This window comes from Eublepharis macularius, chromosome 15 (genome assembly GCF_028583425.1).
Source record: "Eublepharis macularius isolate TG4126 chromosome 15, MPM_Emac_v1.0, whole genome shotgun sequence".
In the NCBI taxonomy this organism is placed as follows: domain Eukaryota; kingdom Metazoa; phylum Chordata; class Lepidosauria; order Squamata; family Eublepharidae; genus Eublepharis; species Eublepharis macularius.
The window spans coordinates 49,881,667-49,942,614 of NC_072804.1; the positions used below are offsets into that span (position 1 = coordinate 49,881,667).

The window sequence follows — 60,948 nt, forward strand, 5'->3', positions numbered from 1 at the left end:
GTTGTCTGCTTCTGGAGACTTATTTATCTTCATATTCCTAACTACAATTTCCCTTTCTTCTTCTGTTACTGACAGCATTGATGTTTCTCTGCCCCTGTAAGGAATGTGCACTGTGATTCCAAAATCTGACATCAAAACTTGCCATCTGAACTACAGACTCACAAATGGACAATGGCACTTGAAATCTGGAGGTGTGTGTGTGTGTTTTTCATGGAACAATTCCAGATCAGCTAAATGCAAGAATGCTTCCTTGTTTTCGTGAGTCTGCTGGTTTTGCCCCATTTTAGGTATTTCCAGCCATGGCATGCACTGAATAGTGAATACGATTCCACTGAGTTGGTTTGAAGTATCTTCTTGAAGTCAACACCAAGTGGATGTAAATTAGAAAACCAGTTCTTCATTTACATATGTTCATGAAAACATAATTTTTTTAAAAAAAATGAAAACCATCTCTTACCTCTGAACCGCTCCAGCTGGCTTGAACGTTGTCTGAGAAAGTAGAAATATAGGAGCCCCTTCTGCTCTTGCTTGATCAAGAGTAGCGTATTTCTGCCTGAAGAGCAATAGTATCTTCTTTCCTCCTTTATATACAGGCCACTACCTCCCATATATAGAAAGAACAGATCCATAGGCTATGAAAGTTTATGTTTAAAGAAGTTTGCTGTTATGGGAAGGTCATGTTGGTTTTTCATTAACCAACTATCATAACTACCAGATTACTCAAAACAGGGCGGCTCCAGAAGGTAGCAAATCTGGGGCATTTTCCATGGCCTCTGGCCCACCGCTGGGTGTAGCTCCAAACAGAGCTGCCATTCTCATTGTGAATGGAGTGTCCATGAAGTGTCCATGAAGATCAGGTACCGGGTAAGAGAATTCTCAGTTTGCAGAATTCTGTTCTTCCAGACCAAGGTGCATTCCTTGGGAGAACCCCAAATTCTCAAGATGGTATGGCTTCGTTCATGTTTGCTGAGTCTTTATTGGGGATTTTTTATTAATAGAACCAGGTATGATTTCGTTTTGTTGCCCATAAATTCGTTTCAGCCACCGACAGATCAGCTAGTGACACGCGACACGACCCATCATAGGTGGAGCTGAATCTTTGAGCTGGTTCCTATCACTTGATAAATGTGACACCAAGAGAGAGGACATCTCTGTGTAAACAACACGTGAAAGATTTGGCTTTATCTCACATTGCCTCAAAATGCAGAACTCCATGTGTGTGTGTGTGTGTGTTATGTGCTGTCAAGTTGTTTCCGACCTATGGTGACTCTATGAATGAAAGACCTCCAAAATGTTCTCTCTCTAACAGACCTACTCAGATCTTGCAAACTGGGAGACGTGGCTTCATTTATTGAGTCAAGCCACCTCGTTTTAGGTCTTCCTCTTTTCCTGCTGCCTTCCACTTTTCCTAGCATTATTGACTTTTCCAGAGAATCTTGTCTTCTCGTGATGTGACCAAAGTACAACAGCTTTTAGCTTCTACGGAGAATTCCGGCTTGATTTGATCTAGTACCCACTTATTTGTCTTTTTGGCTGTCCACGGTATCTGCAAAACTCTCTGGCACCTCATTTCAAATTAATTTTCTTCCTGTCAGCTTTCATCACTGTCCAACTTTCACATCCGTACATGGCAATGGGAAATACCATAGTTTGGATTATCTTGATCTTGGTTCCCAGAGAGACATCTTTATCTTTAAGGATCGTCTCTCGCTCCCTCACAGCTGCTCTTCCGAGTCTCAATCTTCTTCTGATTTCTTCATTGCAGTCTCCCTGTTGGTTGATGTTGGTTGACATCTCTGTGTAAACGACACATGAAAGATTTGGCTTTATCTCACATTGTCTCAAAATGCAGAATTCTATAGAGGAATCAATATATACTGTATGAAGTCTCTCTCTCTCTCTCTCTCTCTCTCTCTCTCACACACACACACACACAGAGTCCAAAATGAAAAAAGATATAGTGCTGGAAGACAGGACCCCCAGGTCGGACGGCACTCAACTGGCTACGGGCAAAGAGCCGAGGACAAGTACGAATAGCACTATTCTTAATGATGGGACTGGATTAAAGCCGAAAGGACATCAAATTGCGGACGTGAATAGATGCAAAAGGAACATCCAAAGCTCTGCGATTCACATAATAGGAACATGGAACGTGAGAAGTATGAAAACAGGTAAGCTAGAAATTGTAAAACAAAAAATGGAACAAAAAATGGAACGTTTAAATGTGGTGCTGGAGGAGAGTTTTGCAGATACCATGGATAGCCATAACACAAACACAAGCTTTTGAAAGTCAGAACTCCCTTCTTCAGAAAGGTGTCTGAAGCTCTGACGCTCAAAAGGTTACACTATGAACATCTTGTGAATCTCTAAGATATCACCGGACTCAAATCCGAAGAACCCAGGTTCAAATCCGAAGGACCCAATTACATGATACGGAGGAAGAAAAGTGTGAATTGCCCTGAACTGGACTAAGGAAAGAAGGGCGACCTGTGGCACGGTGGGGGGGGGGACACGGTGGGGGGGGGAGGTCTCATCTCCCCAATGCTCTGGCACCCTCTCTCTCTCTCTTGCAAATGTGGTAAAGTGATTACAGTACTCTCAGAAAGGAACGGGGGGAGGAGGAGGAAGAAGAAGAACAGGTCTCCCCCCAAAACAAGATGCATCTGCCAAGATGCATCTTTAAAACAAAAAACAAAAAAGCAAGCTCCACTTGCCCTGTGAAGCGTGAGTGCAGAGCAACTGCAAAGAGCAAGGGAGGGAGAGGTGGGGGAGAGCAGCTGGCCAGCCCCTGGCGACTATCCCTGGTGGAGAATCACATTGAGCAGCCATTCTTTGTCTGATTACACTTCCCAGGGAAACTTGTGGGAACACGACACATGAAGGACACATGCCAGGTGTCTTGTGTAGTTTAGCTCCTAGTCTCTAGCTTTCTAACAACATCAACAACATTCAATTTATATACAGCTCATCAGGACAACTTAATGCCCACTCAGAGCGGTTTACAAAGTATGTTAATATTATCCCCACAACAATCACCCTGTGAGGTGGGTGGGGCTGAGAGAGCTCCGAGAGAGCTGTGATTGACCCAAGGTCACCCAGCTGGCTTCAAGTGGAGGAGTGAGGAATCAAGCCTGGTTCTCCAGATTAGAGTCCCATGCTCTTAACCACTACACCAAACTGGCTTCTAGCAACTTGTTCGGTATCTTGCTGATACTCATAAAACTTGAGATTGAGTCCATGAGCTCTTGAAAAAAATCATATAAAGATAGTAACCAAAAAGGCAGCGTTTACAGTCCTAATAAATTAGAGGGCCTTTCTGTCAGTGCTGTCCTTCAGTTTTTCAGTGCTGATTGTGTAATGAATGGATTGTTCATTGTAGTTTCCTTGATTTTTTAAAAAGAATTTGTGTTTGGGATAGTTGGCTTCAAAGCTGTCCTATGGCTTAATATCTTCTTTGAAAACGTGGACATTTTGAGTCATACTGTCAGAAGTGATTGCTCTTCACCGAAGCTTCCCTGAACCCCATAGTATGCAAACATTTATGCAGGACTTTTTTCAGCAGGAATGCGGTGGAACGGAGTTCTGGCACCTCTTGAAAATGGTCACATGGCTGGTGGCCCCGCCCTCTGATCTCCAGACAGAGGGGAGTTTAGATTGCCCTCCGCACTGCTGGAGCAATCTAAACTCCCCTCTGTCTGGAGATCAGGGGGTGGGACCAACAGTCATGTGACCATTTTCGCCAAGGGCGATTTAAACTTTAAAAAACTTCCCCCTTGTTCCAGCTGACCCAAAGTGACATCATTGTGCGGTCCTGGGAGCATGTGCACACTTTGCGCACATGCATGTGTTGCCAGGGGTACTACCTCCCGCCAAGAGTTGCCTCCTGTGCTGGCAACCCACTGAGTTCCACCACCTTTTTTCCTAGAAAAAAAGCCCTACTTTTATGATGTATTTTAAAATATACGATTTTATGATAACAATAGAGTCTGTATTTTTTGAACTGCAGCCTTACACGTGATCAGGTCTGCATGCACGTCGTTTCCAGGTGCACCCTCTGCCAGTCTGAGAGAAGGAATACAAAAGCTGCCACATTAAGCCTATAAAGAAGGTCACTCTTCCTGCCGGAGAGGTCTGAATTGGCTTGCCATGGGAGGGGGAAGGGTGCAGAATCACAGCCCAACACCAAGTCTTGTTCCTTGGGTTCTAGCCTGGATTCTGTGATGGAAATCTAGAACAGCAGCTAGGGAAGAAACATCTTGGTGGGGGAAGCTAAAGTGGGAGGAAACATTTCAGCACCCTTCTGCCCCCACCCCAGCCTTCTTGGCTGGTCACGCTTGACAAAGGAGAAGCATCAGCAGTCCAGATCGGAAGACAATTGGTGGATGTGAAAGGCTAAACTACATATTTGGAGGTTTGATGAATTGTAGGGTACTCCAAGAAAAACCAAATCAGGAGTAATAATGAATAACCTCTATGCATACAATAATAAATACTTATTAAAGAGGCTGTGCTCATACAAAGTGCTATAAGATACTATAAATACAATAACAGATATCAGTTCATAGAAAAATAGACATATATGAATTCATAAAGCATCCATTCATAATTACATATACAGCCGTAAATAACCATATGCAGGGCTTTTTTTCAGCGGGAACGCGGTGGAACGGAGTTCTGGAACCTCTTGAAAATGGTCACGCGGCTGGTTGCCCCGCCCCCTGATCTCCAGACAGAGGGGAGTTTAGATTGCCCTCCATGTATGGCGCGGAGGGCAATCTCAACTCCTCTCTGTCTGGAGATTAGGGGGTGGGGCCACCAGCCATGTGACCATTTTCTCTGAGGGCAACCCACTGAGTCCTGCCACCTCTTTTCCCAGAAAAAAAGCCCTGACCATATGTACACGCAACACACAAATACCAACCCGACTGGCAACAGGTAAATCTTCAACAAAGCTGTCCTTTTAAATCTCTCATAACCAAGTTGGGAAAAGAGGCTCCACAAAAGACATGACAAAGCAGGTAAGAAGTGATGTAAATATAATAAAGTTCATAAATCTGTTTTTTCTTTCTACAGAAAACAGCCTGGATAAAAAGATAAGGAAAGTCCAAGCCCATCCGTGCCTTGCCCAAACTGGGGCTAGCTTGCTTTTCTCAGTTTTCGTCAAACTACTTCCTCAGGGGCAAGGAACCAATCCACACTTCAGAGATGTCATTACTAATTTGTTCTAACTCATTTTTGAGGAGTGGAGTCACATGAACCCCCCCCGGCACTATTTTGGCACAAGAAAATGGCTGGGGAAGGGGCAGAAGGCCTTCCTCACCTAAGGCGGTATTCCAAGGCCAAATGGGCTCTCTCCTTTTTTAAAACAGCTGCTGTGAGGCTGTGGGGAACCTGAGTTTGGTCCAGGGAACACAGACGCAACTTGTTAAAAATGAGGTTTGTCCCCAAGTGTCTGCTGGGAGGGAACTCAAAAGAGATGGAAGAGGGATCAGATGGCTGGATCATTTCTAGGCAAAGCAATTGCATGTTCCTATCTCCCAGGCCTAACACTGCCAATTGGGAACAGGGCTGCCGCAGTCACACCAGCAGCCGCTGCTGCCGCTTTTGTCTGGGCAAGGCCCGGCTCGAGCACGGGCGACGAGTGAGGAAAGAAGCCGGTCGCGGCTGAGGCGGCGGCGGGACAGCGAGCCGCCTTCCCCCACGCGCAAATTGGAGAGGGCAGTCCTTTTCACAGAGGTTTGATGAGTAGAAATGGGGCAGCGGATGCTTTTCAGGGCATGGAGTGATATAAAGTTAACTGTTTATAGATCAAAATGATATTAAAGGGACAGCTAGAGGGGCTGGTTCTCTGACCTGGCTAGCCCAGGTGAGCCTGATCTTGTCAGATCTCAAACTAAGCAGGGTCAGCCTTGGTTAGTACTTGGATGGGAGACCTCCAACGAAGACCAGGGTTGCAGAAGCAAGTGATGGCAAACCACCTCAGTTTGTCTCTTGCCGTGAAAACCTCACTGGGGGTTGCCATCAGTCAGCTATGACTTGAGGAAACTGTCCACCTACCCAAGCCTTGCCTTGTTGATGCTTTTTGCCCCTTTCGCGTGCCTTTGAGCACTTGCCGGTCTCTGCTGGTTAATGAATGACAAGATTTTGTTTTGACAAGTAAATGACATGTACGTTACATACACCTCGAGTGCCAAAAGTGAATAGTTCTTCACCCACCCCCTCACACCCGCTCACTCTGCACACCTATTTCCTTGTAGACAGTAACATTCTGCATCATTTTGCAAGACAGAGAAAGCATTCCCCCACTCCACTTCCAGTACAGATTCTCTGTACCAATTAGGGATCCCAACTCTGGCTTGGGAAATTCCTGGATATTTCAAGGTGGCGACGAAGGAGTACAGAGTTGAGGAGGGGAGTGATTTCACTAGGGATACAGTGCTGTGGAATCTATCCTCCAAAGCTGCCCTTTTCTCCAGGAGTAGAAAAGAGCAAGAGTCCAGTAGCACCTACATGACTAACAAAATACGTGGAAGGGTATGAGCTTTTGTGAGCCACAACTCACTTCTCCAGGGGAACTGATCTTGGTCGTCTGGGGATCTGTTGCAATTCCAAGAGAATTCCGGACCCCACCTGAAGGTTGGTAACCCTACCAGTGGAGCTCTTATCAACTTCGGTCAAGTTCCCCTTCTGTTGATTCTGTTTTTAAATTTATTTAGCTAATTTTATTTCTTTATGCTCCTTTTTCTCTCCCCGCAGCAGGTTATGGCTTCATTCTCCCCTCCTCATTTTTCCCTCACAACAACAATCCTGTGAAGTAGGTTAGGCTGAGAGAGAGAGAGAGAGAGAGAGAGAGAGAGAGAGAGAGAGAGAGAGAGAGAGAGAGAGAGAGAGGCTTATGGGCCTCCAGAGAGAGAGAGAGAGAGAGAGAGAGAGAGAGAGAGAGAGAGAGAGAGAGAGAGAGAGGCTTATGGGCCTCCAGAGAAAGAGAGGAGGGAGAGAGAGAGAGAGAGAGAGAGAGAGAGAAAGACTGGCCTATGGGCCTCCAGAGAGCCTCCATGCCAGAGTGGGGATTCGAACTAGAGCCTCCCAGGTCCTCGTCCAATATCTTACTCCATGCTGGTTATAACCATCTTCATATCTCAATGTTTCATCCAGGAAGTTGGCCCATCCCTTTTAATAGGACTTTATGCAGCTCTGCTGTGCACTTTCTGGGGATAGGACGCTAGAACACGTTTTTCCAAATATAGGCATGCTACAGACATTTATCAGGCTGGGGACACGAGCTCGTTTATTGCAAGAGTCATTCAGTGTCATTTCAATAGCTCTGCCCAAACAGGTTGTGAAAGATCTATTGCAAAAATTCATTTTGCTCCTAGTGCCCCATCACATGATACGAGTGAGTCACCGGACACTCCGCTCAGCTTCGGGAAGAAAACCTTTGGCCCATATTAGCACTTAGCCCATATGGCTGTCCAGTGTGCGCACTGCATACTGGTGGGGGTGAGAGGGGTGGAATTGTGTGACTGCCACACTTGCACACGCTAACACGTGCTAAACCCAATTCTTTCTGGCTGTGGTTTGGGAAGGGTATCTTCAATCCCATGACTACTGTAACATATTCTTTTGAGGACTACCCTTGATGATGGTCCACGCAATCTCCAGTCACTTCGAAATGCTGCACTTGGTTTTTCAGCCGCTATGCTGCTGTTAACCTAGAAAGCTCTAAATGGTCTCTTTTTGGAGACAGACCAAACCAGCCTTTTTTAAAATGTTTGAAGTTTTTATTTGAAAGTAAAGAAAAACAATAAACAACAAAGACAGTAACCAATGAATAAAATAATATAAACAAGATATATAACAATACACAAAAACAATATTACAGCCGATTATACTACAAAACTATTTCTCCTCTACATCCCCTTACTTACGTTACATACACTCAGCATTTATAATCAAAGTCTTTATCAACATTTATAATCAAATCAGTCTTTTGACTTTGATTCTAATCCCCAGTCTGCCATGGAAGGGGTGACCGTGGGTTAACCCCTCTTTCTATTTGCCTAACCTACCTCACATGATGATTGCTTCCATACTATCTAGTCCCCTCAGTTAACATCTGCCACTGAAGCCCTGCTCTCTGTGCCCCCTGCCTTCTGAGGTAAGGTGGGTGGCTACTGGAGACAGGGCATTTTCTGTAGTGGCATCTTGTCTCTGGAAAACCCTTCCCCTTGAATCTGAAGAAGGGAGCTTTGAGTCTCAAAAGCTTATATCCCTGAAAAACCTTGTTGGTCTCTAAGGTGCCACAGGACTCAAATTCTTCCCCTTGAGCTCATGTGGTACCTACATTAGAGAGTTGCCGTAGCACAGTGGTTAAGTGGTTTGGCTGCAAATCAGCACTCTACTGGTTCAAATCCCATTATTGCCATGAGCTCAGTAGGTGGCCTTGGGTCAGCCCCTCCTCTCAGCCCCAGCTCCCCAGCTGTATTGTGAGGATACACTAACTTGTTATTAGTGTTACTATTAGAGATGGGCACAAACCAGAAAAAAACTGAACCATGAAGTTCGTGGTTCGTCAAATTTCACGAACCACGAACTTTCATGAACCTGCCCCTGGTTCGCGAACCAGTTCATTTGGTTCGTGAAAATGTCACATTCAGATCAGAAAATCATCATTTCCAGGACAGCAGAAGGTCACTTCCAGGCCAGCAGAAATTCACTTCCGGGTCAGCAGAAGGTCTGCAGGAAGTCCATCCCCTGTTGCCTAGGAAACTGATTGATTGGCACCAGGCTGTCTGCAGTGAGGAACCAAAAAATGAACCAAACGAACCAGCCTAAAAGTTCGTGGTGGTTCGTCAGAAATGGGATCTGACAAACCGTGGTTTGCGAACCATGAACCAGCCTGGTTCGTGGTTAATTTTGATTTGTATTTCAGTTCGTGCCCTGGTTACTATTGCAGTATATAAACACAGTTATTATACCTGATGTTGTTGTTATTAGGTGCACACAGCCAAAACAAATTTTCACCAGGCTTTTAATTAGGGGTTTTATCTTTCCAGCTTTTTAAATGGTTTTACGTAGAGTTTGTGTCCCTGGGCTCGTTTTAACGGCTTGAGTTTTTTTATTCATATCTTACTGTTTTGATTGGAAGCTGCTCCAAGCAGAACTCTGAGGTTGCAATGTAGAAATCTCTTAAAGAAACAAAATTGTGAGGTTAAAAGTTTAATATGTATAGAGCCCTGAGTGCCTGGAGCAAGGGTGGGATAGGAGTGGAATTGCTGTGGTGGCTATTTAATAGATAATGTTATTAAACTGAGGCGAGGGTTTCGAATTTTAGCTATCGCTTCTCAATCTATTCAGTTAAGGATTTATTGCATTTAAAATTAGTTTTTTAAGATAAGGCTTGAATTGTAACCTTGTCATAAATGTTTAATAGCAGAAACCAGGTAGGAAGCAGGACTGGAACAACGGCGTTTGAATTTGGTAAATAAAAAAAAAAGCATTAAAAAATCTAGGGGGCTGTAACAGGGTGAGCATTTTCCAATAGCAGATATTTACTGAGGGGTTTGTGTGACTTTCAGAAAGCCAGTTTCATGATCTGTGATGTGCTGTTAAGTCACCTCTGACCTATGGCGACCCTATGAATGAAAGACCTCCAAAATGTCCTATCATTAACAGACTTGCTCAGATCCTGCAAACTGGAGGACATGGCTTCTTGAGACCAGCCATCTCATTTTAAGTCTTCCTCTTTTCCTAGCATTATTGACTTTTCCAGAGAATCTTGTTTTCTCGTGATGTGACCAAAGTACAATAGCCTCAATGTATTGTCGAAGGCTTTCACGGCCGGAGAACGATGGTTGTTGTGGGTTTTCCGGGCTGTATTGCCGTGGTCTTGGCATTGTAGTTCCTGACGTGGTCTTGGCATTGTAGTTCCAAGACCACGGCAATACAGCCCGGAAAACCCACTACAATAGCCTCAGTTTTGTCATTGTAGCTTCTAGGGAGAATTCAGGCTTGTTTTATCTAGTACCCACATGTTTGTCTTTTTGGCTGTCCATGGTATCTGCAAAACCCTCTGGCACCACATTTCAAATTAATTTTCTTCCTGTCAGCTTTCATCACTGTCCAACTTTTACATCCATGCATAGTAATGGGGGATACCATGGTTTGGATTATCTTGATCTTTGTCCCCAGAAAGACATCTTTATCTTCAAGGATCTTTTCTAGTTCCCTCACAGCTGCTCTTCCAAGTCTCGATCTTTTTCTGATTTCTTCATTGCAGTCTCTGTTTTGGTTGATGATTGAGCCAAAGAATCGATTTCATATTTCAAGATATCATAAATTAGCATACTTTGTTCTCGATGTATTGCAACCACCTAAATTCATTGCAAAAGTTATCAGATTTGTGTTCTGCGTAAGATAGGTTGCATTTCATAACTTGTACCAGAAAAGTGGATGCCTTTGTGACAACAAAGTAAGTTGACAGGGATACATTGTGATGTCACGGAATGTGTGTGAACATTCTAACTGTAAAGGCGGAAGCTTTAGCCACAGAAGTTTGACGGTCAAGGGCAGTTACTGCATAAAACTGCTTTGCTCGGAAGAAAATCTTCACACAAGGACTAGAGACACCTGAGTCTAGCATATTCCATAAGGTGAGAGTACTGTTAAAATAATCCTTGTTCACCAGCCACTGCTTAGCACACTAAATTCAGATGCTGGAAAAGGTTAGGAACTTGAGGCACCTATTCCAGCTATGTGTTGTCTGCTGGAGATTTGGGTGGAGTCAAGGGCCCCCTCAACTATTTTTCTGCAAGCTTTGAGCATCTCATTGATGCTGGAGGCTCTAAGCAAGTCTGGGTGAAACATGGAAAGACACATGTGTACACTGCTGTCAACAGCCTCAGAGACACCTTCTCCACTATGCTATCTTGCTAGAAAAGGGCGTTGTTGGTCCACTCCCTACTGCACTTTGGTGCCACTATTACTGCTGGCGGGGTGGAATTGCAGTGCTAGCTCAACAAACTGCCCTGATGTTGTCCCGCTGCTCTGATTCAACTGTTGACCTAGCTTTCAATATGAGCAACTCACATACTAAGCTCTCAGACTCTCCTTCTTTATTTACATGCTCGCCTTCCTGAATCAGCTTCCACCTTATTTCCAGGCTGCCAGCCCTGATAGCAACTTTCATGGCAAGGCAGAGGTTTTGGCCACTATCTCTTCACAAGAGGAGCTATGTAGTCCTGGTGAGCGTGGGGGATGACCCAAACCATATACAAGTGATCCAGAGGAGTTCACCGTGTTAGTCTGTAGTAGCAAAATCAAAAAGAGTCCAGTAGCACCTTTAAGACTAACCAATTTTATTGTAGCATAAGCTTTTGAGAATCAAGTTATCTTCGTCATCATGCATCTGATGAAGAGAACTTGATTCTCGAAAGCTTATGCTACAATAAAATTGGTTAGTCTTAAAGGTGCTACTGGACTCTTTTTGATTTTTCATATACAAGTGAGTTTGCAACTAAAATAGTAAAACCAAATAGAAAGAGTCTTATAACAACAGCAGTAAAAATACATTTCTTTTTAACATTCATGTTAGGAAATTGAATTCAGGGTTCATGGGGTAGTCAGCAATGTCTAATAAAGTTATTGGGGAAACAGCAGTTCCCAGTCTTTGGGGTATAGTGAGCATGCACGAATTTAAAAAACCTGCAAATGGCCTACTTCCAGGTTGCTATACATAGGTTGGGAAATGCTAAGGATCGCCGCTCACCAGTTCTTAGCTACTGCCGTTCTAATGTTTGCTCTCTAAAGTTTCTGCAATGGCCATGTGGAAGTAATCCCTCAATCCCAAAGAATCCTAACTGCCAGGGAGGGCTAGGAAACACAAAATGTTCACCCCAAAAGTGTGGGCAGTGGGAAAGACCAAATTTCTCAGTAGCAGCAGTAACTAATGAAGACTTGGCAGGGGTTATAATAATGATGTCAAAGCCGGGAGTCGGACCAGAGATGCTCGAACATCTGCTAGTTCAGCTCATGTCCTGCTCTCCTATCATGAGAGAAGAACCCATTGCTCAGAAGGCAGTTCAGGTTGCCCACAAATAACCCAAACCTGTTAACCAGGCAGTCGGGCCTATAGTCCCCAAGCTATTTGTGGCTAGAGATGGGCACGGACAGCAATACGAACTAAAAAAAGCCACAAACAGCCCAATTAGCTGTTGGCAAACAAGCTGTTCGTGAGGCCTCATTCTAAACAAACAGGTGGTCGTTGCAAGCCTCGTTCGTTGCTGTTCGTTGCTGTTCATCAAGCCAGACAATCTGGCACCTGCAATCCATTTGCTTGGCAACCAGAGGCAGGGACTGCCTGAACTCTGTCTGAACTCCTGCTGTTGCCCTGGAAACCCCAATCTAAGCCCAATTTAGCTTGATAGGCAGGTCTTCCTTTCAAGTGTGGAGCTCCAAATTTGTTACAAGGAAGCAAAGAGCAGGGGGGAGGGGAGCTCCTAGCTCTGGTTTTGCAGACAGTGAGGGGGAGACAGTTGTTATTGGCATTTTGAGAGAGAGGCAGGGAGAGTGCATTGGAGCTTGAATTTTCTTTGTGTGTGGTGGGATAGGGATCTACCTCTTCAAGTTCCAGGGCTGCTGCCAGGCTCTGGGCTAAGCTATTATTTATTATTGGTACCTTTCCTGCTGCCTGTTCAGGTAAGGTTTCTGGGAGTGGTGTGGTAGGGATCTTGATGGCTGGAGGAGAGCCTGCTGGCCCCCATGAACAACAACGAATATGTTTGTGAACAGGTCATGTTCGTCAATATTTGTTGTTTGTTGTTCATGGATGGCAATGAACAACGAACAACGAACACCATGTTCGGGTTTTTTTTCTGTTCATGCCCATGTCTATTCATGGCCCATTGTTCCCTTGCTCCCCATTCTAACTCAGTCCACGTTTCTGTCTTCTCCTTTCTTGATGGATTTTTTTCCGAGCCGGGAGGTGTTTGTGTTTGCCATGAACAAATATTTGCAGAAAATGCCCAGTGAGTTCAAAGTCTCCTTTGCTGGCGCCCATCTCCCATAGGTGCCAAGCTACCCATCCCAGTTTGTTTTGCTTTCATGATGCTTTCAAAAACAAAGAGGAAGGTTTGAAAGGATGGGAGACAGTGCTGTTGAGTTCAGTTTCTCATTCAGGGGTAGTAGTTGGAGGATTTTCTTTTCTAGCTTGGAGGGAGGGCAGAAAAGAAGGAGTGGACATTTCACTTCCAGATTCAGCTCCAATATACAAGATTAAATTGGGAGGGAAGGCGGCATGGTATAGCCCAATCTCATCAGGTCTCAGAAGCTAAACAGGGTCAGTACTTGGATGGGAGACCACCAAGGAAGGTTCTGCAGAGGAAGGCACTGGCAAACCACCGCTGCTTCTCCCTGGAAAGCCCCAGCAGGGGTCACCATAAGTTAGTTGCGACTTGATGGCACTTTACACACACACAAATAAACACTTTTGCAATCCATATGCAAAAGAACCTCCTCAGGATACAGTGAAGCCTCCCTCCATTAGCATTCCACACCCTGGGAAACTCTTACAGGATGACTCAGCTCAACCCCACCCCTCCTGAGTAGATACAAATGACCTGCCAACATCTTTTCCACACTGTGACACTGAAAGATCTCTGTCTTTTGGTGCTACACCTCTGAAGATGCCAGCCACAGCTGCTGGCGAAACGTCAGGAACTACAATGCCAAGACCACGGCAATACAGCCCGGAAAACCCACAAAAACCATCGTTCTCCGGCCATGAAAGCCTTCGACAATACATCAAATAAACACTTTGCTTACAAAGACATACGTATTCATAGTGCATGTATTCATTTATTTAGCTCAATTATATCCCGTCTTTCTTCCCGCTGGGGACCCATTTGCAACACCTAGAGTATTGTGTTCAGTTTTGGGCACCACATTTTCAGAAGGATATAGACAAGCCGGAATGTGTCCAGAGGAGGGCAACAAATATAGCGAAGGGTCTGGAGACCATGTCCTATGAGGAAATGTTGAAGGAACTTGGTATGTTTAGCCTGGAGAGGACATGACTAAGAGGTGATACAATAACCATCTTTAAGCACTTGAAGAGCTGTCATATAGAGGATGGCGCGGAGTTGCTCCAGAAGGTCGGAGCAGAAGCAATGAGTTGAAATGAAATCAAAAGAGTTTTCAGCTAAACGTTAGGAAGAACTTCCTGACCGAGCGGTCCCTCAGTGGAACAGGCTTCCTCGGGAGGTGGTGGGCTCTTCTTCTTTGGAGGTTTTTAAGCAGAGGCTAGATGGCCATTTGACAGAAATGCTGATTCGGTGAACCTGGGCAGATCATGAGAAGGAGGGCAGGAAGGGTTACATCAGTGCTGAGTTCTCGTGGCCCCTTCTTACATGCCCAGGGTAAGGCAAATCACAACCTTGGGGTCAGGTAGCGATTTTCCCCAGGCCAGTTTGGCTAGGGATCCTGACAGAGTTTTGCCATCTTCTGGTCATGGAGTAAGGGTGACTGTGTGCAGGGGGAGGGGGGTAATGTGGGAATTTCCTGCATTTTGCAGGGGATTGAACTAGATGACCTTCCAACCCTGTGAGTCTATGACGGTTTGTCTCAGATTATAAACCAAATGCCCGCATTATGCTTCTGTACTGAACGTGAAGCACTCCAGAATGTTAGCCGACCTTTGGACTTCACCTGGGACTTCTGCTTGCCAGCATCAGGGCAATCGAGGTAGCACTACCTAGAACTGTAGCACAGCTTGGGAACATGCTTCGCTCACAACAATATTGTCAGGACAGGTGTACTTTATGCCTACCTATCATTATGAAGAACAAGGAAGGGATAGAGAGAAGGAGGCATACATTATCCCACCCTCCGATCCTTTTTAATGTCAGGGATCTACTTTTCACTGAGGCAGTAAATTTGTCTACAGACTGCCTGTGTAGGTTCAGCTTTTTGGTTCACAAACAAAATAAAATCCCTGCATGCAGAAAATTAGCATTTCAGGGAAAAGGCTAAGATAAATGTTTTATAAATCCTAACTGAAAGAGTTTCCATTGTGTCTTCTGATAGCAAACTCGGTGGTCGTGTGCCTATCAGTATGGCTAGGAAAACAGGTCTCCAACAGAAAAAATAGGAGGGGCTGTATATTTGGGGACACTCTGCTCACGCAGAAAAAAAAAAGATTAGTCTTTTTCCATGTATCTGATCATTCTTGTTGCCCTCTGGGAGGCATGGAATGTTCAGGGCATCGCTTGGGTGAAGAGGAGGGACCACAGGGTGGAGCTATGGCTCAGTGGTAGAACATCTGCTTTGCATGCAGAAGGATCCAGGTTCAATCCCTAGCATCTCCAGTTAAAAGGATTAGACAGAAGTTGACCTGAGACCATGGAAAGCTGCTGCCAGTCAGAGCAAGCAACGCTGATCTGGAAAGACCGAAGGTCTGTCTCAATAGCCCTCTTCACATGCTACAGTGAATGCACATGCATAAGGTTGCCACCTCTAGCTTGGGAAATTCCTGGACATTTGGGGGTGGAGCATGGGGAGGGCAGAGTTTGGAGGAAAATCAGCAGGAATGGTATGCATAAGAGTCCACCCCCACCCCCACCCCAAGCTTCTGTTTTCTCCAGGGAACAGATTCTGTAGCGTGCAGATCTGTCATATTTGTAGGAGAATTCCCGGCTCCACATACACAAACAACCTGCCTGTACACCTGTTTGTAAGAAAGAGCCAGGACATGTTCACTTTACAGACTAAAACAGAAACCAGTGCCTAGACAAATGTGGGCTTTCAATCACATGTTCAGCTGTAAATACATTGAATGTAACATGAGAATTACTCGAAACACCCACAAAGAACAATCAAGTGTGTGCTGTGTACCGATTGCACATGTGTTCACTGTAACTTGTGAACAGAATGTGTAGAGGGCAGCAGTAAAGAGAGTAGCGGAGGCAGGAATGGTCAACCCGCGCCCTTTACAGAGCTGCACACTCCTTTACCCCAATTTTTCACTCCCCCCTACACTTTTAGTCTAGGATGATCTAAGTATTTGAAGATCTGTCCATTGTAAAATCAAGAGCCCTCACTTGGCAGGCGGGGAGGTAGAGTCAAAAGCATTTAATCACCCACGGATAGTTTTTTTTTAAGTTGAAAAGAGGCAGACCTTTCAAGAGACTGTGAAATGGGTGGACTGAAAGTAGAGTTGTGGGGGCCTGGTGGTGGTAGAGAGTGCCATCAAGTCACAGCTGACTTATGGTAACCCCTGGTAGGGGTTTCAAGGCAAGAGACTAACAGAGGCGGTTTGCCATTGCCTGCCTCTGCAACCCTCATCTTCATAGGAGGTCTCCCATCCAATTCCTCACCAAGGTCGACCCTGCTTAGCTTCTGAGATCTGATGAGATCAGGCTTGCTGGGCTAAACAAGTGAGGTGCCCAACCCCAGTTCTCTCCTTCCCACAGAGCACAGGGACAAAGACATAAAAATGCTGTGCTGGGTATAATCATGCCGTGCTATACTACATCATGCTGTTCTATACTACACCATGCTGTGCTCCTGCGCTGTACCGCTTAAGTTCTGAGCTGCTTCCTGCTTACCTGTCCCTGAGCAGTCAGTGCTATGGGGCAATGTGTGTGTGTGTGTGTGTATGTGTGTGTGTTGGGATTTAGGTAGTCAGCCCAGTCTCACAGCCTCAAGGTTCAACTGAGTTTGGCTACAGAGCAGCTGGGAAAAGGAGATTTCCTTCCAGGATTGTCACTGTAATCCTTAAATCAAATGCAGATAGATGAACGATCCACTACACAGATCCTCTTCCATCCCAAATTTGCTGGACAATCTCAGGCAAAACCCTCTCAACCTGGGGTTTCCATCCACCACATGGAAATATACTGGCGCACGCTCTCCATTGATTCTTTGTAGAAATGTGCTGCGGTGTAGGATGTAGCCTTCCTAGAATACCTGTGGGTGGTTTATAAGTCTGTGCCAGTGCTGTGTGTTCTTTGGGTCATGTGCCCAACAGATTCGTTATCATTGCATGTGCTCTTAAGATCATATTCCCAAAACAGGAGCCGTGCACACACTAATGCTAGGGAAGCAGCAGCAGTGACAGATGATCTCTGGAGGGATTTTATAGACTTGCCACACCCAACCCCTTCTTGACAAAATAGACTCCCAGGCTGTGCCTCTGGCATCAGAGACCACGGCTAGTAGATTTAGTTAGACAGCACCCTCTGGTGACTCGTTTGGCGCACTAGCTGGTGGATTGTGAGGAAAGAGCACCCTCTAGCGTGGCTCAGAAGCCCATGCTCCTCACTACGTTAAAGAGAAGGGGTTTTGTTTTTGATCAATTGATTTTAACAGGGCTTTTTCTCAGCAGGAACGCAGTGGAACGGAGTTCCGGAACCTCTTGAAAACGGTCACATGGCTGGTGGCCCCGCCCCCGGATCTCCAGACAGAGGGGAGTTGAGATTGCCCTCCACGCCCCCGGAGGGCAATCTCAACTCCCCTCTGTCTGGAGATCCGGGGGCGGGGCCACCAGCCATGTGACCATTTTCTCCAAGGGCAACCCACTGAGTTCCACCACCTCTTTTCCCGGAAAAAAAGCTCTGATTTTATGTTTTATATCCCCTTTTTCTCCCCCTTGGGGACACCCAAAGCAGCTTCTATCGTTTTCTGCTCCTCCATTTTATCGAGACAACCTCCCAATGAGATAGGTTGGGCTGAGGGGCAGTGTCTGGCCCAAGGTTACCCAGCGAGTTTCCGTGGCAGAGTGGGGATTTCGACTGGCGTCTCCCAGATCCCAGTTCAGAACTCTAACCACTGCACCATGATAGAAACTGTTATGGAAACTAAGGGCCAAATTTCCAGTTAAGCAGGAGATGCATGATCAGATTGTCTGTTGTCTTTTTGAACTGAAATGTAGCTGTACGGGGGCTGGCCATTTGATTCTAGCGCACTTTACAATCTGCGCCCCCTCCCCCCACCCCCGTCCGTTCGTCCTTCCTACCTACTGCTGACTCTCTGGAGCTGATTTCTTATTGAAATAAACTTGATTGATTGATTCTAGCAGCCCTGTGGACCCGCCTCTATTTCCATACTATTTCCCCTCTATTTATCCTTCTTAGGGCAAACAACTGACTGCTGCGCGTAATTTTGATAGGATTGTCCTATCAGGCTCTTCTGACATTGCTGTGTTTGAACACTTACCTTATACTGACCATCCTATTGGCATCACCACACATTTGGAGTGTGAGGACACGAGGAAGAATCATTCCAAGAACTGTCATTACTCCAGCAAATTTGTATAGGAAGTTATAGAATTATCATTGTCTCTTTGCAGCCATTATGGGACATATGTGTGTATTTATGTAATTGTATATGTACACATTGTAAATATTTGACTGATTGTATATCTTTTATTCACATGGTGAGCAAGACATGCATCAGGTGTAACCAGGAGTCATTTTGTTGAAAAAGAGCTGGAGGAACTCATTAGCATAACTCATTAGCATATGCCACACCCCTTGACATCACTGGAAATGTGTCATTAGCGTAACTGATTTGCATATGCCACACACCCTGACATCACCTATCCTGGCTGCTTTGGACCCAATCCTGGCCATTCAGGGCCGAAATTGGGCCCAAAATGGCAAAAGGGGGCTGAAAATGGCCAAAAAGGAGCCCCAAATGGTCAGGATTGGGTCGCTGCTGAACAGGAGAGTGATCCACCACCCGTCAGAGGCCCGACCTGGGCAGTTTCGGCCCCAATCCAAGACAAGATGGGCCAAAATGGCCGAGAGTCAGGTGGGCGGGGCCACCTAACATGTGACCTCTTTGGGGAACTGCTGAAACGCATTCCTGCGCATTCCCCCTCAAAATGAGCCCTAGGTGTAACAGCTAATTTTGGGCGACCACATACAGTTCCGTATTAACCTGAAAAAAACCAAAAGCAGATGGTAACACTACTAGGGCAATCTCCACTTCTTGCAACTCGGCCACGTTCTTGATAAGATGCTTGAAAAAATGCGTCCCCTGCAGTGCAAGTTTGCCATTGGTGTTCACTGCAATGCCGAGCCTTGCGTAACAGAATAAGATGTACAGCCTTGTTAGTCCACACAAATTCCCAAAACAAGAACAAAATCCATGTCATAACCTTTTCTTCAGACCGACCAAATTAGCAGGGGTCACTGTGCAAGCTGTCGGGCTCAACAGAGCTCTTCATTAGGCTGGACAGTACAAACTTTAAAAAGATAGAAGGGGTCACCTCAGCAACAAAGTGAAGCAGCTGCCTACAGATACCTCACAAAGGATGCCTGGAAGATCAGGGCCTGAGAATTCTGCCTTCAACCCTTCTTTTTCAATTTTGTAACATCCAGCCTCATGAGGAGCTCTGGTATTCCTGGAAGCTTACAGAGTGCTTTGTACTAATTCAGTTGGTCCAAATATGAAGACTCAGTGAACTTCTGAATACCAGTGCCAGGAGGCAACATCGAGTGAAGGACATGGCCTCTATGCCTGCTCATTGGCCTTCCTGAATAACTGGTTGGCCACTGCATGAGACAGGATTCTGGACTAGACAGACCTCTGGTCTGATCTGGCAAAGCTGTTCTTATACATTACAGTGATTTTGCTCCATGCTAGGATGACTGTCTTGATGGCTTGCCAGTAGTCTGGGGACTGTTGTTGGAGTGCAGTTTTATGTTACGTTGTTCAACTGATGATTTTTGCTGCTGAATACAGGTTGTTAGGTTGTTTCCCCTTGTGGGTTCATTACTGTTGGCTTTAGAATGCATGGAATTTTGTACGCTTTGTTGCATATGATTTTCTTAATGTGGAGTTTTATACTTTGTTAGCTGCTTCGAGGCAGCCTGCGCATTTCCTAAATAAATCAGTAATAACACATGGGAGACAGCTGAAAGGCGCACAATCCAGCAACCTGGATGAAGGAAAGCAAGTCTGGTATTCCTTGGATGGGAGACCGCCGTATTCTGCCTTGCATTCTGTGATGCGTGATTTGTGGGAGATAAATATGGGGGGTGGCGCTGGTTTGGTGTTCCCTATACATATCGGCTCAACATCTCTTTCCTACTTCAAGAGGGTCTCTGCAAGATCCAGGCCCTGTCAGTGCCATGAACACATCTCAAAAGCAGCAGATGCAGAAGAATAGACTTTTTATTAAATACAAATATTCTTTAATTTGCCAAAAATATAGAGAGAGAAAGGCATATTTTCTCGTCAGTGTAGCTATTAAGAGAACAGAGTATGTTGTAGCTTAGGCTCAGTCAGCTAATTAGTAAAAATCTGTATTTTAATATTTTTTTTAAAAAAATGGAATAGGTAATAATACATTAAAAGGCTGGCTTGTTATGCAACGCGATGTCCTTGCAAATGACAAACCAAGGCATTCTTTGCAGTGGCTACGCCGATCATCGGCTTGCTCCAAAACAGAAATCCTTTGTCTCTGAAATTGCCATTTCTAATGTCCCTCATTGCTTCCCTGGGCGTTATGTTGCTTACGCTTACGCATAAAGAACATTCACACATGTTCTCATTAAGAATATTAGCCAGCTCTGCTAAAAGTATGAACTTGGTCACAGCTGATGCAGAACCAGAACCAGTCCCTGCTGAGATCAAGCTGATCAGCACAGATATTATGACCCTGAAGAATGCACTGGAGGCCGGCGTTTTCATGGCAATTCATACGGTTATGCTGGCAGGCGAAACCGCCTTCTTGGCATTCTTTTTCTGAGGTCACCCGCTGCTTGTCCCACTCGATTGAAAATCTGTGGTTAGGCCAGCAATTAAATAAATGTCAGATTCCTGGATCCAACTCTTTACATGACCTCACTTCCAATAAATTCCTTTTCATCAGAATCGTCTAAAATTGTCAGAAGCATTATTGCTTTTAAGAGATAACCCTACCCACCCCGACACACACACAAAAGTTTCCACTAGGAAAACCAAGTATCCTGCAAAAGCGGAGTAGTTATCTGCATCCGTCTTCCAGATGAGCAGGACCACAGTTCGATTGCTATCCCGTACTCATATCGGCCGTTGCTCCCGAACCAGAAAGGCACATAAATTTGACACGTTTTGCTGTCGTGGCAGGCGAAACCGAAGGGTTCATAAGATCCACCCAATATAGTGACCCCATAGTACATGCCACCCACAGAGAGAATTCCCCAACATCCAGTCTTGCTGTATTTAAGTGGAAATGTACACAGACTGTCCAATGTATGCAGCACTGTTCTTTGAAGGCATTTCCTCATAGTTATGCCTGGAGGGCACTTTGGTGAAAATGTTAAATTATACAGGTGTATGAGTGCATTTCCATGCTCCAGTTGGATTGACATGACAGGGAATGAGGAGATACAGAAACGTAACAGGGAGAGTGAACATTTGGCTATCGCAAGAGTTTGGTGGTGACTTCTTTCTTGGCCCAGCCTCAATCAAACAGGAACCCCGGATCTGGAGGGTAACAGAGCATGGCTTGGGCCTCATCCTCAAAACCGTAGGCCTTTTCGAGGACTCGTTGGGCATCTTGCGCAAAGCTGTCCAGGGCAGTGTGCAGTAGGTAATAGGCGGCCACGAAAGAGACGCCCCCGGCAACTAAGTTGTCCAAAAGCGGCACCTTGTTCTTCACCAGCCTCGCAGCCATTTGCCCGTAGATGGCAGCTTGGCTCAAAATGCTGTGGACTGCATTCTCCGAGAGATCCTTCCCTAAAGTCGAACAGATCTGACTTTTCAGTTCAGAAGGAGGCTTAGAGGCTGCGAAGGCCAAGGTCCCCAGAGAGGCGTCATCCAGGCCGAAATTCCTGCGGTAGGAGACAAGGGTGTTCATGAGCATCGGGATGTTCAGATGGATGGGAAGGCCGGGCAGAGCCGAGACAAAGCAAGCCATCAGGGCCTTCTTCCAGATGTGCCTACGCAGGGAGTTCTTCTTCTTCTGCACAGCTGCGGCAGTGACGGATGGAAAAGAAAGCAACAGGACATGCCGCTTCTGATCTTCCAGCTCTTCCGCTAAAGTATCCTGTAAAAGCGGGAAGTCAAATCGGTGTAATTCAAAGCTGGAGACGAGGAAGACTTTGGGGGAAGCCAGGCCTTCTCTTTCCAGCTGGCGTTGGCAGTCTTCTTTCATCTCCCGCAATACCTGAGCTTCCTGAAAACGGGACGGCCGACGCCGCTGCGTTGCACGCAAGTCCTGATCCACCTTGGACCGAACAAAATAGAAGTGTTTGCCCATAGCTTTCACGGCACGGGCCAACTGCGCATGGCTCTGCCGGAAGCGTTCGGAGGCGACGATGATGAAGAAATCGTACCTCTCAAAGCTGGTCTGGTGCAGGTACGTCTCGGCTTGGAAGCACGGGGTGCCGATGCCAGGCAGGTCCCAGAGCTGGACGTTGGGCAGGTGAGGGTGCTGGTACGGCGTGGGTGAAACCGTGGTCTCGATGACACCAGTAAGGGCGGCATGGGCGTCGCCGTCGTGAAGACCTCTCAGAGCATTGATGAAGGTGGATTTGCCTGCGCCCGATTCACCCGTCACTGCGATGTCAAGCGTGGTCGTGTCCAAGGAATCCAGTAACGATTGTACCTGTTTGGACACTTCCAAGACGACGCGGGATTGGATCAGGGAGCCCATCTCTTTGAGGTCGTGTTCTGGGATCTCGAGAGTGTTCATGGCAGACCTTCTGCAATAACACAAGAGAAACAGCAAAGAGTCTGGGTTACTTGTTTTCACGTTTATGTAGGTTTCCTGCAAGCCAGCAGCTAAACCACAAAGCCCCGATTTCCTTCCTGCGAAATCCGTATCTCTGACTTCCACAGGAATGAGGCACATCCCAGCTTACAAAACAGTATGTTTTTAGGAGCTGTGTAGAACAGGGAATTGAGTAAGTGGTACTTCTCAAGCACGGGTGAGAAAAATTGCACTTGAAGTTAGTTTCAGGTGTGTAGCCACGTCGGTCTGTAGCAGTAGAGCAAGATTTGAGTCTAGTAGAACCTTAAAGACCAACTATATTTCCGTGGTGTGAGCTTTCAAGAGGCAGAGCTCCCTTTGCAAATATCTTTAAGATGCTACTAGACCCAAACTTTGCACGAATGAAATTCTCTCTTCAGAATTTCCCTCTCAGAGGGACTGCTTATACTGCCAGCAGCTGCAGCCAGCCCCTTTTCATGGATCAGACTAATAATTCTTCTAGTCCAGCATCCCGTTTTAGCCACAAGGGGCACAGAAAAGAAAGCTTCCCAGGGCAGTTGCTTCCAAGCAGCAGGATTCTATTTAGCCATCAGAGCTAACAGCCGCTGATAAACCTATCTGTCACAAATTTGTCTAATCTCCTTTTAAAGCCATTTGAACCAGTAGCCGCCACCGCATCCAGTGGCAGTGAGTTCCACAAGTTCACTTTGGGAAAAAAGAAGCCACTTTCCCCCCCAAATCATTTCCAAGCTACCACGATTTACTAGTTGCAGCATCTGCATAGCCGCATCTCCCATTGGGGTCAGGTGACCTCCACATTGGGTGCAGATCAAGAAAAGCCCTTGCGTGGAAACTGCCAGATATATTAACCAATCAGCCCTTAAACGTATGAGACACTTGCCATTCTTTGAATCTCACTATCTTAACCTGAAGAAGGGTGCTTTGACTCTTGGAAGCTTATACCTTGAAAATCTTGAATGTCTCAAAGGTGCCACTGGATTCAAATCCTGCTGTTCAACTGCAGACCAACATGGCTACGTACCTGAAAGTATCAAAACCTGTAAGCTTTAATATGTAAAAGCGCCCATGGATCTCCCAAAATCAATAATAGAATCTGCAGGCGTTCAAGCCGATAAACAAAAGAAACATGAAACCACCAGGCATTGTGAAAAGTGAAACTGAAAAATCAACCAGCAAACAGTTCAAAAGAGGAAGTCAAGGGATTTAGTGGAAAGGCAGTTTTTTTTATAATGCATTAAATAAATCAAATCAGCCAGCGAAGCTTTTCATACTGCTTTAAAGGCACAGGAGCAGGCACCAGCAGAAAAGTTGGCAGCCTCCCATGCCATTCTGAGCAGTTAAGCTATGGAGTGAAGGGATACCGGTGGCCGACTTCCCTGCGCTAACCACTAGAGAACAATTCCCCCCAGGAAATCTTATTTCTAGTCCTGTCAATCAAGCCTTCTAGCCTTTGAAGTCTTGTTTATACTCACTGCATTTTCCAAACAAATTCTCAAGGGGAAGCAGCACAGGAGAAGGGACAGCTTGCTTTTCCAGTCAGTTGTAGATGGAAGGGGAAACCAGCCCATGAAGAAACAGGAAATGCACTGAGTGGTTCAGCCCGATGAAAACAAACGGCAACCTATCACGAGCGTGTATGCAAATAGGATCCAAAGCAGGGTGGTTCCTGATTGGCTGTGGTGGTTAACTCTGTGTGCTCATGTCACAGTCTGAATGAGGTCACAAAGAATGCCAGATCAAAGAAGCGTGTCAGTTGCAAAGGAGAATCCCAGCAAGGTGCAGAGAGGGTCAAAATACCCTCTCGATTCCCTTGATTTAATTTATCTTTAAGTGACTTGCACAGGACTCCCAAGAGCCACCATCTGCCCCCCTCGTAAAACGCTGATCCAAAACAGCTACTATAACAAAACAAATCACTCGGCTTTCTGTTACTGTGAATTTAACAGTAAGTAACATTAATGAAAAAGGGACAGGATTGTTAAAGGATAGATTTCACTTAGCCTACGATTTACACAGTGCACACTGCAATGGGATATGGGGCCAAGCAAACATACGAACAAACAATAGGAGTAAGGGAGCTTTTGACTCTGGAAAGCTCATATCCTGGAAATCTAGTTGGTCTTTAAGGGGCTACTGGACCCAAATCTTGCAGAATCAGGACGACTTCCCCGCCGAGTGCACTAATGTGCACTATTAATTTCATATAGGTGAAACACAATTTACCTGGTTATAAACCCCATTGGATTAAGCGAGACATTGGTCTCTCTCACAAAGTACTAAACTGCAAAAATGCATTATACTAAACCGAAACCAAAAAAAGCAAACTTACCACCACCTAAGGATGTTCAATAGGGCTGGGGATGTGAAAACTCAGGTGTATCATCTTGGGAGAGGATGCAGGTGAGCCCAAAGGGTGATTTTCCTGTACTGGCACTAACTTTAGAAAGTGATTCTAGTCCCCAGATAATGAAATCCTACTTGCTCCAGTTCTCTCTTCCCATTCCATTCCCTCCTTTCTTCTCCTGCTGCTGCTTCCGTAAAACTGGGGGCGGGGGAGCATGAAAGCAGGGGCAAATTGGGCAACTACCCCCATCCAAAAAAACTGGCATTAAAGCCCCCCTTTGGAACTATCTGGTCATAGCTAAGCTAGAGTATTGTTTGTGTTGATATAAACTGGAACTAAGACATTTACTATTATTCACAATGCATGTTTAGGGTATCTTTAGATTCTTGGGAAATATTGACTTGATCACCCATTCCCTTTTTTTTCTGTTCATAATATGAACAAAGGTTTTCTGTTGTACTGGTAAATATGTTTTTTTAAACTCCCCAGCTTGTGAAGAGATGAGAAGGAATGAGACTAAAAAGGGAGGGGGACAAACATGGAATAATTAAAAAGTGAGTAGAGAGGAATGAAGACAGGAGGTTGGATGGTGCCCTTGGCTACTTCCCATTTCCCTACCTTGAGCTTTGCAGTACATGGAGCTCTTTCTTTAAAAAAACAAAACCAAAAACAAATACCACTAACCTGGAAGTCATATTGCTGTTCTACCCCAGCATGAAAAGTTTTTTTAAAAATGCAATTGCTGAATGCAAGATTATTCTTGTTTCACGGGCCCTCAAGAGCTGAGGAGCCCATGGAATTTTGTCTCCTTAAATTTCTCTCTCTCAGTGCCCCTGGGCTTGAAACTGAGGATAAATACTGATGTAGCAAAGTTTGTGGGTGACACCCAGTTTTTCAGGATGGTGAAAACAGAAGTGTTATTGTTATTATCGTTAATTCAACCTGATTTTTACTGTATAGTTTTATGCCTTGTAATCCCATATTCTGCATGGCTCACGTAACAACATTGCCTTGGGCAGTTTCCTGTTCTCATTGTTGCTCACGTTGTTGATTTTTTTGTATTCCTAGTCCTGTTGCATTGTTCACTAGATGTCTTCTGTTGTATGATTACATTATTTTTATTCACTCTGTTTCTTTACTCTGTAATCCTCCTCTAGTCTCAGTGAAAAAGCTGGCCCAATCAGCTAAATAAAATTTAGCAAACGATTCAGATTGGTTGAATGGGCAAGGAGCCGGACGTGTCTGTTGAAACTAACAGAGCCCTCCTAGGTAAAGTCACACTGTTCTAAGACCAATTACTTCAATGGATTTAGAAGGGTGTAACTCTGATTAGGACTACATTATCAATGTCAGTAAGTGTAAAGAGCAAAAAGGTGCCTACAAAGTAAATGTCAACAATGGGAAGCAAGAGAAGGGGTGGGGAAGGAGGTTTTAAAAGCAGACTGTGTGGGGGCCAGTGGAATGGCATGGTTTAGGATTACGGGGTTAACCTCAAAGTACAGGTGAGTTTTTGGAAGGGTATCTTTAAGATAAGGTTGCCAGCCTCCAGGTAGTGGCTGCAGATCTCCCGGAATTACAACTAATCTCCAGGCCACAGAGATCAGTTCACCTGGAGAAAATGGCTACTTTGGCGGGTGGACTCTATGGAATAATGCCATGCCAGGTTTCACTCCCCAGATCTCCAGGAATTTCCCAACTTGCAGCTGGCAACCCTACTTTAAGAGGAGACATCTATGCTGGAGAGTTTAAAGGGGGGAAAGCTCATCTTCAAAATGCACAAAACAGCCCTTCATGTGAATGTGTCCCAAGATGCAGGCATTACCTGTGCGTCAGAGTTAGTAAGAAATAGTGGAACTGAGGAGGCAGGATAAAGAAAACTATAGGAGAGAAGATAACGCTCCTGTGCCCTGTAACGAGCAGAAATTCACTAGGTGAAGCTTTTCCTGTTTTTGATTTCTCTAAAGGATCTCTTGGTTGTGATTTTTCCCCCCAATGTTTTGCTGTTGTGTGTTTGAGCTAAATGTGTGCACGCACACATAAACACTCCATGGAAAAGGAGCCTATATTGTAATTTGGTAGAGATTTGGTAGAGCTGAAGGTTGCTTGCAACAAACCCACCCATAATCCTTAATGTCTGTGAATAGGCTGTGGCACTGGCAGTGGAGAAAATGCTCTCTGCAGATGCCCAGAGGCCCTCGTTCTGCAGATTTTCTATGCCTGGATAATTTTTTTGATAGAAACCATTTATTCCATAGTATGAATACTGATCTAATATTGTGGAGAAAGCACCAAGAGTATTGTATGGATTTGATGCCGAAAACAGAACTGAGTCCAAACAATACCAGGACCTATAGGGCAGGAATGAATCAAATATTGAGCAAGTTGCCAAATTATCTGAAAGTAAATTCCTTGGAATTCAGTAAGGCTTGCTAGCATGCAAGTGTGTGTAACGTTGGAACCCTCAACTAATGCACAATTTAGGCTTGCCAACTCTCGGATAGGCAATTCCTGGAAATTTGGGGGGGGGGGTTCTGGAGATGGTGGGGCTCAGGAAGGGAATGAACTTCAGTGGGATATAATATCATAAAAGTGCGACCTCCAAAGCAGCCGTTTTTTCAGGGGAACTGATCCGTACGGTCTGGATCAATTCTGCGAGATCTGCAAGCCCCTCCTGGAGGTTGGCAACCCTTTGACTATCTTCCCAAGCAAGGCCTGTGTTTGATCCACAAAAAGCATCAGGCTCGCCTGACACAGAAACATTGTCTCCTTATGTCTGTAAACAACAACGTATTTTTAATTGAATTTGCAACATAACAATGTAGGGCGCTCCTCCCCGTGCTAGGCCTGTTGTTGCCTCGGTTACCAAAGCCTCGCGAGAACGGCGCTTCTAAAAAAAACTCAGCTACGTGACTAGCCTCTCATATCTCTACGTAGGCGGTCCCCGGAAAGGCGGGAGCTGCCTTGTCATTGGACGAGCGGCAGCCTCTTTCCTATTGGCTGTTGCGCAGCTTGACAGGCAGCTCCTGAAGGGGCGGGGATGGGAACTTTCCGGATTGCGGGAAGTGTAGCATTCGGGGCGCCTCTGCAATGGGAGGCGGGCTCTGGATGAGATTGATTAGCCGCCCAGCCATTCCAGAGCAGCCCCATTGAATCGAATAGACTCCACGCAAGAATGCACTTGCCCAAGCTTGCCAAAACCTAGGAAAAGTTCAAGTTGCTTTGAATGAACCAACAACATACAAAATCCAGTTTCTGGTTATCTCATAGGAGGAAAAGTAGACTGAACCTGAGAGAAGGGATGAGATCCTAAACTCTGTCAAGTTTAAGAGACCCCCCCCATAGCATTACCCCCAAAATGTGTAATTTAATTTTTTTAAAAAAAATTTAAAGGCCTCCCCTACCAGGATGCTCCATCTAAACAGTCTCTTGCTTTGTGCATAAATCCAGCTCTGAAGGTATGCTTGAGACAGAAAGGAAACACAGAAAAGTCTCGTTAAGGAAATGTTTAGTGACGATGAATGCAAAGACATGTGTTTTAATTCTTGATCCGGTGTATAGAGAACAAAGGATCAGCCACCTTAACCTACCTTACATGGTTGTTGCAGTAGGTTGGAACAAGCCCCTTCAAGTGCTTCCAGCTCTTTGAAGGAAAGGCAGGAGAAAAAGGAGATCCACCAGTGATAATTCTTTCTATGCAACTGTAATTCCTTTCACACTGAGGCTATAGAGAGCAAAGGATCAGCCATAGGGCTGTTGTAATATGGGGAGAACAAGCTATGCATGCTGCCCCCAGCTCTTTGAAGGAAAGGTAGAAGAAAAAGGGGGTCCATAGGTAATTTTTTTCCTATGCAACTGTAAATTAATAATTCCCTATTGTGTAAGACTAGCACAGCACATATAGAGGAGGGCCCGGACATTTCTCCCTAATAGCTGAGCATTAATCCTGGAAAGTGGTACAGCAACGGTTGCCAACTGACCTGCAGAAAGATGTGCTGGCCTTTCAATAGAGACGTGGAAAAGGGCGCTGAAACATGGGAGTAAATAAGGTCACTTGGTAATTAACATGTCATGAAGTCTCTATTAAAGAGACAGGACATGTTGCGCCAGGCCATCTGGCAGCCCTAGCTAAAGAGGTAGAATGGCTGCAATTCAGGCACACGAGTTTATTTCATTTATTGTCCACCTCTCTCACCGAGACTCAAAAGAGCATTAGTTCGAATGCCTCCTTATGTAAAATCAAAAAGAGTCTAGTAGCACCTTTAAGACTAAGAATAAATGGACACAAATCTGACATTAGAAATGGAAACGTCCAGAAACCAGTGGGAGAACACTTCAATCTACCAGGACATTCCATCAAAGACTTAAAGGTCACTGTGGTTCAACAGAAACCTTTCAAAAACAAAATCCAACAGGAGGCTGCTGAATTGGAATTCATATGCAAATTTGACTCTGTCAAGCTGGGACTGAATAGGGACTATGAATGGTTATCACATTATCACAGGTAACAGATTTCCTTTAGAGGCGGGGTCTGGGGGAGCCCAGTGGTGCCTGGTGTGGGCTTTCGGGGACCACAGTTCTCTTTGTCAGATGCATCTGACGGGGAGAGCTGTGGTTATCGAAGGCTTATACTACATAGGAATTGGATGGTCTAGCTGTTTTACTGCTGCAAACTAACAGGGCAAACTCCTTTGAAGCCTCACCCTAGCCAACTGACCCCCACACCAAAAGGAGATGTTTACATTTACTAGCAAAGGAATGTTTTGGTTGCACCCTCCCTCTCCCCCCCCAACTGCATCTTCTCTCTCCGCCCCCCTCCTCTTCTATATTTGACCAGTTTCTGTACCATGCATCTGACGAAGAGAACTTGATTCTCGAAAGCTTATGCTACAATAAAATTGGTTAGTCTTAAAGGTGCTACTGGACTCTTTTTGATTTTGCTACTACAGACTAACACGGCTAACTCCTCTGGATCTCTCCTTATGTAAAAGAATCCCTCTAAGCTTTTTTTTAAAAGCAACATGGAAGATTCTAGTCTAGCCGTTCCTTGCTATGCTAACTTTCCACTTGCAAGGTTTTTGTGGGAGGGCAGTATTTAAAAATACCCATACAGTCCATTCCGCCACCTCATTGTGTGACATACATAAAGCAGGTCTTGGAGTAAGAGATTTGGATTAAACACAAGAACTTGGTTCTGTGCCTCCCCACCCCCCCAGCCAAACGCCAAACCTGGACCTTTGGGGCAGGAGTCTCAACCACAGTCTTGCTTTCCCACTGGGAACAAACCGTCACACCATTTTTGGTTTAGTCCGGCGCTCATTTTGTTGAAAAGAGTACCCCTAGAATCACCTTGTCCGAAATTTCTCCATGTTGCTTCAGGGCAAGGACAGCCCTGGGCAAGGAAAGGAAGACGTGTAGTTATGATCCAAGGATGGAAAAGTACAAGCTCAGATACATCTCTGCAGCAACGTTCACGGAGTCCCTGCCAACTCGCCTCCCCCCTCCCAAACCCATTATTGCTCTTAACTGATGTTGCAGTTCCGAAAGAAAACGGGCGCCTGCATAGCTCTAAAAGGGAAGCAATAAAGAGGCTATTAAGAGAGGCAGAAAGTTTTCTCTGCAAAATCACTTTAAAACCGCTTCTTCCACTGTGAGTACCAACCAACACCCAGACCGCAAGGCCAATAAAGTGGGTGGGGGCAGCACTGGCAGGGCCTCCTAAGGAATATTCCAGGCCCCTTCCCTGATTTTTTAAAAAAAATAATTAGCGGACCAACATTACATGCACGCTTATGACGTTTACTACAGAGTATGGCTTCCAACTAATTAGGAGAAAATCTGGTTTAGGAGAAATCTGATCTGTGGAAATCGGATTTCCTTTTGCATGCAAATTAAGTATAGGCCCAGACTGTCATTAACTGTTAAAAGCACAGGAGCAAGGGCCCATAAAAAGATTGGCAACCCAGCATCCCCTCCTGTATTAGCCGTCTCCCTAGTCAGTGTCTGTAATCGCTAATTTATTATTATTATTAAATTGAGCCTCCATGTTCAGAGGCAGTGTACCACTGAATGCCATTTGTTGGAGACAGCAGCTGGAAGACTCTGGCTTCTGCCTGTGGGCATTCGGGTTGGGAAATTTGATGGTAGACTAGCTGTATAAGGTGTCTGATCCAGTGGGGCTCTTTACCCGGTCTGATAACTAAGGACAAGCACTCTGCCCATGTTCAGAGGCACTCTTTTATTATAGTAGCACTTGCTCCCCCACCCCAGGCTCAGCCTTTGTGTCCCCCCCCCCGCAATCCTAATAAGGCTTACTCGGAAGTAAGTCCTAGGTTACTCAGTGGGTGCTTACTTCCAGGCAAACGGCCTTAGAGCTACTCTAGTTTTTCCCGTAACCAGTTCTAGATTGCACTCCGCTCGGGCAGAGACTCCTTGTTGCAACTCTGCTCAGCACCCCGCCCATCGACAACCAATGCAAACTAATTTTTGCATGCGCCAGCTTTCACCCCATCAAACAAGAGAGTGCAATCCGATGCAGAGTTACTCCAGTCTAAACCAATAGGTTTAGAGCACAGAAACTCTGCATAGGATTGCACGGCAACTTTTGACAAGCGCTTGGGTGTGGAGGCAGCTTCTCCTTCCTGTCCTTGGGTGCCCCATCTGCCGCTTTGCCAAAAATACCCCTCTCCAAGCAGGGCAGAAAGTAGAAGCTGAAATCACACTTGGATGACGCGACCCCAGCCGCTTTTCTCCAGGATCGGGTGTCAGACCCATTGCAATGCAAACGGGGAAAGGGCAATGCACCCCCCCCCCCGTTCCCCGCCCTCTTCTCTTTGGAAAGTTCGAGACCTTCCTTTGCACCACCCCCGGGGGCGAATGGCGACAGCTGGCGCCCGAGCCCGCCCCGCGATCCGAATCACTCCACCCCTTCGCCTTTGACTGACAAACCGAATCCGGAACCGGATTGGCCGGGAGAAGCCTGCCAAATCGAGAAGCTTCTGCAAAGTGTCAAAGCCCTTAGCGGGAAAGGGGGAAAAATGCACCGAAGGGGTGGGGTGGGGTGGGAGGCGTATAAAGCCCGGGAGAGGCGCGCGCGCGGGAACAGGTCCGGGGGAGACGCGCGCACGGGTCGGGCTTGCTCGCTTTGACGCGCGGGGAGGATTTTGTTTCCTTTTGGCGCAGTGCAAAATAGAGAGAAAGGAAGAGGCTGCCGAGTAGCTAAAAGGTACCGTGCTCGGCGACGGGAGGAGGGAAAAATGCAACGAAGACGCGCAGTTCCGAAGTTGCGATTGCTGCGTAGTTGTTGCGAGCGTTGCAATTGCGTCGCTGTTTGCAAGCATTTTGTTTGAGAGGGAGCCGGGGAGGTGGTGTTTGGAGCAGATTGGCTTCTGTCTGTCTCTCGAGGGAAGGAGCAGCGTCCGCTTCGGGTTTCTCTCTCCGAATGGTGCTGTCTCAAATCCCGGAGTCTTTGTTGTTGAATGGCAAGAGTGCCTCTGAGCATAGCGCAGAGGACTTTTCATAGAACCATGCCTGGGATTAAGAAAAATAGTAAACAGTCCAGTAGCACCTTTAAGACTAACCAACTTTGCTGTAGCATAAGCTTTCGAGATCCACAGTTCTGTTCGTCAGATGCATGGGATTAACGTTTTTGGAGCAAAGAGGGGGGTTTGATGGATCGGACGGGCCTGAGCCCCGGCACCTCTGGTCTTGGCAAACGAATGGCCGCTTCGGATGGGGTTCATCTCTTTAAGAGATGAAATGTCTTGGGAATGTCCTCTGCTCCGCAGCGTTGGGAAGCGGGGACCCTTTTTCTTGTTTTGTGCAACCTGCAGCCCGTTCCAAAACACGTTTACTTCAAAGTAGACCCGAACGCTTGGGAATATGCTCGAGTGCTGGAGGCGTACGGCCGTCGGGAGCGCGTCTCCTTGCCTTCGGTGTGGCTTGGCTTTACTTTCGAGTAAAGCACCTTCGGCTCTGCGATTTTCTCAGCTCAGCCCCAGCCTGAGCCCCTGGAAGTGAATGGGCTTAGACTGGAGCAAGTTTGCATAGGACTGCACCGTTTGCACGCCGGGGAGCGAAAGCGCCAATGAATGAGTAGAGTGTGCTTTAAACCAGGGGAAGGGGGAGAGAGACAGCACGAGTCCCGGACTCCTGGGTTCGCGGCTCCCTTTCTTGCCCGATACAGGAGGTTTGCATTTCTTTGCTCTCAGTTTGGAAGATTTTAACTCCGACCCTCCTGATGGTCAATTTACCTTGAAAACCCTCGGCTAGGCGCTTCTTTCCAAAGGCTGCCAACTGTGGTAGAGCTTGCAGAGGGAAGGGGTTGGGGAAGGGACTTCATCAAGTATAATGCTATAGAGTCTACCCTCCAAAGCAGCCATTTGCTCCAGGGGAACCGACCTCTGTAGCATTGGAAGATCTCCAGGCCTCACCTGGAGGTTGGCAGCCGTACAGTGCAGAAGGCAGGCGATTCGTTCCAAAGGGGCCTTTTGCCGGGGTGGCTTTACTGTTTAACCCGCGGCCAGCAAAGAAGCGAGAAGAGCATGCCTGCTATAATTCAACCCCCTCCCCTAGTTTAAAAGGGCAGTGTTGAACAGGTGGCATACCTGCAAATCTGAGAGGTAAATTTCTTCCCACACACTGCCCGTCTGGGAAGCAAAAAGGGTGATTATTCCCTCCCTTTCCCCCTAGTACGTTCAAGTCGTTCCCATCAGAGTTGCCAACTGACCAGAAACTCCTCTTGCTCCTTTGCCTACTAGTGGTGGAGGAATGGGAAAGGGGCGGCCCTTCTGATATGGGGAGGAATGTTGCTTTTTTTTCCCTGCTGATCTCTACTCAACAAACTGTGGCTTAAAAGTTCAGTGACCAAGTCCAGGTAAAAAGCTGGCATCGCAGGGCAGAGCTACGGGGTGGTAGCGCCATTCATGTGTAGTTCACCAGTTGTGGGGGGGGGAGCTGTGGCTTCCCTTTCATTCAGGAGGGGGCTCTGGCTTAACTAGATCACCCCCCCCCCATTTGGGTGTGGGGGGTTGCATTTTTGGGGAGCAGAAGAGTTGACATGTCGGGGCAGAAAAAATGGCTTATATCTTGTTCTCTCCTTTAATGTTGGGAAAGCACCTTGCGGTTCCATAATTTGGGGGGGGGGAATCTGCTGAACTCCAGTGGAAAAAACCCAACCCTCCCTTCTAACCGGACCTTTCCACCCTTTCGAATGTCTCTTTATTTTTACCTTAAAAACAGCATTCAGAGTAGGAGAGGGAATTTAAATACACATTCCTCCCCACCCCATAGAAGCAGCAATTTAGAAAATATTTGGAGAGGGAGTGAACGTTGAAACCGTTGAAAACAAAAGGTACCGCAAGCTGCAGAATTGAACCCCCCCCCCCTCTCTTCCCTTGTCTGATATGAGATAATAAGGGAAAGACACTCTGCCTAGGCTCAGAGGTACCCTTTCCCCCATGGCACGTCCTGGAGATGAACTCTGGCATTCCTGATAGGAACTGTCCTTGCAAGGAGTTCTGCTTTGCTTTCCAAGCAGGGGTGCTGGAATCTGGGAACATTGGGGGAAGCAGAGGGGTTCTCCTTTTTAGGGGGAGTGGGGTCTAGTGGTTGGGGGTGAGCCATGGGAACGGAGAGGGCTGGGGTTCAAGAGCAACAGTTGCATGCGTGCCTGCTGCAGTGTTTGCAAGTCTCGCCGCAGTCTCCGGAGTCTTCCCCAGAAGTTCTAGAAAAATCTGTAGAGGGGAAGAGTGAAAAAAAAAAAAGCACGCCATCGGACTCTGCTCAGCAAGGGACTCCGCCCACAACAGGCTGTCTCCGCCCCCTTTCTGTGTGGCGGCTGTTCCTGACATGGGCAAAGTCGGGCGTGGGGGCTGCCTGGCTCTTCTTATCTTGGGCAACAGCTGTGCCCATCAGACTGTTCTATGCCAGGGGATTTCCTGCATGCCCTCCCTGAAGCAGAGAATATAACGCTTTGCCACTTTTTTTTTTGCAAAAAAAATTTCTAAACCACAGGATACCCCACCCCCTCCTGTGCATCAGCTAGCTCTGGGGCTTAATTTCAGCTGATGCAGAGCTACAAAACTTGGCACAAATATATCTGGGGTGGGGCTTGTTCTGTGAGACCAGTGCTAGCAAATGCAAAAGGCACTTTTTGTATGGGAGATGGCACAACTCTTCTTCCCCCCGCCCCAGTTCTGCATCCTTTCCCTTCTGCATCCAGCTCCAAATGTTTTCATTTCTCTCCTTCCAAGGATTCAGTCCTAGAATCTGATTTCTTCCCCTCCTGCATGAGCTGGAGCTATGTTTTGTAGCACCATGGGGGCTAGAGAAGAGTCTCTGAGCATGCGCAGAGTTCATTCCAATTGCTAATGTATCGAGGATGGGTTGGCTGTTCCCAGGACTCTCTCCTCCCACACTGTAGCTGGCCATTGCAAATCCCTTTCCTATTCCACCCCATACAGTTGTGGGGCAATGCACTTCTCCTGCTTTTAAAAGATTTATTTCTTTTAATTGGGGAGTTGGCTATGCATTGCCTTGTAAATGATCAATATGCTGGTAGTTGGGTGTCAGGCTTATGTTACCCCACCTGCTAGGTGTATGTCGTCGTTTTGTCCGCCAGGGTGGTCTCAGTTTGCACATTCTGTTGTGTTGACCTGTTAGAGAGGATTACACACAGGATTATCCTCCTTGCTTCTTGGGTGGGCAGGGCCTTGAGTCTGAACTGGGTTATTTCCAGATCTCCCATTCTTACAGCAGGAACCCGCTGGAAGGCTCAGTCCACCATTCTGTTGCAGTAAGCACAAGAGGGTTGTTTGCTTAATTCATTTACACCCTACGTTTCTCCCCAATGTGGCTACAACATTCCATTTTATCTTCTCGACAACCCTGTAAGGTAGAGTCGGTTGAGTACGTATCACCCGGCAAGCTTCCATGGGAGAGCCGGGATTCGAACTCGAGTCTCCTAGCTCCTAGTCCCATTCTAACCCTATACACCAAGCTGGGGTTTCTGAGTTGTGTCTTCAACGGTGAACTCTCTCAAACTTGCACTGATATTGAAGCCAGCTCTGTTTTCTTGCTTTCCCTGGCTCACCCTGCATTCCGCTTTTTGATATTCTTGTCGTCTGGCATTTGAGACCTTAGTAGGATCAGGGTGACAAGATTTTTGAAAGTTTGATTCATGCTAAGCCTCTTTTTGTACACGCACCCAGCTCTTCGCCACCTTTTTTGGTACTTTGCCCTATGAAAATACGGAATATGGTTTCTTTATAGTATCTGAAGAAGTGAGCCCTGTCGCTGGGAAATTATTGCCGGGATAAATAGCAAGTCTTGAAGGTGCCACTGGCTTTGTTTTGTTTTGCTACAAATGATTATCCAAATGATTATCCTAGTGATCCCTCTAGGATCAGCAGAGGAAAGCCTACCTCCAGGGCTGTTGTATACAGGCACGCTTGTGTTCCAGCCCCTTTGGCTGTTGGGTTGGGCTAGCTGGTGGAATTTTTGTTCTGTTGCATTGAACAAATCTGGCTTTTTCCAGCAGCTTGCAAACAGCTGTCCCAAAACCTTCCAGCAGGGGGCAACCGGCGATGCAAATAGTGGCACGCTATACATTGCGCGTTCTTGGCTGTATCAGATATAAAGTCTACCTTGGCTTTTAATTTAAGAGGTGTAATTGGTGCTGTTATTCTTTGTGGTGGAGTTCAAGCTTTTTGAGACTGCAGCAATTTTTTTTAACCTTTTTTGCTAGGGCAGCAATGCATTATTAATCTTCTGCCTTTCTGGAGGCAAAGTACAGAATTATTTTTTTTAAAAAAACAATGCAGTTAAGATCAGTATAATACATACAGTAAGCAGTGCAATAAAACTAGATTGCACTATTGTGCAATGAAGAGTATGATAAAATAGGAATGCACTGGTAGAGAAGAACGAAACGAAATTTAAACAGTATGATAGCTACTTGGCTGTACAAATTAAGGCATGTGTGAATGTGTTTTCTTAAGATGTTTTTAAGTGTGGAAGTCAGACTGCTTGTTCAAAACCTCTCTAATTGTATTTAAATTGATTGGGGAGGCTGCTTAGGTTACAGTTACTTTTGAATTTTCTTCGGCTCGTTCAGGTGGGTGGTGGAACGCCGCCTCCTGCTTGGGAATGGAACCGGGTAACGACAACGTACTCTGGGTCTCGTCTGAACATTTCACGTCTCCTTTTGCAGCCAAAATGTCCAAGGGTCCAGCTGTCGGCATTGATCTTGGGACCACCTACTCCTGCGTGGGCGTCTTCCAGCATGGCAAAGTGGAGATCATCGCCAACGACCAGGGCAACCGCACCACCCCCAGCTACGTCGCCTTCACAGACACGGAGCGCCTCATCGGTGACGCTGCCAAGAACCAAGTGGCCATGAACCCCACCAACACCGTCTTTGGTAAAGCGCCAGGGGGCGATTTCATCCGTTCCGGCCTGAGGCACCTAGATGGGAAATACAGTACTGGAATTTCGCTGGCAAAGGAGGCAGCTTTATTCCTCCCCTGGGTGGTTAATAGTTACCCAACAGCAACTGGTTCTGTACTGGGGCCAAGGAGCAAATTGGGAGGGAAACTGAAATTTCCAAACGGCATTGAAGCCGAGACTCTGACTGGACTTTAGCTATTGTGTAATTTAGTCTCAAAAAACAGTAGCGGGGGCGAGACATATTGTAGACAGGCTTCCGAAGCTCAGATGTTTTAAAAATTCTTTCCCCCCCCCTTTCATCCCGCCACTTCCCTGATTAAATTGTCCCATCCATGGCTGCTTTTAGCCCAAGTAGGGAAAGGTAATTTATGCCTTTTTCGCTTTGTCCCTTTTGGGGGGCTAACAGCAGCCGGAGGGAGCGAGTCTTGGAGAAATGATAGGGGGAGTCTTCCTGCCAGCTGCTTTCTGAGGTAAAAAATAATCATTGTGGGATCTAATTATGGATCTCCAGCTTGTGGTTTCCAGAAGGATGCCGAAATCTGTGTTCCCTGCTCAGTTTGAAGTATCAGCTCAGAAACAGATTTCTTCATTGGGATCCAACACCAACCATGGCTGGTAGCTTCTGTGTTAAATTTAATGTCAATGATCTCCAACCCCTGATATCTGCCTTGTAGCAGCACAGAGATCTGTGACCATTTTTGTCGTTGCGCCAACTTCGTGAGGTGGACTAGGTGACCTTTGTCACACCGCGTAAGAGCAAGATCCGTTTTCAATGGCGCCTTAAAGACCAACTATATTTCCAAGGTATGAGCTTTCAAGAGTCAAGCTCCCAGATCTTGCTCTTTGGCAGCAGACCAACAGGGCTACTGACCTGAAATTATCAAGTAAGATTTGAGACCAGTTGCACCTTAGAGATCAACTAGATTTCCAAGGTATGAGCTTTTGAGAGTCAGAGCTCATACCCTGGAAATCTAATTGGTCTCTTAAGGTGCAGCTAGACTCAACTCTTGCTCTTGATGCAAACCAGCATGGCTATCTGTCTGAAACCATGAAGATTTCAGGTGGGTAGCCATGTTGGTCTGCAGTCAAAGAACAAGCTCTGGATCAAATAGCACCTTAAAGATCCACTAGATTTCCAATGCATGAGTTTTTGAGAGTCAAATCTCCCATTGGATGGCCTTTAAGGTGCTATTGGACCTTGGATCTTGCTCTTCATCTGAAACACACACAGAGTGTAGAGTTTGCACTCTGATCCTCCAGCACTGTAACCACAGTGCTACGTTGACATCTTGCTGATTCTTACTGATCCTAGTAGGAACCTCCTTCCCTGACGCCATCCCATCTTTCTCCTTCCTAGATGCCAAGCGCCTGATCGGCCGCCGCTTCGATGACCCCGTGGTCCACTCGGACATGAAGCACTGGCCCTTCCAGGTGATCAACGACGCAGGTCGGCCCAAAGTACAAGTGGAGTACAAAGGCGAGACAAAGACCTTCTATGCTGAAGAGATCTCCTCTATGGTTCTCACCAAGATGAAGGAAATTGCCGAGGCCTATTTAGGGAAGGTGGGTAGTGAAGGGCTGTTTGAGTCTGACACCACTGAAAACCGTGTAAGATGCTTATTTATTGAGCTGTGTGATCTTACCCTGTGGTTTCTCTTGTCTTGAATTATAGTAGGCCAAGACTTTGGGTGTTAGGCTAAAGACAAGATAATACATAATAGACCAATCTTAGCATTTCAGAAAAAAATGGAAAGACTTCTTCACTACATAGTTGAAAATTAAGAAAACCATGAAAATTAAGAAAACCAGATATTAAAGTAGACCAACATTTTTTAAATTCTGAATGTAAAACGTTGAGTGTAAGTAAAGGGATGGAGAGGAGAAATAGTTTGTAGTATAATAATCTGTTTCTATTGTCTTTATGTACAGTTATATATTTTGCTTATTTTATCCGTTGTTTACTGTTTTTACTGTTTTCTGGTTTTTTCCCTTTCAAATAAAATTTAAAAAATAGAGAAGATGAGGATCTTAAAGGAAGAGAATGTGTGGCAGGTGGTCCTGAGGAGGTGTCCCTAGGGTGTTGAGGGGTCTAGGGTGATAGAGAAGCGCACGTCACAGGGATTTGTTGAGAGAGGAGGATTCCCAAAGTAAGAATTCCCAAGCAACACGAGGAAAAGTTTCCTTGGTTTGTACTAGATCGAGATGGGTGGCCATGTTAGTCTGTCCGTAGCAGTAGAAAAAAGCAACGGTCCAGTAGCTCGCAAAATTTGTGGTAGGGTATGAGCTTTCCTGAGTCACAGCTTACATCTTCAGATAGAGCTAGAACGCGAGGTCATCTGTCCTTCTATCTTGGGGAGTGGCGTGGTTACAGAAGCCGAATGACAATAGCTTTGGTTTGTACTGACTCCTGTTCTCCCTCCTACAGTGTATTACGAATGCTGTCATTACAGTCCCGGCCTATTTCAACGACTCCCAGCGGCAAGCCACGAAGGACGCCGGCACCATCGCGGGCCTCAACGTCCTTCGGATCATCAACGAACCCACAGCTGCAGCCATTGCCTATGGGCTGGATAAAAAAGTGAGGAAGAAAATGGGGCTTGATCCTCTTCCATATATGAGTGAAAACGGATTTGCCGTAGAATTTTTATGATAGCTGAGTCAAGCTCAAAGCTTGTTACCTAGTATGGCAGGAATTTCCTCTTACCATTCTGGACTGTATGGGTACATGTTGGATGGAGTATGTTCATTTACATCTAGACTGTATGTTTCTTGAGGCCCGGGATCTATCTGCCTCTGTTGGCCTCTCTACATTTGTACACACTGATGCCAGTATAGAAATAACTTCCATGCATGGCACAGACACTTAAGTTGCATGGTTTATCTGAAATACGGTGCAGTCCTGACAGTGCCCGATACTTCCTTTACAGGTTGGTGGTGAACGCAATGTCCTTATCTTTGACCTGGGTGGTGGTACCTTTGATGTCTCCATTCTGACCATTGAAGATGGCATCTTTGAGGTGAAGTCAACCGCCGGGGACACTCACCTGGGCGGCGAGGACTTCGACAACCGTATGGTGAACCACTTTGTGGCCGAGTTCAAGCGCAAGCACAAGAAAGACATCACGGACAACAAGCGGGCGGTCCGGCGGCTGCGCACGGCCTGCGAGCGGGCCAAGCGCACCCTCAGCTCCTCCACCCAGGCCTCCATCGAGATCGACTCCCTCTATGAGGGCATCGACTTCTACACCTCCATCACCCGTGCCCGCTTTGAAGAACTTAACGCCGACCTCTTCCGGGGCACCCTGGAGCCCGTGGAGAAGGCCTTGCGTGACGCTAAGCTAGACAAGGCCCAGGTGCACGACATTGTCCTGGTTGGAGGATCGACCCGCATTCCCAAGATCCAGAAGCTGCTGCAGGACTTCTTCAACGGCAGGGAACTGAACAAGAGCATCAACCCCGACGAAGCGGTGGCTTACGGGGCAGGTAAAGAGCTGTCTTGAGCAGAGGGTTTGGAACCAGGAGTAGAGGAGAAGTATGCAGATTAATAGAGTATCTTGAAAAGGTGCCCCAGAAGGCCCCATCCCTCTGATGTGATGATCCATAGATGAAGGCAAAATGGCTTCTGTGGTTACCTTCAAAAGGGCTACCCTTTCTAGTGTTCAGCGCCACGTTTCTTGTACAGGTGTGAACTTCTGCAGGACTTAGCTGGAGGCAGCCTATAGCTTCTCTCCAACCACTCCCCAAGTATTAAAAGGTGGTTGGAGAGAAATATTCTATATACTGGTTGCCCCACAGTCACTTCTACTTAAGCACACTTTTATCCTGTCCTCCTCCTCCATTTTATCACAACAGCCCTGTGAGGTAGGTTACGCTGAGAGACAGCAACTAACTTGGAGTCACCTAGGGAGTTTTGTGGCCAAGCAGGGATGACGGTGGGCCTCCCAAATCCTAACGGGGATGCTCTTATCACTGCAATACATCAGTGCTCATCCCGACAGATGGGTTTTGCCATTTTCTTTGCATTGTTGTAATAACGGGCATTTGACGAACAAAGAGGCTACATCAAGGACAGCCCAACACCTTTATAACATTGTTCTCCATCCTCCCGCTGGCTCGTTTAAGTTAGATGCAGTCGCTCTTCATAGAGTAGAAGGTGGTTTGAGAGTGGCATCTCTCTTAGAGGCTATTTCCACTGGCATGTCTGGTCAAATATTTTGCATTTTTTAGATGCACAAACCTGTTTGCGAGAAGCAAAAGCAATTAGAAGTATCTAGCAGGAGCAGTAATGCCTTTTTGAACTCTGCAAGAGGGCAGGAAAACTCCTGTTACGAGTTTCCAGCCATTGGTTGTACTGGCTCTTCTGTGCCCCATTGCAAGGTCAGGGAAGACCTTTGGTTAACGGCGTCTTTCACCAAAGGGGTCAAGTGTCTGCAGAGTCTGATTCCATTTTATTTACAGTCGGTATCAAATGCTTGGAATCCTTGCGTCTTCAGTACTGGCTGTCTCCAGTGCCGAAACCAGCCGATTCCCCCTTATTGAAGTCTCCATCAGAGGCTCTCCTGCAAAAACTCACTTGGGTGCAGGTTTTGTCTTAGTGGAGGCCAATTTTAAACCACTGGAAAGAACCGTCCTCCCTCCCTGTTCCTTGCCCTCTTCGAGCAAACGAAGGCGGCAGCTTTTCAGGACCATCGACCTGGGTGCAGCTTTTGGTGATGTCCAGAGTGAACCTTCCCCTGACCCTTTTGCCTGGCCCTTTTCCCAGCTGTCCAGGCCGCCATCCTGTGTGGAGATAAGTCTGAGAACGTGCAGGACCTCCTCCTGCTGGACGTGACACCTTTGTCCTTGGGCATCGAGACGGCCGGCGGGGTGATGACGGCCCTGATCAAGCGCAATACGACCATCCCCACTAAGCAAACGCAGACCTTCACCACGTATTCGGACAACCAGCCCGGGGTGCTCATCCAGGTAAGTGGGCTGTAAACTGTTGAGTTGGATTCTCACCTGGGCAGTGAGCCCTCCGCTGATACAGAGAGGCCACTGGCACAAAGGAAAGGCTCCTTGCTTCAGGGAAGGGTGATAAAACTAGTGGAAAGGGGTCCATGGAATCCAACCTTGAGCGTGCACATGATGCTCTCTGAATTCTAACCAATGGCTAATTCCGCACACGTTGGATAATGCACTTTCAATGCACTTTATCAATCATTTGAGGTGGATTTTTTGTTCCGCACACAAAAAAGTTCGTTCCAAATGATCTATAAAGGGGATTGGAAGTGCATTATCCAACGTGTGCGGAATCACTCAATGGCTGACTCCGCATACGTTGGATAATGCACTTTCAATGCACTTTATCAATTGTTTGAGGTGGATTTTTTGTTCCGCACACGAAAAAATCCATTCCAAATGATCTATAAAGAGGATTGGAAGTGCATTATCCAACGTGTGCGGAATCAGCCAATGTCTCACCTGTGGGACTCAGGTTGAATTCTATGGAAAGATGCTTGTCCCGGCAGCCTAAAACAAGGGCTGTATTTATACAGCTGGTGAAATCCAGGTTTTGTGCTGGAGAGAAGCTCGGTTTAACCACTGGCCTTCCGATTCTGTAAAGGAGAAAGGCAGGGTAGAAATGCGTCAGATAAAATGTTATTCAGCAGGTGGTTGCTACTTTCCTTCTTCCCAGAAGGTTTTGGTGAAAGTGTACCAGTTCCCACCTGGCGCCACCTTATCAAAGTCTGTGATAGTTCTGAACAAACTGCCTTTTGGTAGTGGCCTGAAAAGTTTTCCTGTTGCCTCTTAAAAAAATCATACAGCTTAAAAGGATTTTGGACAACTCCAAAGCCTGCACACCATTGTGTGACTTCTGTTATAGCTTAACATGCTTATTGGTGTCTTTGGTTCTGAACTTTACTTTGTACCAGCCTACAACCAGAATCTAGAGCTCAAAGGATTAGAATGAAAGCAGAATTTTGTACCAACTTAAACAGGTTGGCAAGTTTTCAGAATAAATAGGCAGCCCCTAGCAAGATCTCCAGCTGACTTTGTTGTGGGCTTTCTAACCTGCTGGTGTCCCCCACAGGTGTACGAGGGAGAGCGTGCTATGACCAAAGACAACAACTTGCTGGGCAAGTTTGAGTTAACAGGGATCCCGCCCGCTCCTCGGGGCGTCCCCCAGATCGAGGTGACCTTTGACATCGATGCCAACGGTATTCTCAATGTATCTGCGGTGGACAAGAGCACTGGCAAGGAGAACAAGATTACAATCACCAACGATAAAGGTACAGTTGCAGATGGGGCTGAGCAGTCGGGCAGTCGTTGGCTGAGCAGATGGGGCAGTCATTGGCTGCTCTTGACTAGTGCATGCGTGGTCCTGCTTCCACGTGCTTCGGGTTTGATTTGGCTCTTCCTGCCGCAGGCCGCCTCAGCAAGGAGGAGATCGAGCGCATGGTCCAGGAGGCGGAGCAGTACAAAGCCGAGGATGAAGTCCAGAGGGAGAAGATTGCGGCCAAGAACTCCTTGGAGTCTCTGGCCTTCAACATGAAGAGCACGGCTGAGGACGAGAAGCTGAAGGACAAATTGTCCCCAGAGGACAAACAGAAGATCCTGGACAAGTGTAACGAGGTCATCGCTTGGCTTGACAGGAACCAGGTGGGTGCAGAGGTGGAATTCAGGGGCCAGATGCGCCCAGCCCTTCCTAGGCACATTGAAGTCTCACCGGGACTCTTACCTGGTTGGGTGTTTTTAATGGAAAAGGTGTCAAGATTAGGACCATTTCAAATTGTCTTGTACAAATGGGAAAAGACCCAACATGGGATGGATTGACTTAATAAAGTAAGCTGTGCCGTTCCTTTATTAACAGCAGGGCTATCGATGGTACGATGTTTTGTAGCTCATTGGGTCGCCATAAATTGGAAATGACATGATGGCACATCACAGTCAGTTGTTGGCTCTGTATGCTCCTGTTTTGTGCTTGTAGCTGTGGCACTGCTGCAGATTACGGTAGAGTGATAGCTCTGGCCTTGGGTGGTACTGGATGGGAGCTTGAGAAATTTCTTCCTCTGTGCAAAGAAAGCACCTCGAGGCCCGCTGTGTTGTAGTGGTTAAAACGACAGAGACGAAGATCTGGGATACCCAGGTTTGAATTCCCACTTGCCCTGGAAGTTCAAGGTGACCATGAACCCCTCACTTGCTATAGGTCTGAACTCCCTCACAGGATTGTTGTGACGATAAAGTGGAAAAGGGGAAGGGCAATGTGCTCTTTGGAGGAAGGGCAGGATAAACAGTAGAGTTAAAGATTGCTCCACTTGCTGCAAGGATAAATTGGAGAGGAGAAGGATGTACGCTGCTTTGGGTGCCCATTGGAGAGAAATGGTGGGGTGTAAATAAACAAAATACATTTGTAAAAGGAATTACTGCAGCAGTGTGTGAAATCGAGAGCCAGTTTGGCGTAGTGGTTAAGAGCAGCAGGACTCTAATCTGGAGAGCCAGGTTTGATTCCCTACTCCTCCACTTGAAGCCAGCTGGGTGACCTTGGGCTAGACACAGTTCTCTGGAGCTCTCTCAGCCCCACTCACCTCACAGGGTGTTTTGTTGTGGGGATAATAGTAGCATACTTTGTAAACCATTCTGAGTGGCATTAAGTTGTCCTGAAGGGCGGTATATAAATCAAATGTTGTTATTATTAGCAAGTAGTCACACGGAGAGGTCCCTTCCATCCACCCATAGAGGAAGCCCTGTATACTCTTATTATTATGGCTTTCCCCCAGAGTTTCTTGGGAATTGTAGTTTGGGAAGAAATTGGAAGTTCTTACGTCTCCTCTCTGCCAAGTTTGTATAATTTCCTAGGAAAGGGGAACTGTGTTAACTCAGTGCTGGTCTTGTAGGGATGGCCAGTTGATGGCAAGTCTTGTTACCCTGCTTTTCCAGTAGGGGGCAGTAAAGCCATCCAAATGCCAGATTGGAAGCAGCGTTTCCCCTGGAGAGAGTGGCCGAGTTATGATATCTGCTTTTCCTGGGGATCTCGGACTAGAATAGCTGTTCTTGTATTGAAAGGAACATACTATAGCATGTCAAATTCAGCCTCCCTACACGTGTTGGTCCTCCACAGATGAAGCTGCCTGTAGGTGTGGATTGGCAGTCAAACCTTTGCAAACCAAAATTGCAGAACAGTCTTTTTCTAGCACTGTTTACATGGTGAATGCTCCAGATATGGGGTATATCCGGTGCCTTGATCTGTCATGTCTTCCACACAAAGAATCCTGGGAACTGTAGTTTGTGAAAAGAACAAAGTTTAGGGCAGTGCCCTAAACTACAATTCCCAGAAATCTTTAGGGGAAACCAGGACAGTTAATATGAAACATGCTGGTAATTCTGTGTATATAAATATACCACTATTTCTTTATTTGCCATTAAGTCGCAACTAACGACAACCCCATTGAGTTTTCAAAGGCAAGAGATGAGCAGAGGTGGCGTGGCAACCTGGCATTTCTTTGGTCTCCCATCCAAGAGTTAACCAAGCCTGACTCTGCTTAGCTTCCAAGGTGCAACGAATGGGCTAACTTGGGCTATTCAGGTCATACTATGTAAAAGTATTAGATTTTATAAGATAAGCCGAGGAAATATCTCCAGTAAGTGGTGGCATTTGTGACTCGTGTGTTTATGAAAGGGCTTTCTTCACTTCTTTTTGTAAGAGAATATTCATCTGTCTTTTGTAAGGGTTTAGAAGGGAAGGAATCTCTTGCTGTATTTTACGCTCTGCTGACTTGTAGTTGAAGCCACAACGGCAGGTACGAGAGCGGACTTTCAGACTGGTCCAGGTGTTGAGTTGTGATCAAAATCGAGAGGGTGCAGAGTAGAGCAACGAGGATGATCCGGGGTCTGGAGACTGAGCCCTACGAGGAAAGGCTGAGGGCCTTGGGAATGTTTAGTTTGGAGGAGATTGAGGGGGGACATGATTGCTCTCCTTAAATACTTGAAAGGCTGTCATTTGGAGGGGAGCAAGGAGCTGTTCCAGTTGGCGGCAGAGGGTAGGACCGGAAACAATGGGCTTAAATTACATGCAGAAAGGCACCGGCTGGATATTAGGAAAACCTTTTTCATGGTCAGAGTAGTTCAAAGGTGGAATCAGCTGCCTAGGGAGGTGGTGAGCTCCCCTTCACTGGCAGTTTTCAAGAAGAGGCTGGATGAATATTGGTCAGGGATGCTTTACGCTCATCCTGCATTGGGCAGGGGGTTGGACTAGAAGGTCTGTATGGCCCCTTCCAACTCTTACGATTCTGTCTTCCTCCAAGATCCTTGTACAAGTTCTAAAGGCACTGGAATCCTGATGCCCTTCTTAAATGCTGCTGAACCATAAATCGCTACGCCCCATCAGATACTTCAACGTATCATTTTGCTAACTAAAGCTGGGGCCATTCTGCTGCACGGACCGAGAATATTGTAACATGTTGCCTGCCTCTCTCTCGTCTCGCAGATGGCAGAGAAGGACGAGTATGAACATCAGCAGAAGGAATTACAGAATGTCTGCAACCCCATCATCACCAAGTTGTACCAAGGTGCTGGGGGCATGCCCGGAGGAATGCCTGGTGGCTTTCCAGGAGCGGGACCAGCCGGCGGCGGTGGGGGCTCCTCTGGCCCCACCATCGAGGAAGTCGATTGAGATCCTTCCATGTCCAACAACCTGCATGGTGGAGAAGAGGCATGGCAGCTCGGCTGTCACAGGGCTTCCTTCAATTCAGCTTTGCTCTTAACGGTCTCCTGCCCCCGTATCTTTGTCCCACTGTGAGCTTCTGTGGAAAAGGAGCTTCTTCACTCTCTTCGACCCTTTCTTTTTCTGCTCTGTGACCGACCGAGTTGGGCGTGTCTCTTGCCACAATGAGATGTCTTAGGTGGTGTTCACATAAATAAATTATTGCATTTTGTCATCCTGCTATCTTGGTGCCAGTGTGGTTATGTTATTTGTAAGTTAAATACGTGCTTGCTTCTGTTCCCCAACTTCTGTGCTTCTGTTTTCCTGCCCCTCCTCAACGGTGCTCTCCACTCCACCCTTTTCAGGCTTCTGACCTTTCTACAGTTTTCAGAAAGCTTTTTGCATTATTACATCCAAGCAACTGTTCCACATCGGGTTTTTCATAAGCCTGATGGAAGAAGGAATATTTTCACGTGTGCATACTGAATTGCAGGGTGCGGGGAGGGCAGGAATAAGTGATAGATAGCTGGAGCAGAGGCAGCAAAGTTAGAGCCTGGGAAGGGTGTACAGATCGCTTACGGGGCCATTTAATCCAGCTCCCAAGCTGGTTAACGGCTTTGGTGGGTGCTGGCCCACTGTAATTTCAGCAAATGGACTGTTGCACCTGCAAAATTGTTCAAGGGATGTTAAGATCAGGGAGAGGGACGCGTCTGAACGTGAGGCCTGCTTTCTGACAGTTCCAAAGTAGATGTCTGCATATTGGCTGACTACGCACATGTTGGATAATGCACTTTCAATGCACTTTAGCTATCGTTTGGAAGTAGATTTTTTGTTTCACGCTCGAAAAATTCAGTTCCAAATGATCTCTAAAGAGGATTGGAAGTGCATTATCCAACGTGTGCGGAATCAGTCTCTGTTTATATGGGAAACTGGAAGGGCCAGCATCCAAATCGGAACAGGCCAAGAACTACATGGATGCTTGAGGCCACAAAAGAGGCTCACTTCTGGTTGGACAGGTTTATGTTTGGTGGTAGAGCATATAGTTTGTGGGCTGCACCCCAGATTCAGACCCCAGCACTGTATTGAGTTGTCAATAGGATGATACAAGCAGTATTGTCTGAGACTATTGAAGGGGGCTTCTTGGGTTTTAGCTTGAGAAATCCCCTGTGCTACACAAGACAAAGGTAGGCTGGTCTCTTTTTCTGGATCCAAAGCAGAATTTGTTGTCTTCTGCCATACGAGATTTGGGTAAGGGGAACACTCGAAAGCTTGATTGCTCAAGGTTAAGGAAATGCAACTGGTGGGGCAAGGACTGTCACCAACCAGTTGGCATCTGCCTTTTGGAGATGGATCTTCAATTGCCTCTGCCCAATGGATGAAAAAAAATTGGTGGAAAGTATTGTCAAGCTGCAGCTTGACTTACAGCGACCCCTCATGGGGTTTTCAAGGCAAGAGATGTTCTGAGATGGTTTGCCATTGCCTGTCTTTTTCCAGAGACCCTGGGTTTCTTTTATGGTCTCCTGTCCAAGCATTAATCAGGGCCAGCCCTATTTATCTTCCAAGATCTGATTAATTCAGGCTTGCCGGAACTGGGCTATCCTGGTCAGGGCAGTAAGGAATGGTGCTTCTATAAATCCTAGGGGGGAGATAAGGTGACTACCTCTTTTTGACGTAGCAAGATTTGGGAGGGCTGTCCAAAGATTGTCCTAAAGTTTAAAACGAGCATGGGATATCAGTGATTTGTGGCTGTTCTAATCTGAATCATTCGCTAGATAACGTGCCCTTCAAGACTGGAATAGTTGGTTTAACCAAAGCATATCCGGCTGTGACCTCGTTCTTTTCCAAATGAGTCAGTAACTTAATGGTTCATCTCTAGGTCAGCTTTGAGGCTCTCTTCTTCCCCTTGTCCACTAAAGATCAACAATTGTGGGATGAAGAATTAGGAAAAGCAAGCAGCAAAGACCCCATCGACCTGGGCTCCCCTTCTTGGGGGAACTGAATCTCTGTGTATGAGATTTTTTGTTCAGGGTTTTCAGCTTAGTTTTGAAGTTCTGGGTTTCAGTTTTCTCTCCCCATGTTGGTCCCATCATGGTTTTAATTTTAAAGTTGGATCTGTTGGATGTTTATGGGTGTTGAGAGTCAGCTTTTGGGGGGATTAGTCAAAAAGCAGGACAGAATCTGACCAGAAGAGTGGGCTGGCACAGGGTTGGTGTCCTCCTGCAGTTCTTTAACCAGAGATTTTCTTAACCGCTCTACTGTTGCATCCAACGGGAGAATGGCTGGTGCAATTGTCCTGCTGTTCTTTAAGATTCTGGAGCTGACTTACAATGAACCCCGGGTGTCCTGAATCAAAGCGGTTGTGTGAACATCTCCCAGTACCTTCTCACAGAGTGCATTTGGCACAGTATGTGGTGTGAGATCGAGATCGTCGCAATGCTCGCTTCTGTGCAGACCAAAATCACAAGTGTTGCTGTCGTATTGCCTGAAAAGGGCTTCAGGCTAAGAATCTTCCAAAGGTAGTATGTACCAGAATTGGCTCACCGGATTCACTAGCTTTCTCAAAACTAAAGTGGTTCCAAGATAGTCTTGACGTCTGCCCGTGTATAGGAAATCGAGTTGGAGACTACAAAATCCATGATGCAGAGTAACTACTGTGTGAAAGTGCAAGGATAGGATAGTTAGAGAATGTGTAATGTTTACAAGGTAGGAACAATACAGGCGGAAGCAGCTGGAATCTGAAGAGTTGGGTCTTTCGGCAAACCTGAAATCTGAATAAGATAAGCAGATCCATATTGGAAATCAGCAGAGGCTCAAATATACTCATTCGCAGTTGCTTCACCAGGGGATGGAGTGTTCTCTGTCTCCTCCTCGCAAGTCCCACCAAGCTGTGTGTGAGCCATAGTTTCTAGCACATCCCAAACATTGACCTTTTTTATGTTGCTAAAACAAACCCTTTGATCCTGCCCTTTGCTTAACCATCTATACTTTTACCTTCCCTCTTGAAAACAAAGGCCATGTCCCAAAGCTAAGACAAATGGAAGATCTTTTGGAAGTAGAGAGAAGTAAGATTTATAGAAATTTCTTCTAACTCAAGGTGGTTAACAAATCAGTAACAGTGGCAAGGATGCGAAAACAGTGAGCGACCTGTAATAAGTTGAGAACAATACAAGATACATTTGCTCTAGTTCTAGACTTGATTTCCAGGGGTAATAAATAGCCAAGTGGAATTGCTAACAAAAGTTAATATGATCACACGTGGTTAGGGTAATTTGCTTTTCTTGGCTACAGTGCAGGCAGTTGTCCCACAATGGCCTCCTTGAAAATGAAATCTTGCCCTCAAGTCATAGCTGACATATGGCAAACCCTGGTGCGATTTTCATGGCAAAAGACTAAGATAGTTTGCCATTGCCTGCCTCTGCAACCCTGGTCTTTGTTAGAGGTCTCCAATCCAGTGACTAAGCAAGGTCAACCTTGCTTAGCTTCTGAGATCTGATGAGATTGGGCTTACCTGGGCTATGCAGGTCAAGGTGGCCTACTTGAAAGCTCAGCCAAAAAGAGCCTGTCAGTTAGCTGTGCCATAGCACCACTTGTTGCCTTTCCCCAGATCATGACCTTTGAAGAGGAGGAACTGCCCCCCCCTTTATTGCCGTGTTATACAAAGAAGCACGCACCTGTCTTTTCTTTTGAACACCTTCCAATTGGCTATAAAAAAGTAAGGTGAAAACGTCATCTACAAAACCCTATGAAATGGTAAAGGTAAAATGGCAAGTCCTGGAATAAGATTAGTGGCGTGAGGAAAGAAAAAAACCTGTCGAGCCAAGAAGTACATCATACGCCCTCTGAACTAAGACTGTCGCAGGAGTGGCTCAGACATTTTATTTATTGTATTTTTATGCTGCCTTAACCTGGAAGTTCCAGGCCAGCCTGATCTTGTCAGCTCTTAGAAGCTAAGCACGGCCACCCTGGTTCATATTGAACGGGAGACCAGCATGGAAGTCCAGGGTTGCTATGCAGAGGCCAGCAATGGCCAGCCACTTCTGTCCGTCTTTCGCCTTGAAAACCCAAAGGGGGCCACAGCAGGCCGTGACTTGATGGCATGGTGCACCCACACATTTTTATGCTAGTGGCGATCCAAAGTTACTTACGAAAATACAATCTGCTTTAACGAAACACAGTCGAAAAACGAGCAAAAAATGCACAAAGCATCGTGGCCTGGGCTCCAACCCAGTCCATCAAGACCAAAGACATAGCCAGAAAATCCTTACATGGTGTAGATGAGGAAATAAGACGAGCTTCCCACTGCGTGTAGAGTGGACAAATTAACTGAATTATGATGGAGAATGGCAATGATAACAAGAACATAATAATAACATTCAATGTATATAACGCCCTTCAGGACAACTTAACGCCCACCCAAAGCGGTTTACAAAGTGTGTTGTTATTCTCACAACAATCACCCTGTGAGGTGGGTGGGGCGGAGAGAGCTAGAAGCTGTGACTGACCCAAGGTCACCCAGCTGGTTTCAAGCGGAGGAGTGGGGCATCAAACCCAGTTCTCCATGTTGGAGTCCTGCTGCTCTTAACCAGGTGGGAAAAGCCTTCTGGAGTACAGTGTTTCTTAAAATGAAAAAGAACTAATGTGCTACAAATATCCAGTGTGGTGTAGCCATTACAGTGTCATAAAATCACTGAACTTGCTTTGATGGGTGACTGGCCCCAGAAGGATACGGCGGCTGAATCTTTCATTGCATGTCAGTCATAAGTATCGTGTCACCTTCCACCAGAAATTTCTGCCTGCCTGCACTCCTATCGTTGCAATCTTAATCTTGTAATATGTACTTTCATTTTGGACAGAAGCCGAGGTTTTCAGCGTTCACAATGGCGGGCCCCGTACCGATTTCTGTGCTTACTCAGTGAACTCGCGAAACAAGGCTGTGCTTAGGACAGCCAGGCAAGGGCCCAACAGCGTGACGCAAAGTCAGATTGTGATAAAGAGAAAGATTAAACGCAAAAGGAAATCTTAGTGGAGAGAAAGTAATCATCGGCTGAAGCAAGAGTTTCCTCTCAACAGGGCCTGTGAGCATGTGGAGAAATTGGGCAGTTCTTTGCCCAACCGGAATACCTCCATTGCGAAACCTGCCACAGCTCTTGTTTTCTTTTAAAACGACACTTTGAAAGATCCTGTCAGGGCAGCATGGAGTTCTTCGCAACAGGACTTCGGCGTGTACTTTTAAACTACCCTTCACCTGGCAGGACAGACTTGGGCTGAGAGCTGCGTAATCCTTGGCTCACGGCTCCAGTATGATTTTTGATTCTTTTGTGCATACCATGCGGCTGTTATCATTCTTGCCCCTCAATGCATAAGATTTTTAGATGGGCGTGACACTGTGAGGCCACATCCTGTTCCCTTCGGCATCCTGTTGCTGAGCATCCTCAGGAATTTCCTTTCTCCTTGCTCTTTGTGCAGCCCAAGTAGACTCAATGAACATCCAGTTTGCAGTTCTGAGAGAGAATTATGCTAGGCTTACGTGATCTAGGGGAGGCAGGCACACATGCATCTTGGGCCAGTCACACTTGCTTAGACTTGGCTACCTTGAAGGGTTGTTGTGAGAATGAAGTAGGGAATAGAGATGGGCATGAACTGAAAAAAATCCGAACCATGCAGTTCGTGGTTCGTCAAATTTCACGAACCACAAACTTTCACGAACCTGCCCCTGGTTCGCGAACTGGTTTGTTTGGTTCGTGAAAACGGCATATCTGGGTCAGAAAATAATCACTTCTGGGTCAGCAGAAGGTCTGCAGGAAGTCCATCCCGTTGCCTAGGAAACTGATTGATTGGCACCAGGCTGTCTGCAGTCACGAACCAAAATATGAACTAAACAAACCAGCCTAAAGTTCATGGCAGTTCGTCAGTAATGGGATCTGACGAATCGCTGTTCGCGACCCATGAACCAGCCTGGTTCGTGCTTGATTTTGGTTCATATTTCGGTTCGTGCCCATCTCTAGTAGAGAATGGAGAACTGCAGTGCACTACCCTGAAATCCTGGGACGAAGAGTGGGTCAAAATGTTCTAGATGGATAGAACTTGTATGAAACCTTTTGCCTCATGGCTGAAAACCTCAAATAGGTTTATGGTGGGATAGAAGCATATTTAGGGTGATGTTAGGGCTTCCTGGCGACTAGCCAGAAGGAGAGGAAAGACATTGATCTGCAATCTAGACAATTTCTGTCCTTTTATCAAAGGTTGACTACATAGGCACCAGCTGATAAAGCTGAATATAATTGCTGCTCTTAAAGGAACAGCTACAGGGGCTGGTTCTTTGGAACTGGCAAGCCCAGCTATGTTACCTCTGCCTGTGTGGGGGATGTGGTGAGTGCTGAAGTTGTGCCAACCAAGCAAGTGTAAATGGGAAAGGGAGGCCACACAGCAGCCTGGCTCCGATCTTGCATCACATTTTCTGCTCCTACTGCCTCCCATCGCCGTAGTCTCCTAATCTTATTAACCAGTCATTAGGCTATGAGGTCTCTGCCAAGAAGTATCACAGGTAACCTCAATCCCCACCCCCACGCCAGAAAGCTCCATCTGCTGCAAAGGAATTGTCCATGCAGAGGTACTGAAGCTGCCCCTGCTGAACTTCGGTCTTCTGCATGGCTGTTGAAGGCAGGTCATCCTGATCCTCGCCCTTCCTAAAAGGTAACAAGCTGCCTCAGCTGTTTGGCCAGGGATTATGCTGGCCGGAAGGCCACCCTGTACACAGATGCAAAGCAGAAGACAGGCCTTGTTTCTTTAATCTCAGTGGGGAATTATCCGGTAGCTTATCCCATAGGGCTGGGTCCTCTATTGTATCTGGTCAGCAGCATCAGGACTGGAATCTTAACATGACCTGAGATCCCCCAAGTTTTGAGTTTGGAATGGAATGCATGTGGTCATACCAAGCCGGTCCTTCTCAAATATTTGGCTAGGTCTGTTTTGATAGGAGATGGGTTGTCTATTTTGCAGCGAAGGACCAGGGCCTATATTCTGGCAGAAGGCTGCCTGGGTGTGTTCCAGCTCTCCTTGCTACCTCCCTCTTCCCACCGTGGAGGCCAAAAGCACAGCTATTTCTAAACAGGAGTGTGGATTAAGTCCCAAACTGCTCCTAGAGCCGGTACAAAGTCACTTTCCCCAAGCCTGCCACAATATTTATTAACATATTGTTCCCAAAAGTTGGCAACGTTCAACCAGAAACCTTAGAAGCCGGAATCTATAGATATTAAGCAAGGATTATAGTATCATACTGATATTTTATAGCTGCCTACTGGCTGCCAAACTGCTGCTTAAAGGTAGGAGTCGGTAGGGTTTTTTTAAAAAAAAATTATTTAATGTACAGTGGCTTACATTATTTTCCTCCAATTTTATCCTCACAACAACCCTGTGAAGTAGGTTAGATTGTGAGCACGTCTCACCCACGGTCATCAAGTAAATTTCCATGGCAGAGTAAGAATTCAAACCTACGTCTCCCAGATTCAAGGTTGCCAACTCCAGCCTGGAAAATTCCTGGAGATTAGGGGGCAGTGCCTAGGGTAGGTGGAGTTTGGGAAGAAGAGAGAGCTTAATTTGACTATGATGCCTCGGAGTCCCCCCTCCAAAGCTGCCTTTCCTCCAGGGTAAGTGATCGGTTGTAATTCCAGAAGAACTGCATGCCCTACTTTGAGATGGGTAACCCTAAGAGATCTGGAAAGGTTTCCTCTATAGATTCCTCAATACGAAAGTGGGCAGATGGCAGCAGATGATAAAATGGTTGCTGTCAGTCTGCTATGCACTCATCTTCCCTGTTGGTGGTGCTATCATTGAAGGTTCATAAACTTCATAACTGCTCAGAATAGATGTATAAGCAATAGAATGTTCAGCTATATTCTGTGAGGAAGTGAGGTCAGTTTAGTGGAAGGAAACATTCCACTGGTCATAAGGCAAGAAGGAAGGCGGTGCTGAGAAGCACGGAAACAGTGGGATGGGAGACTGAGAGCCAAGCTACAAGTGACGCCTTACACAGGTTGGACACTTGTCAGCTTCCCTCAAGTTTTGATGGGAAATGTAGGCATCCTGGTTTTACAGCTTGGCTCTCCATTACAGCTGCAAGACCAGGATGCCTACATTTCCATCAAAACTTGAGGGAAGCTAACAAGTGTCTAACCTGTATCAGGCGTCACTTGTAGCTTGGCTCTGATTGGGGTGGGTGTGGGGCAAAGTAAGTTGAGGAGGGATCTTAGAAACAAGAATGGATGGCTGGAAGAAGCAGAGGCCTAAGGGGGGAAGAACCAGAAGAAGAAGAGCACAAAAAGGAGTTCCCCAGCCCCAATCTCCCACCCTTGAGAAACTGCAGAGCAGGAGAAATAACTGTCTCCATAGTGAATGTCTAGGAACTTCCCCTAGTCTCTGTGGTCTTTACCATAGCAATGGGGGGGGGACTCCTAGACTGTCACCTAGAAAGAAGATCACATCCTCCCCAAATTCTACTTGCCCTAGACCCCCTAGGCAGTGTTGGGAAACCTACTTATGCTGAGGTTGTCAAGTCCTGTGTATGCTGACAAGCAGTACTTCCCAGGCAGAGAAAGATTTTTTCTGTCTCCTGGGAAAAACCTTTAACGGATGATGCTGGAATTGAACCTGGTATTTTTTAAATGCCATGCAGTTGCCCTTACCACTGAGCCACAGCTCCATTCTTCCCTAAAAGAAACTTGAGAAGCTGGGTGTGGTGGGCTTGAGGCCAAAGAAGTGATGAAGAAATGGATAAGAGGCACATTTTGATCGGTGAGTGAGTTGAAATGAATTTCTTGAGCTGTACAAAATGCCAATCTGTAACGTTCCTTGTGGGGTAAAGAAAGAATCCTGTCTTTGTTTTACCACATCCGTCCTATCAAACTAGCAAGCCACACATTCAGCCTGGCACCTGGAAGGGAGATACCTGAATTGAATTTAGGGTTGCCATCCTCCAGGTAGTGCCTGGAGATCTCCCGGAATTACAACTGGTCTCCAGGCCACAGAGATCAGTTCACCTGGAGAAAGTGGCTACTTTGGAGGGGGGGTGGACTCTATGGACCTATGCCATGCCAAGATCCTTTCCCTCCCCAAACCCCACTTTCTCCAAGTTTCACCACCACCACCACCACCCAGATCTCCAGGAATTTCCCAACTTGGAGCTGGCAACCCTAATTGAATTGGAACTTGGTGCCTCGTTTTGCGTCCTGTGAAGAGCATGAGATGTCTACTTGTGTGGACAGCTGGCTATTTATAGCCACAAGAGGAGCATGATAGATGTTCTGACTCAATCAGGGCCTGGCTATTATTGACCTTGTTCCAGCCTCGTTTGTCTTCTTCCCACGCCAAGATGCTGAATTGGGGCATCCCCCTCCCACACAAATTGCAGTTGCCATTTCATAGAGAAGTGTTGTGTGGTTAAACGTTTCTCTAAACCAGCGAATGGCCTTCTGCATTGCCATTCATTGGCTCTGCAAGCCATTAGTCATCATTGCCTATAGGTAGACTTGCAGAATTTATAGGTTGGCACAACCAGTCTGGCATCCCAATCTGGGGGCTGGTGCATTTAATTTCTTGTTACGAGTTGTTTGTTCTTTGAGTGTGTAGTTGAATTCAACTCCGCCTTCCCAACAGCGTCTTTGAATGTAACCTTACTTTGTCAAGGGTCGCTCACATGTGCTTCTGTGTTTCTTTGGCTGCAAAACAGGGCATCAATTTCTATATATGTGGTTTTAAAACTCCAAAACCCATGATACACTGTGATGTAGTTGTTTGTTCCCTGAGTATGTGGTTAAATTTAGCCTTCCACAATGAAACATGCAAGCATATGAAACAACATCCAAGACCTAAAGCAAGGAAGTCCTATTTCAATTCGCTCAATGCTACCAAACCTGTGCTTTGAATTTTTTGGTCACACTGCATTATGGGCTCTGAGATTTTGGTCTTATAAAAGCCTCAGCTTGGTGGGTTGTTTTTCCTTGTGGAGGTTTGTAGTGTCGCAGTAATACGTAGAAAGGGGGAACATCTGAAAGCAGCTACATTGTCTCTGATAACCTGCAGCTCAAGATTAAAACAACAGAACTACAAAAACATCCTCCAGGGAATTCTGTGAATTATTTTAGAGCTAGCATTACCGACTGAAAAACAGATCAATGTAGCTGCTAAGAATGCTGTTAGTTGGCTGCATCTGGCTTGTAAATTGGCTCCTTTCTTATACTCAGCTGATTTGGCCACACTGATCCATGCTGCAGGCTAGGCTACCATAACACACTCTACATGGGGCTGCCCTGGAAGACGATTTGGAAACTTCCACTGATGCAGAATGTGGGAGCCTATTTATTGTTAGGAGGCTGCTGAAACATACATATAACACCAGTTCAACAAGCACTTCCAAGTTTCCAGGTTCAGTGCAAGATGCTGGTTTGAAAGCCCACCATCTTGCCACAAAAAAAAAAAGATCTGTATTGATTAGAAATTGAGTTTGACATGACCAACTGGGTGGGAGAATCAGTTTAACTTTTTTCAAAGTGAACCATTTCATGGTTTCATATGGGGAATAAGGGTCTCTCTACACAAGACGCCTTGGCACGTGTTCGTCAAATGTAGGGAGATGAGAAGCATAGTTTAAAAAGACTGAGCCGGTGGAGATCGCTCTTCAGAGGGTTTGTTAACGGAGATCCAATCAAGGAATTCCATTATCATGCATACTGGCAATTTATAGGAAGTGCTTTGAATACTCCAAAGGGGTATAGAAACGAGAGGGTATTTCATTTGGGTGGGGTTCATTGTATCTTTCCTGTTCATGCTGTGAATTCCAGTCCATGTGGCTATGAATGTACACACACACACACAGTTAAGTGGATGCTATTTCCTCTGCATTAACCAGCACAGGATGCCACCCTTTGCTCCGGTCAAGGTGCCCTTCTGGCTGTGCAAATCAAATTCCTTCCAGTAACCACGCTTGGCTTAAATTATCTGGCAGAGGACAGCCATTTAGGAAGCCATCCAGACTTAATTATGTGATGCCATCTTAAAAGAAAAAAAAACAGATTGATTGCCTTTCTTGGCAAGATCTCCGATGGTTCGTCATCACCTTCTTTAGAGACTGCATTTTATTGCTCATCTGAAACCGCTCCACGATTCCCATCTGTGGTTCTTGGGGCCTCCTTAAGGTCAAACCACACGAGACAAAATACACTCGAATTACACTCAAATACACTCGAATTACCCATGTCATTCGAGTATATTTTGTCTCGTGTGGTGAGAACCTAAGTTAGCTGAAGGACCCCTTGTAGACATTTGGCTTCTTGTGCCTGAAAACCTCTTTACACAGGAGTTGGAGAACCTGCCACCAATTTTATTTATTTACTTATTTTCGATTTTTATTCTGTCCTCCCTGCACAGGCAGGCTCAGGGCGGATTACACTCAATAAAAACATTACAATATAATTTATACTTTAAAATAATTTAAAATAACAATAGCAAACAGTTCAATATAAATATTTACAATATAAGATAGCAGCACTCAACCAATAGGAGGTAATTGATCTACCACCTACTATCACTTAAAAAGGCTAGATTGAATCAAGCAATCAATCAAGTGATTTAATTACTATTGATAATAATAACAATAACATTCAATTTATACACCACCCTTCAGGACAATTTAACGCCCACTCAGAGCGGTTTACAAAATGTGATATTATTATCCTCATGACGATCACCCTGTGAGGTGGGTGGGGCTGAGAGAGCTCTGAAAGAGCCGTAACTGACCCAAGGTCCCCCAGCTGGCTTCAAAGGGAGGAGTAGGGAATCAAACCTGGCTCTACAGATTAGAGTCCTGCCCAGGGCTTTTTTTATGGGAAAAGAGGTGGTGGAACTCAGTGGTGGAACTCAAGACCTCACAATGATGTCACTTTGGGTCAGCTGGAACAAGGGGGGAGTTTTTTAAAGTTTAAATCGCCCTTGGCGAAAATGGTCACATGGCCGGTAGCCCCGCCCCCTGATCTCCAGACAGAGGGAAGTTTAGATTGCCCTCTGCACTGCTGAGCGGTGTGGAGGGCAAACTCAACTCCCCTCTGTCTGGAGATCAGGGGGCAGGGCCACTGGCCATGTGACCATTTTTAGGCAGTGCTGGAACTCTGAGCCAAAACACACGTTAAGAAAAACCTAGGTTCAGCACGTGTTCTCTTACCTCAAGGTTTGCCAGGATCTGTAGGAGTCCTGGAAGCTTAAAGTAGGCGTCCTGGAAGCTTAAAGATCTGTAGGGGTCCTGGAAGCTTAAAGTCCTGGAAGCTTAAAGGATCTGTAAGCGTCCTGGAAGCTTAAAGGCGTCCTGGAAGCTTAAAGCTTAAAATACAGGCGCCTGTATTTCCCCTTCCCTTTTTGCTGCTCTGTAAATGCTAAACTTTAAGCTTCCAGGACGCCTACAGATCCCAGCAGACCTTGAGGTAAGAGAACACGTGCTGAACCTAGGTTTTTCTTAACGTGTGTTTTGGCTCTCTGTTCCACCACGTTCCAGCTGAAAAAAGCCCTGGTTCTGCCACTCTTAACCACTACACCAAACTGGTTCTCAGAAGTCTGTTGTAATGGATACTGGATGAGTATTCATCCAGAGAAAGTTGACCAACAAAAGGTGCAGATGATTTTTTCTCCTCCCTTGCTCATAATACACAAAACTTGATCATACATGTAACTAGTTGGTAGGACTGACATACTTAAGTATTGCTTCCATAAATGCAGAATTAACATATGGAACTCACTGCCACATGATATAGTAATGGCAAACTGAGAGCTAAACTAATCATGTGCCTTGAATCTTAGATCACTTTTTAAAAGATTAGACACCTTCATAGAAAGTTAGGACTATCGGCAGCTGATAGCCATGACAGACAAATCAACCCCTTTATATTCAGTATGCCCCAGAATATCAGATACTGGGTGGCAAATAACGTTGACTTCCAGATGCATCTGACCGGCTATTCTTGAATACAGGATGCTGAACTTGGCATGGACCTCCGATCTGGTCCTGCAGCGATTGCAATTTAGTCACAACTCATTCAAATCCCATTGATTTTAATCTGCGTGACAACATCATAGTAGCACACACCCAATTGAAAGCCAACATCTGGAAGCACCCAAAGTAATCCCAGTTAATAATGGCACATATGTGATTAGAGGGCGCGGGGCAGGGAGGGGAAAAGGTTCCATCTCCAAGGATGTGGTTTGTTCAGCAGATTCGATTGTAGTGGCTTCACTCTGTTTCGAATACTTCACTGTGTTCTTCCATCTGGTCAGGAGAGAGGCAACTGCACCCAGAACTCAGCCACACAACATCACACCCTGGACTGTTACCTGTTTGATGGCCAGGCAAGATTTAACTGGTTACTTGATGTTGTCTACCAGCTTCTGACAACCACAAAACTGAACAGGGGGATTGTAACTTCCTGTAACTTATGTGTGTTTTCCTGTATGTAGCATCAGGGCTTTTTTCCAGCGGGAATGCAGCGGAACAGAGTTCCAGCTCCTCTTGAAAATGGTCACATGGCCAGTGGCCCCGCCCCCGATCTCCAGACAGAGGGGAGTTTAGATTGCCTTCTGCACCGCTTGGCGCAGAGGGCAATCTAAACTCCCCTCTGTCTGGAGATCAGGGGGCGGGGCCACCGGCCATGTGACCATTTTCGCCAAGGGCGATTTAAACTTTTAAAAACTCCCCCCTTGTTCCAGCTGACCCAAAGTGAC

General features: G+C 46.2%; 2 protein-coding genes across 2 annotated transcripts; one reads left to right on the plus strand and one right to left on the minus strand.

The window, feature by feature from the left end:
* Positions 1-20,157: 20,157 nt before the first annotated feature.
* On the minus strand, positions 20,158-24,280 carry LOC129343270 (interferon-inducible GTPase 5-like). The gene is made up of 2 exons (XM_054999391.1): positions 24,193-24,280; positions 20,158-22,691 (listed from the first exon to the last, which is right to left on the minus strand). The coding sequence occupies exons 1-2, from the start codon at positions 24,195-24,197 to the stop codon at positions 21,449-21,451; spliced, it is 1,248 nt and encodes a 415-aa protein (XP_054855366.1). The 5' UTR covers positions 24,198-24,280; the 3' UTR covers positions 20,158-21,448.
* A 7,864-nt stretch (positions 24,281-32,144) lies between these two features.
* Positions 32,145-47,431, plus strand: LOC129342777 (heat shock cognate 71 kDa protein-like). The gene is made up of 9 exons (XM_054998664.1): positions 32,145-32,286; positions 37,273-37,482; positions 38,866-39,071; positions 39,934-40,086; positions 40,436-40,991; positions 42,271-42,473; positions 43,582-43,780; positions 43,918-44,150; positions 46,975-47,431. Exons 2-9 carry the CDS (start codon positions 37,278-37,280, stop codon positions 47,158-47,160), a joined length of 1,941 nt encoding a protein of 646 aa, XP_054854639.1. The 5' UTR covers positions 32,145-32,286; positions 37,273-37,277; the 3' UTR covers positions 47,161-47,431.
* The last annotated feature ends 13,517 nt before the right edge of the window (positions 47,432-60,948 follow it).

What these genes read in the sequence shown, in the direction of transcription:
- LOC129342777 (XM_054998664.1), top strand. Translation starts at nt 37,278, where the DNA reads ATGTCCAAGGGTCCAGCTGTCGGCATTGATCTTGGGACCACCTACTCC. An exon ending in AGCGGTGGCTTACGGGGCAG is followed by an intron (nt 40,992 to 42,270) that starts GTAAAGAGCTGT and finishes CCCTTTTCCCAG; the next exon opens with CTGTCCAGGCCGCCATCCTG. An exon ending in TACAATCACCAACGATAAAG is followed by an intron (nt 43,781 to 43,917) that starts GTACAGTTGCAG and finishes TTCCTGCCGCAG; the next exon opens with GCCGCCTCAGCAAGGAGGAG.